We start from the raw sequence: 71,889 nt of genomic DNA on the forward strand, positions 1-71,889 counted from the left end.
GGGGAGCGGTGGTGCAGTGGTTAGCGCACTGTGTGTGTGTGGGGTGGGGAGCGGTGGTGCAGTGGTTAGCACACTGTGTGTGTGAGTGGGGAGCGGTGGTGCAGTGGTTAACGCACTGTGTGGGGGGGAGCGGTGGTGCAGTGGTTAGCGCACTGTGTGTGTGTGTGGGGGTAGCGGTGGTGCAGTGGTTAGCGCACTGTGTGTGTGGTGTGGAGCGGTGGTGCAGTGGTTAGCGCACTGTGTGTGTGGGGTGGGGGAGCGGTGGTGCAGTGGTTAGCACACTGTGTGTGTGGGGGGGGGGGCGGTGGTGCAGTGGTTAGCGCACTGTATGTGTATGAGTGGGGAGCGGTGGTGCAGTGGTTAACGCACTGTGTGTGTGCGGGGGAGCGGTGGTGCAGTGGTTAGTGCACTGTGTGTGTGTGGTGGGGAGCGGTGGCACAGTGGTTAGCGCACTCTGTGTGTGTGGTGGGGAACGGTGGTGCAGTGGTTAGCGCACTGTGTGTGTGGTGGGGAGCGGTGGTGCAGTGGTTAGCGCACTGTGTGAGTGGGGAGCGGTGGTGCAGTGGTTAACGCACTGTGTGTGTGGGGGGGAGCGGTGGTACAGTGGTTAGCGCACTGTGTATGTGAGTGGAGAGCGGTGGTGCAGTGGTTAGCGCAATGTGTGTGGTGGGGAGCGGTGGCGCAGTGGTTAGCGCATTGTGTGTGTGTGGTGGGGAGCGGTGGTGCAGTGGTTAGCACACTATGTGTGTGTGGTGGGGAGCGGTGGTTCATTGCGTATCGGGTTGGTTAGCTGACCACTGCGCCACCACTCTCTAACCACTGCTTAACTACCTAGCCCAGTGACCGAGAGTTCGATGCCTGTCCACGGCTAACATCAGTGGGTCCACTGAGCGTTGAGTGCCTCGTGCAGTGTGCGAACATCAGCACCGGGAGACAAAGGCGGCCGGGCGTGGCACTGGCCTCACCACCCCCACTTCGTGCGCTGTACTGGCCTCAGTAGATGCTTGCTAACCGCACTTCCCCCCACATTCCCTGTGGCTATACGGAACATCTTTGCTTTGTACTTGGCGTGTGTGTGGCCACTTGAAATGTCTTCGCGCTCGCGGGGACGAGAGGCTGCCCGCCCCCTGTCAGGCGCCAGGCCGCTACCGCCGCGGCCTCTGTGGAGTCGAGGAGGAGGTGGGGGGGGTCCCGGCGGACTGCCGCTGGTTGCCGGCTTCCACGAGGGGTGGACGGTCCTCCACTCGGAGCGGGCAGCTGCCACACGGCGGGGAGTGGCTCTTCGTCTTCTTCTTCTGAATAAAATCACGAAGGGGGCGCGGGGGAGTCGCGAGTGCCGGGGCCACGGCGGTTCTCGACTTCTTCGCAACGGAAGGCGATGAGTGGCGATCGCGTTGGTGGCCAATGCCCCCCGCTCAAGGGGCGACATCAGTGGCCGGCTGCAGGCCAAGGCCGATGAGTCAGAGGCCTTCGATGACCTCCTGTCACAGGTGCTGGCTAAAGTGGCCCCTCGGGATAGAGTCATCCTGTTGGGTGACTTTCATCTTCTTCTTGGTCTGTCGGAAAGACAGCGTCTGACGCTGTCTTTCCGACAGACCCGTTCTTCACCCGAGGACGGCTGCTTGCGTTGTGGCCGAAACGTCGTGAGAATTGTGTTTTATTATGTTTTATTTTTTATTATTTCCCTTCTACGTGACTTTACCGAAAGAACCAAAAAAATTAATCCGTGCAGTCACGAAGGCTTTAAATCGAGACTTTCATCTTGTTGGGTGACTTCAAACTTGTTGAGTGACTTTCATCTTGTTGGGTGACTTCAATGCCCGAGTTGGTCATGAGGCAGGCACCTGGGCCGGAGTGATTGGAAGGCATGGGCCAGGTCAGCTCAATAGCAACGGCAGGATGCTGCTTGAGTTTTGTGCAGCCCGTGAACTTGTCATCAGCAACACGCTGTGTCTGCATCGGCGCATCCACACAACATCACGGATGTACGCTCGCTCCAAGCGACGGACATCTTGCTGGACCACAGAGCGGTGGAACAGGAAGTCAGCTCGCCCTACAGACCTGCTCTGTCCACTGACCACCGACTTGTCATCTGCAAGGGGCGCGTGCCAGCTGACATTCTCCCACACACACACACACCACACACACACTACACACACACACACACACACACACACACACACACCACACACACACCACACATACACCACACACCCCCATCCACACACACACAGTGGCCTGGACTCGCCTCGCTGCTGGACGTTCCCAGGGAGAGTTGCATCACCGCTCGCAACTCGAGTTGGTGGTGGGGGGGTTGGTGGGGGGGTTGGTGGGGGGGGTTAGTGGGGGGGTTGGAGGGGGGTTGGTGGGGGGGGTTGGTGGGGGGGTTGGAGGGGGGGTTGGTGAGGGGGGATGGGGCGGTGTAGCCGCTCGTGCGCCGGAATTGCAGAGTTCGTCGGTTCCATTCTACCTCCCGGCGCGGCAGTTTGAAACAAAGGTGGGGGGTGGTGAGTGGGTGGTGAGTGGGTGGTGTGTGTGTGGGGTGTATGTGGTGTGTGTGGTGTGTGTGTGGTGTGTGTCTGTGTGTGTGTGTCTGTGTGTGTGTCTGTGTGTGTGTGAGAGTGTCTGTGTGTGTGTGTGTCGTGTGTGTGGTGTATGTGTTGTGTGTATGGTGTATGTATGGTGTGTGTGTGTGGTGTGTGTGTGGTGTGTGTGTGATGTATGTGTGGTGTGTGTGTGGTGTGTGTGTGTTGTGTGTGTGGTGTGTGTGGGGCGTGTGTGGTGTGTGTGGTGTGGTGTGTGTGTGGTGTGTGTGTATGGTGTGTATTGTGTATGTGTGGTGTGTGTGATGTGTGTGTGTGGTGTGTATGTGGTGTGTGTGGGGTGTGTGTGTGGTGTGTGTGGTGCGTGTGTGGGTGTGGTGTGTGTGTGGTGTGTGTGTATATAGTGTGTATTGTGTATGTGTGGTGTGTGTGTGTGGTGTGTGTGGGGCGTGTGTGGGTGTGTGTGTGGTGTGTGTGTGGTGTGTGTGGTGTGTGTGGTGTGTGTGGTGTGTGTGTGGTGTAGGTGAAGAGTGTGTGTTGTGTGTGTGGTGTGTGCGGTGTGTGTGGTGTGTGTGTGGTGTATGTGTGGTGTGTGTGGTGTGTGTGGTGTGTATGTGTGGTGTGTGTGTGTGTATGTGGTGTGTGTGGTGTGTGTGGTGTGTGGTGTGTGTATGCCACCCCAGGTCTGCCACCCCACGCGACTTTGTAGGGACTTTGCCAGCCAGACAAACCACCCCTACCCAACGTCTTCAAACTAAACCGGACGTCTTACGGCTGGCACCGTGACGTCGAAAGGCGGGGCGGAGGGGGCCCCTAAAAGTGCGGGGCCCGGGGCGATCGTCCCGATTCGCCGAATTGCCATCGGGACGGCTCTGCCCAGCAGTGTCAACGGGTGGCACGGCAGTCACGCGATCTGGCCGCCTTCCCCGTGGTGGTGAGATGTTAACTACCTCGCCTGGTCTACGGGAGGTCGTGGGTTCGAGCCCAACCCTGACGATGCCCGCTGCTGTAGATTTGGAGTCTGCGTCTCTCTCTCCACGTGGTCGCGTGGATGTTTTTTTTTCTCCGTGTTCTCCGGTTTCCCCCCCTTCACATTTTGGAATGGACATCAGGCGTCGAGGAGTTATTCAGCTGCTGATGTGAATGCACACGTGATGATGATGATGACGACGACGACAAGATCACTTCGTTGAGCTGATATCGTTCCTGATAGACCAGGTAGCGTAGCAGTTCGGTGGGACCTTACCGGCTAAAATAAAATTAATTATCACCTTGTCACGGCGCAAGTGAAGGCTCGGTGAATGTACGCCGCAAATGAATGGAGAAGCTCCATGCTTTACATAGACTTCAAGGCGACACCGAACTACGGAGTGCGTTATACGGTCGCGACGATGAGTCACTGCCCTGCGGCAATCCACTGCTGGATGAAGCGCCTCCCCCACGCCTATGTCGGCCAGAGGAGTCGGTTTGACCATACTTCCCCACGTGGGTACATTGCGGGCTGGTGAAGGGGGTGGGGTGGAGAGGGGAGGGGGGTCCAGCACTGGTTTCAGATACCCCCTCGTCACCACGGATGCAAGCCGTGGGCTGGTATCGAACCCAGGTCGCCGGGTTCGTAGCGCAATGCGCTAACCACTGCGCCACCGCTACTCAATGTATTCATTGTATAACGAAGGGTGGGGGGGGGGCGAGCGAGCGGTGGCGCAGTGGTGAGCGCACTGCGCTACGAATCCCAGCGACGTGAGCATCAGTGGCGCGTGTTCATCAACGGGCCGGGGAAGGCGCCCGGGGCGAACGAGGCGGCTGCTGCCGAGCGTGAGAAGCGTCAGCGTGCGGAGAGACAAAGGCGGCCGGGACGCGCTGCTCGCTGACACAACCCCACGTCGGCTTCGCGTGGGCCTACAGCGGTGCTGCCGCTCGCCAACAGCACTTGACCCACGCGGTCTGTGGAGGCTATACGGGGGATCTTTGTCCCTTTACTGCATGTGACCCACTTAGAGGCACCTCGCCACACCGACACATTCCGTCATCCCGAGAGATGATGACGACGACGATCAGGATGACGAGGTGATGATCATGATGACGCTTCTAGTGACGCTGATGATGATGATCAGGATGACGAGGTGATGATCGTGATGACGCTTCTAGTGACGCTGCTGCTGATGATGATGATGATGACGATCAGGATGACGAGGTGATGATCGTGATGACGCTTCTAGTGACGCTGATGATGATGATGACGATCAGGATGACGAGGTGATGATCGTGATGACGCTTCTAGTGACGCTGATGATGATGATGATGATCAGGATGACGAGGTGATGATCGTGATGACGCTTCTAGTGACGCTGATGATGATGATCAGGATGACGAGGTGATGATCGTGATGACGCTTCTAGTGACGCTGCTACTGATGATGATGACGATCAGGATGACGAGGTGATGATCGTGATGACGCTTCTAGTGACGCTGCTGCTGCTGCTGATGATGATGACGATCAGGATGACGAGGTGATGATTGTGATGACGCTTCTAGTGACGCTGCTGCTGCTGATGATGATGATGACGATCAGGATGACGAGGTGATGATCGTGATGACGCTTCTAGTGACGCTGATGATGATCAGGATGACGAGGTGATGATCGTGATGACGCTTCTAGTGACGCTGCTGCTGATGATGATGATGACGATCAGGATGACGAGGTGATGATCGTGATGACGCTTCTAGTGACGCTGCTACTGATGATGATGATGACGATCAGGATGACGACGTGATGATCGTGATGACGCTTCTAGTGACGCTGCTGCTGATGATGATGATGATCAGGATGACGACGTGATGATCGTGATGACGCTTCTAGTGACGCTGATGATGATGATGATGACGATCAGGATGACGAGGTGATGATCGCGATGACGCTTCTAGTGACGCTGCTGCTGATGATGACGAGGTGATGATCGTGATGAGGTTGATGGTGATGACGCTATTGATGATGATCACGGTCACTCTGATGATGGTGGTGATGATGATAGCGATGATGATAGCGATGATGGTGGTGATGGTGGTGATCGTAACGGCAGCACTCACCTGCCATGCTGTACTCATTTGCGATGAGTTGCGTTCGGTGCCAGGCTAGGTTCACTGTCCGCAACCACTCGCCCAGCACCTCGCCCACTCGCCCCTTACTCCACGTGTTTGTGTGTTCGTATGTCTGTGTGTGTCTGTCTGTGTGTGTGTCTGTGTGTGTGTATGTCTGTGTGTCTGTATGTGTGTATGTCTGTGTGTGTCTGTCTGTCTGTGTGTGTGTCTGTATGTGTGTCTGCGCGTGTCTATGTGTCTATGTGTGTCTATGTGTGTCTCTGTGTCTCTGTGTGTCTATGTGTTGATCTGTGTCTCTGTGTTGATGTGTGTTGATGTGTGTCTATGTGTCTCTGTGTGTCAATGTGTTGATGTGTGTCTATGTGTTGATGTGTGATATGCCTCTGTGTGTGTGTGTGAGAGCGCTCAATTGACTGTGCGCGTGTGTGTGTGCTCGCGTCTGGCTGCCTTGATGCGTGGCCTGTTCGTCTGTGTCTGTGTACGTGTCTGTGTGTGTCGATGTACGTGTCTGTGTGTGTGTGTATGTGTGTGTATGTGTCTATGTGTGTCTGTGTGTGTATGCGTCTGTCCTCTGTGCTCCGCTGTGTGAGGGCCTTGCGAGCAATGCCGTTGGATCCAATGCGGGCAAATCAGCGCTGAGCTGCGGATAAGAGTGTGCACGTGTGTGTGTGTGTGTCTCAGTGTGTGCACGTGTGTGTGTGTCTCAGTGTGTGCACGTGTGTGTCTCAGTGTGTGTGTGTGTGTCTCAGTGTGTGCGTGTGTGTGTCTCAGTGTGTGCACGTGTGTGTGTCTCAGTGTGTGCACGTGTGTGTGTGTGTCTCAGTGTGTGCACGTGTGTGTCTCAGTGTGTGCACGTGTGTGTGTGTCTCAGTGTGTGTGTGTCTCAGTGTGTGTGTGTCTCAGTGTGTGCACGTGTGTGTGTGTGTGTCTCAGTGTGTGCGTGCGCGTTTGCTTGTGTGTGTCTTAGTGTGTGCGTGTGCGTCTCAGTGTGTGCACGCGTGTGTGTGTGTCCCAGTGTGCGTGTGTGTGCCTCAGTGTGTGCGTGTCTCAGTGTGTGCGCGTGTGCGTGTGTGTGTCTCACTCAGTGTGTGCGTGTGTCTAAATGTGAGTGTGTGTGTCTCAGTGTGTGCGCGTGTGTGTCTCAATGTGTGCGCGTGTGTGTATCTCAGTGTGTGCGCGTGTGTGTGTCTCAGTGTGTGTGTCTCAGTGTGTGTGTGTGTCTCAGTGTGTGCACGTGTGTGTGTCTCAGTGTGTGTGTGTCAGTGTGTGCGTGCGCTCGTGCTTGTGTGTGTCTTAGTGTGTGCGCGTGTGAGTGCGCGTGTCTCAGTGTGTGTTCGTATGTGTCTAAGTGTGTGTGCGTGTGTCTCAGTGTGTGCGTGTCTCAGCTCTGGGGAGCGGTGGCGCAGTGGTTATCGCGCTGAACTACGAACCCGGCCGCACGACTTCACTTTCCAGCTCCCGACCAATAACAGTGGCGAATATTTAAACAGGTCCTGGGCCTCCCCTAGGTCTACTCGGCCTCAAATGAGTACCTGGTGCGGTGTGTCAACATCGCCGATCGGGAGACAAAGGCGACCGAGCGTGGTGCTGCCTACCCACCCCCTCGCTCACAGCACTTGCCCCCGTGCAGCCTGTGGAGGCTGCACGGGGGACATTTGTTTTTGTTTGCGCTCTTCCTTCTCTCTCCCCACCTCCTCCACCCTCCCCCATCATCACATCCTCTGCGCACTCCCCACACACCGCTCACGGCTCCCCCGTGTCGCCTCTAAGAGCCTGCGGGGCAAGTGCTGCTACCCGGCACCGGGTGTGCGGGCCGGCAGGGCACACACGAGGGGGGGGGGGGGGGTGGCCAGCACCACGCCCGGCCGCCTTTGTCTCCCCAGTGCCGATGACCGGTGAACCGGCGGTGACGGTCTCTGTGGAGGAGGAGGCTCGTGAAGGACGCTGCTGCTGCTGCCGCTGGGCAGTCGGAGGCAGTCGAGGAGCGATGCTCACAACAACAAGCGGAGCGCCGGGCGGATAAAACGTAGAGTTGGCAAAGTGGGGGGCACAGCTGGTGCATCTGCCAGCCGTCTGCCAGTCACCGAGGAGACAAAGGCGGCCGGGCGTGGTGCCGCTCTCCATAGGGTGCCAACTCGCTAACAGCACTTGCCCCGACAGTCTGATAAGGCTATACGGGAGATCTTTGTCTTTGTAAGTGTGTGTGTATTAATCTTTGCGTGTGTATATCTGTGGGCATTTGAGTCTTTGTGTGTGTACCTGTGTGTGTCTTTGTGGTGGTGCATCGGCCGGTCATCTCAGTCAGTGAACCCATGGCACCTGCTGGGTCGGTTCCGTGACCCCCTGCAGCGGGCCTTCCAAACTTCACGTGGCCTCAAAGTGCACCTAGCCTGGCACAAGCGAATGGCGGCTGTTGTTGAGCTAGTGAGTGGGTGGTTGAGTGAGTGAGCGGGTGGTTGAGTGAGTGGATGGGTGGTTGAGTGAGTGAGCATGTGGTGAGCGAATGGATGGGTGGTTGAGTGAGTGGATGGGTGGTTGAGTGAGTGGATGGGTGGTGAGTGAGTGGATGGGTGGTTGAGTGAGTGGATGGGTGGTTGAGTGAGTGGATGGGTGGTGAGTGAGTGGATGGGTGGTTGAGTGAGTGAGCTGGTGGTGAGTGAGTGGATGGGTGGTTGAGTGAGTGAGCGGGTGGTGAGTGAGTGGATGGGTGGTTGAGTGAGTGGATGGGTGGTTGAGTGAGTGAGCGGGTGGTGAGTGAGTGGATGGGTGGTTGAGTGAGTGGATGGGTGGTTGAGTGAGTGGATGGGTGGTGAGTGAGTGGATGGGTGGTTGAGTGAGTGAGCGGGTGGTGAGTGAGTGGATGGGTGGTTGAGTGAGTGGATGGGTGGTTGAGTGAGTGAGCGGGTGGTTGAGTGAGTGGATGGGTGGTTGAGTGAGTGGATGGGTGGTTGAGTGAGTGGATGGGTGGTTGAGTGAGTGAGCGGGTGGTGAGTGAGTGGATAGGTGGTTGAGTGAGTGAGCGGGTGGTGAGTGAGTGGATGGGTGGTTGAGTGAGTGAGCGGGTGGTGAGTGAGTGGATGGGTGGTTGAGTGAGTGGATGGGTGGTTGAGTGAGTGGATGGGTGGTTGAGTGAGTGGATGGGTGGTTGAGTGAGTGGATGGGTGGTTGAGTGAGTGGATGGGTGATTGAGTGAGTGGATGGGTGATTGAGTGAGCGGGTGGTTGAGTGAGTGGATGGGTGATTGAGTGAGTGGGTGGTTGAGTGAGTGGATGGGTGGTTGAGTGGATGGGTGGTTGAGTGAGTGGATGGGTGATTGAGTGAGCGGGTGGTTGAGTGAGTGGATGGGTGGTTGAGCGAATGGATGGGTGGTTGAGTGAGTGGATGGGTGGTTGAGTGAGTGAGCGTGTGGTGAGTGGATGGGTGGTTGAGTGAGTGGATGGGTGGTCGAGTGAGTGATCAGCTGGGTTGGTGAGTGGATGAGAGACACTCCGCTCGTCACTGTTATCATTCGTCTACAATACTGTGGCCGTAAAAAAATAAAAAAGGGCGACGTTTCGGGCAATGGCCCTTCTTTATAGCGCATCGTCACGTGTTTACGTGCCCAGCCACAAGAGGACGCTGCACATTCACAATACAAACATTTCCATTGCCCCCCCCCGCCCCCTCGACTCCCCACAACTCATTACCGCTCACGCGAGTGGGATCCGCTGATCCTTGATCCGCTGCTCTATTAATAGACGAGGCCAGGACACGAGCGGGGCCCGCGCGTCTGTGTGGTTGTGTGTGTGTCTGTGTGGTTGTGTGTCTGTGTGGTTGTGTGTGTGTGTCTGTGTGGTTGTGTGTGTGTTTGTCTGTGTGGTTGTGTGTGTGTCTGTGTGGTTGTGTGTCTGTGTGTCTGTGTGGTTGTGTGTGTGTTTGTCTGTGTGGTTGTGTGTTTGTCTGTGTGGTTGTGTGTCTGTGTGGTTGTGTGTGTGTGTCTGTGTGGTTGTGTGTCTGTGTGTCTGTGTGTCTGTGTGGTTGTGTGTGTGTCTGTGTGGTTGTGTGTCTGTGTGGTTGTGTGTGTGTGTCTGTGTGGTTGTGTGTATGTGTGGTTGTGTGGTTGTGTGTCTGTGTGTGTCTGTGTGGTTGTGTGTCTGTGTGGTTGTGTGTCTGTGTGATTGTGTGTCTGTGTGTGTGTGTGGTTGTGTGTCTGTGTGGTTGTGCGTCTGTGTGTCTCAGTGTCTGTGTGTCTCAGTGTCTGTGTGGTTGTGTGTCTGTGTGTGTGTGTGGTTGTGTGTATGTGTGTGTCTGTGTGGTTGTGTCTGTGTCTGTGTGGTTGTGTGTCTGTGTGTGTTTGTGTGTGTCTGTGTGTGTGTCTGTGTGGTTGTGTGGCTGTGTGTCTGTGTGTTTGTGTGTCTGTGTGTCTGTGTGGCTGTGTGTCTGTGTGTCTGTGTGTGTGTGTCTGTGTGGTTGGGTGTCTGTGTGTCTGTGTGGTTGTGTGTCTGTGTGTCTGTGTGGTTGTGTCTGTGTGGTTGTGTGTCTGTGTGGTTCTGTGGTTGTGTGTCTGTGTGGTTGTGTGACTGTGTGGTTGTGTGGCTGTGTGGTTGTGTGTCTGTGTGTCTGTGTGGTTGTGTGTCTGTGTGTCTGTGTGGTTGTGTGTCTGTGTGGTTGTGTGTCTGTGTGTTCTGTGTGGTTGTGTGTCTGTGTGGTTGTGTGTCTGTGTGGTTGTGTGTCTGTGTGTCTGTGTGTGGTTGTGTGTCTGTGTGGCTGTGTGGTTGTGTGTCTGTGTGTGGTTGTGTGTCTGTGTGGTTGTGTGTCTGTGTGTCTGTGTGGTTGTGTGCTGTGTCTCTGTGTGTGTGTCTGTGTGTCTGTGTGGTTGTGTGTCTGTGTGGTTGTGTGTCTGTGTGGTTGTGTGTCTGTGTGTCTGTGTGGTTGTGTGTCTGTGTGGTTGTGTGTCTGTGTGTCTGTGTCTCAGTGTCTGTGTGGTTGTGTGGCTGTGTGTCTGTGTGTGTGTCTGTGTGTCTGTGTGGTTGTGTGTCTGTGTGTCTGTGTGTTTGTGTGGTTGTGTGTCTGTGTCTCAGTGTCTGTGTGGTTGTGTGGCTGTGTGTGTGTCTGTGTGTGTGTCTGTGTGTCTGTGTGGTTGTGTGGTTGTGTGTCTGTGTGTGTGTCTGTGTGTCTGTGTGGTTGTGTGGTTGTGTGTCTGTGTGTCTGTGGTTGTGTGTCTGTGTGTGTCTGTGTGGTTGTGTGTCTCAGTATCTGCGTGTCTGTGTGTCTGTGTGGCTGTGGGGTTGTGTGTCTGTGTGTCTGTGTGTCTGTGTGGTTGTGTGTCTGTGTGGTTGTGTGGTTGTGTGGCTGTGTGGTTGTGTGTCTGTGTGGTTGTGTGTATGTGTGTCTGTGTGGTTGTGTGTCTGTGTGGTTGTGTGTCTGTGTGGTTGTGTGTCTGTGTGTCTGTGTGGTTGTGTGTCTGTGTGGTTGTGTGTCTGTGTGTCTGTGTGGTTGTGTGTCTGTGTGGTTGTGTGTCTGTGTGTCTGTGTGGTTGTGTGTCTGTGTGGTTGTGTGTCTGTGTGTCTGTGTGTCTGTGTGTCTGTGTGTCTGTGTGGTTGTGTGTCTGTGTGGCTGTGTGGTTGTGTGTCTGTGTGTCTGTGTGGTTGTGTGTCTCAGTATCTGCGTGTCTGTGTGGTTGTGTGTCTGTGTGGCTGTGGGGTTGTGTGTCTGTCTGTGTGTCTGTGTGGTTGTGTGTCTGTGTGTCTGTGTGTCTGTGTGGTTGTGTGGTTGTGTGTCTGTGTGTCTGTGTGGTTGTGTGTCTGTGTGTGTCTGTGTGGTTGTGTGTCTCAGTATCTGCGTGTCTGTGTGTCTGTGTGGCTGTGGGGTTGTGTGTCTGTGTGGTTGTGTGTCTGTGTGTCTGTGTGGTTGTGTGTCTGTGTGGCTGTGGGGTTGTGTGTCTGTGTGGTTGTGTGTCTGTGTGTGTCTGTGTGGTTGTGTGTCTCAGTATCTGCGTGTCTGTGTGTCTGTGTGGCTGTGGGGTTGTGTGTCTGTGTGGTTGTGTGTCTGTGTGGCTGTGTGGTTGTGTGTCTGTGTGTCTGTGTGGTTGTGTGTCTCAGTATCTGCGTGTCTGTGTGGTTGTGTGTCTGTGTGGCTGTGTGGTTGTGTGTCTGTGTGGCTGTGGGGTTGTGTGTCTGTGTGTCTGTGTGGTTGTGTGTCTGTGTGTGTCTGTGTGGTTGTGTGTCTGTGTGGTTGTGTGGTTGTGTGTCTGTGTGTCTGTGTGGTTGTGTGTCTGTGTGTGTCTGTGTGGTTGTGTGTCTCAGTATCTGCGTGTCTGTGTGTCTGTGTGGCTGTGGGGTTGTGTGTCTGTGTGGTTGTGTGTCTGTGTGTCTGTGTGGTTGTGTGTCTGTGTGTCTGTGTGGTTGTGTGTCTGTGTGGTTGTGTGTCTGTGTGGTTGTGTGGTTGTGTGTCCGGTTGTCTGTGTGTCTGTGTATCTGTGTGTCTGTGTGTCTGTGTGGTTGTGTGTCTGTGTGGTTGTGTGTCTGTGTGTCTGTGTGGTTGTGTGTCTGTGTGGTTGTGTGTCTGTGCGTCTGTGTGTCTGTGTGCTTGTGTGTCTGTGTGGTTGTGTGTCTGTGTGTCTGTGTGGTTGTGTGTCTGTGTGTCTGTGTGCTTGTGTGTCTGTGTGCTTGTGTGTCTGTGTGCTTGTGTCTGTGTGTCTGTCTCTCAGTGTCTGTGTGTCTGTGTGTTTGTGTGGTTGTGTGTCTGTGTGGTTGTGTGTCTGTGTGTCTGTGTCTCAGTGTCTGTGTGGTTGTGTGTCTATGTGTTTGTGTGTCTGTGTGTCTGTGTGTCTCAGTGTCTGTGTGTCTGTGCGTCTCAGTGTCTGTGTGGTTGTGTGTCTGCGTGGCTGTGTGTCTGTGTGGTTGTGTGTCTGTGTCTGCGTGTCTGCGTGTCTGCGTGGGTGTGTGGGTCTGTGTGGGTCTGTGTCTGTGTGGGTCTGTGCGTCTGTGTGTCTGTGTCTGTGTGCTTGTGTGGTTGTGTGTCTTTCAGTGTGGCTGCGTGGCTGTGTGTGTAAATGTGTTTTTGTGTGGCTGTGTGTGTGGGGGGAGCGGTGGTGTAGCGGTTAGCACGCCGCGTAACGAACCCGGCCACTCGAGTTCGATTCCCGCTCATAGCCATCACCAGTGACGATTACCTCCCCGAGGTGAGGTTCTGGGCCCTCCCCTAGGTCGACTCAGCCTCAAATGAGCACCTGGTGCGGTGTGCAAACATCGCCACTGGGGAGACAAAGGCAGCGGGCGTTGTGCTGGCCACCCACCCCCTCCGTGTGCCGTGCCGGCCTTCACAGGTGCTGCTCGCTAGCAGCACTTGCCCCTGCAGTCAGTTAAAAGTATATAGGGGGGGATATGTGTGTGTGTTCGGGGGGGGGGGGGCGGCGGCTAAACGGGCGCGGCACGGGCTGGAGCGGAGATGGAGCTGATGCGGTACGGGAGGATGTGGAGCTGAGTGGGACTTGCCGATGAGCGGTAACCCCAGCGGTGTCAAGATCGGCCTCTGCGGAGGAAGAGGCTCGCGAAGGACGCTGCTGCTACTGCTGCTACTGTTGCTGCTACTACTGCTGCGGGGCTGTTGGGAGGCTGTCGCCCTCCAGCCAAGGGCAGAAGAGGAGCGACGCTCACAACAACGGAGCCGCCGGGCGGTTAAAACGAGTCTCAGTTGGCACAATGAAGGTGTCTCGATTTCATCGATAGGACTACCTTGGGTGTGATCGTTAAACTGTCGAGCAATTGCGATGCCCTCTTTTGGTGGGGGGGTGAGAGGGTGGCTGGGAGGGGGGTCGCATTGCCGGGCAGACGGAAGGGCCTGTGGCCAGCCACGCGAGGAGGAGACGACGGCCATCGTCGAGATCCCAGTCGCGGGGACTGCTCGCCAGGTGACTGCTCCCCATGGGACTGCTCGCCAGGGGACTGCTCCCCAGGGGACTGCTCGCCAGGGGACTGCTCCCCAGGGGACTGCTCGCCAGGGGACTGCTCCCCATGGGACTGCTCGCCAGGGGACTGCTCCCCAGGGGACTGCTCGCCAGGGGACTGCTCCACAGGGGACTGCTCCACAGGGGACTGCTCCCCAGGGGACTGCGCCCCATGGGACTGCTCCCCAGGGGACTGCTCTACAGGGGACTGCTCCCCATGGGACTGCTCGCCATGGGACTGCTCCCCAGGGGACTGCTCGCCAGGGGACTGCTCCCCAGGGTACTGCTCGCCATGGGACTGCTCGCCAGGGGACTGCTCCCCATGGGACTGCTCCCCATGGGACTGCTCGCCATGGGACTGCTCGCGAGGGGACTGCTCCCCAGGGGACTGCTCGCCAGGGGACTGCTCGCCATGGGACTGCTCCCCATGGGACTGCTCGCCATGGGACTGCTCGCGAGGGGACTGCTCCCCAGGGGACTGCTCGCCAGGGGACTGCTCGCCAGGGGACTGCTCCCCATGGGACTGCTCGCCATGGGACTGCTCGCGAGGGGACTGCTCCCCAGGGGACTGCTCGCCAGGGGACTGCTCCCCAGGGGACTGCTCCCCATGGGACTGCTCGCCATGGGACTGCTCGCCATGGGACTGCTCCCCAGGGGACTGCTCCCCAGGGGACTGCTCCCCAGGGTACTGCTCGCGAGGGGCTTTGCGGGTCAAGCGGGAGATGCGCGATTATCATCGGGGAGCAGTTTAGGCTGTGGGGGGATGGGGGAGGGGGGGAGGGCCGCGTGTTTCCGGGACCGAATGCGGCAGGCGGTGGGGCGGATAATCCCTCCGTGGATTATCGTTCCGTACATCCCTCGACCTTCACGGACAGCGGCAAATGAACCCCCCTACCCCTGAACCCCCCCCCCCCCCCCCCCCACTCAAGCACACACCCAGCACTCAACAACCGCCCCGCCAACACACACCCAGCATTGCCACCACAACACCAAAACTACACCAGGAAACACCCTACCCAGACCACTCTACCACTACCACCCCTACCACCACACCACCCAGACCACACCACCACTACCACCACTACCACCACCACCACCACACCACCCAGACCACACCACCACTACTACCACCACTACCACCCAGACCACACCACCACTACCACCCCTACCACCACACCACCCAGACCACACCATCACTACACTACCCAGACCACTCCACTACCACCACTACCACCCAGACCACTCCACCCCTACCAGCCCTACCACCACACCACCCCTACCACTACCACCACGACCACCCAGACCACTCCACCCCTACCAGCCCTACCACCACACCACCCCTACCACTACCACCACTACCACCCAGACCACTCCACCCCTACCAGCCCTACCACCACACCACCCCTACCACTACCACCACGACCACCCCAGCACCCCAGGCCTGAGCACGTCAATAAACACCGTGACGAGTAGTTTTTGATACAGCGGCCCTTCCATGCCGGGGCGACTCTGAGCACTTCACAATCACCACCTCTCTTCATCTCAACGCATTTGAAAGGGGACAGCCCCCCCCCCCTAGTGGCAGCTGTCCCTGTGTGTCTCAGTAACTGGCGTGCCTTGTCACCCTGCCAGCAGCACAGGAGGCGATGCTCGCTGCTGTAATCCCCCCACTCGTGGGGGGGGGGGGGCAAGGTGAGGTGAGACGGGACGCGGACTTTGCAGAATAATTCATCCGCGGGGTTCAATCGCCGCGGTGTGCGGGGCGGCGATGTCGGCCCGTGGCCCCGGTCAACAAACGCAGAGACGTCGGGGAGGAAGTGGTGGGGGGGGGGGAACGTTGATCCGTGAACGGTCCCAATGGAGCAAATCGTATCAAATTTTTTTGCGGTGGAATTATAAATTAAAAAAAATAAAAATTTGAACGGCGACGTCGGCAGGGCGATGGCCCCAACCGCGCTCGCCTCGAACGCCGCGGGGTCTTCGCCTCGAACGCCGCGGGATCTTCGCCTCGAACGCCGCGGCGTCGTCGTCGTCGTCGCAGGCAAGACTGCAGCGCGGCGTTAACCGGGGCGGCCCCGCAGGGTTAGAACCGCGCGACGCTCGGCGGCGCGTCTCCGACACGGCCACCGTCGAGTCTGTCGAGGGGGGGGGGGGTCCACGCGGGCGGCCACAACTCGATTTGTTTTTACAAAAACCCCCAAACACGGTGGAACAATCTGAAAACTTTGCTTTTAATTCGCGTTCGTTTTGCCCACACGAACAAAAAAAGAATTATGACGGGGAAGGAAATAAAATGAACGAAAATAAAACATTTTTTAAACTCCATTAACCGCACACGTGGCATGCCATCGCGAACTGCCATGCGCGTTCCTCAGCTGATTCACCAACCCCCCCACCACCACCAGCCCCCATATCCGGCATAAGATCCCGCACCGCAAAAAAATGACCATCGAGCACAGAAAATGATGCCGCGATTCTCTGCCCCCACGCGGGGAAAGTGATTTGAAAAACAAAAAAACCCACACACACACGTACAACAACAACCGCCATTCGCCACTAAGTGGCGGTGACGTCACCACGACGCTTGTGCCAGGCCAAGTGCACCTTGAGGCCACGTGAAGTGTCGAACGCCCGCTGGCAGGAGGTTACGGGGCAGACCCAGCAGGTACCACGGGTCGACTGACCGAGATGACCGAGATGACTGGCTGATGCACCACCTGTGCCCCCTACTGTACCAACTTGCTGTGCTTTAGCCACCCGGCGCTCCGCTCGTTGTTGTGAGCGTCGCTCCTCCGCCCTCCGTTGTTGTTGGAGGGCGACTGCCTCCAACTGCCCAGTAGCGTTCTTCACGAGCCTCCTCCACTGAGGCCGATCTTGACACCGCTGGTACCAGTCATCGGCAAGTCCACTCAGCTCCACGTCCTCCCGTACCACATCACTCCATCTCTTCTCTAGCCCGTGCCGCGCCCGTTTAGCCCCCTCGATCCGGCCGAACAAAAGCTGTTTAGGCATGCGGTAGCTGGGCATGCGGGCTACATGACCCAGCCAACGCAGCCTTGCCTGCCGGAGGAGCTCACCGATGGGACTTTGCCCAGATCTTTCAAGGATTTGTAAGCTCCTCACACAATCGAGCCTGGTTAAACCCAGGATGGATCGTAGGCAGGCCAGCCTAAATGTTTCCAACTGGCGAAGATGCTTCATTAGGGGGGTCCACGTTTCGCAAGCGTAGCGAAGGGAGAGAATGACCGTGGCCGAGAAGACCTGAAGCTTCGTGCGGAGCGACAGACCAGGTAGCTTCCACACAGCGTTACGCAACCGATGAAAATATATTGCCGCTCGACTGATTCGGAGTGAGACCTCTACTGATAAATTGGAGCCGGTCATAAGCACACTGCCCAGGTATGGGAAACTCTCCACTCTCTCCACAACTGCCCCATCACCGATTGGGAGTTGTGGGAGTGGAGTGTCCGATGGTACAAAATACCCAGGCAGGTGCTTAGTTTTGGTGGGGCTGATGGTAAGGCCCCACCTCTTAGTGGCACGTACACATCTACACGCACACACACACGTACACACGCACGCACATACATGCACACGTACACCTACTGCTCACTTTAAGGAACGGCCCAAACCAGAAAGCGCGACGCGAGGGTACGAGGGGGTCGAGATCGCTCTAACCAAATCCTCCTTCCGCTCCGTGCGCACCACCACAAGAGCCATCGCGGGCGCGGAACCGGGCAAACGTCGCGACGTGGACACCGGAAACAACAACAACCACGCCGCCTTGCGCACGTGGTGTGCGACCACCGCGTTGCAATGCTCTCAGCCTTGTCTAGACCACCAAATCAACGAGATTTAACGACATGCAGAGGCGTGACGCTCGCACAGCGCACCAAGGTAGGCCGCGCGACTCCCACTGCGATCATCATCACCATCATCGTCGCCACGATCTAATCCCAGAGTTCTTCACTGCAGGGCCCATGGGCCATGGGTCACTGGCACCCCCCGCCCCCCCCCCCCCGACAACATACAAACGGTGACAACATCCCCGCATCGTCGTCGTCGAGCTCCTGTCAAACCCCCCGATGGGTTCAAATGGTTCAGCGGCCCTCACACTGATGTCCTATCGGCGACAGGCCCCCCCCCCCCAGTCTGAAAATGAGTGAAGAACGCCGATCGATCCCCTTGTTTGAGATGACACTTAAACGCCGATCCAGAACGTGACCCGATCCCACGCGGGTTGCCTGTCGGCGCTGGGGAGAGGCGCGCCGGACTCGTACATCCGCCACGACCCCCCCCCCCCCCCCCGCTGCTCGATGCAGAACCTCAGCCACGCTTCAAAGATGCGTCGCTCACCGGGAACGAGCGACAATCGGAGCCGCGGGGTTCGTAGCGCAGCGGCCTCATCACGGCGCTCGCACAGGCCGCTCGCGCGCGACACGATTGGGTCGCGCGCACGGCGCTATCGATTTCGTTTCGACGGATCGCCACTTTGCCCGACGGCTAGAAGACTCCCCCCCCCTCACCCCCCGAGTTTGGGCCGTTCCTTGCGAACGTGAGAACACGCTGAGAGAGAAGCCGAGAAAGGGGACGGAAACAACGACAAACGCAGCGGGACAGCCACCGCTGTAGCGTCACCAACAGTGCAGGTGCGGCATGACCCACGTCAGCTGTAGCATGACACGTCAACAGTAGCATGACACGTGTCAGCTGTAGCATGACACGTGTCAGCTGTAGCATCACACACGTCAGCTGTAGCATGACACGTCAACAGTAGCATGACACGTGTCAGCTGTAGCATGACACATGTCAGCTGTAGCATGACCCACATCAGCTGTAGCATGACACGTCGGCTGTAGCACGACACGTGTCAGCTGTAGCATGACACATGTCGGCTGTAGCATGACCCACATCAGGTGTAGCATGACACATGTCGGCTGACTCAAGACCGCTGGTAGCATCAAAGGCAGCTGCAGCATCGGCAGCTGTTGAAATTGGCGACATCAACAGCAGCAGCAGACCGACTGACTGCTGTCCGATCTCTAGCGGTCACCGGTGTTGAACATTGACCCCTCCAGCCAGGCCGGTGTTCACACGCGCGAGCAAACGCATTTGTGACCCCCTCCCCTCCACCCCCCAGATTCGGATATATATTTTTTCATATTAAAAAAAAAAATTCCTCCAAGTTATTTTATTTTTCTTTGTTTTCAGCTCGCGGGTATAAATACGGATGATAATACATCTATAAATACACTTTTACATGCAATAAGATACACAATCTATATACACGCATGGTCGCGAGCTGCAGAATCCATACGGTGTGAAGCGAGCATGTGCCCGCGCGTGTGACGTGAGCGTACATGCGTGCGTACATGCGTGTATTCGGTGGCAGGGCGGTTAGTGCGGCACTGTACTACGAACCCGGTGACCAGAGTACGATTCCCGCTCAGGGCCAACGTCGGGCTGTGGAATTCACTTACACTGGACGTCCGATCTGCTGACTTTATCTTGGTAGGGCATGTGCCTGGGGCATGTACCTGGGGCATGTGCCTGGGGCATGTGCCTGGGGCATGTGCCTGGGGCATGTGCCTGGGGCATGTGCCTGGGGCATGTACCTGGGGCATGTACCTGGGGCAGGTACCTGGGGCAGGTACCTGGGGCATGTGCCTGGGGCATGTGCCTGGGGCATGTGCCTGGGGCATGTACCTGGGGCATGTACCTGGGGCAGGTGCCTGGGGCATGTACCTGGGGCATGTACCTGGGGCATGTGCCTGAGGCATGTGCCTGGGGCAGGTACCTGGGGCATGTGCCTGGGGCATGTGCCTGGGGCATGTGCCTGGGGCAGGTACCTGGGGCATGTGCCTGGGGCATGTGCCTGGGGCATGTGCCTGGGGCATGTACCTGGGGCATGTACCTGGGGCAGGTACCTGGGGCATGTACCTGGGGCATGTACCTGGGGCAGGTACCTGGGGCAGGTACCTGGGGCATGTGCCTGGGGCATGTGCCTGGGGCATGTGCCTGGGGCATGTGCCTGGGGCATGTGCCTGGGGCATGTGCCTGGGGCATGTACCTGGGGCATGTACCTGGGGCATGTGCCTGGGGCATGTGCCTGGGGCATGTACCTGGGGCATGTACCTGGGGCATGTACCTGGGGCATGGACCTGGGGCATGGACCTGGGGCAGGTACCTAGGGCAGGTACCTGGGGCATGTAGCAGACTAAACAATTATCCTACATACAGCTGTAGATTCAAGTGGGTTCAGCGCCATTAGCGAGCGCCTATTAAGGCCAGCACCTCTCTCCTCTCCGTGGCAATGATAGCCGCGCAACGCTGCTTAGGATACTCATTTCACACCGAGCCAACCTAGAGGAAGCCCACACCAGCTGAAAGATACCACCGACGTGCGCAGCCAAGAATGGCACTTTGCTCGTGAGTAGCGGAGGGGGGCGCGTGTGTACAATGAGCGGCATCCGCACTCCCCGCGTAGACCACTGACGGTACAAAGGCAAATGCAGCCTTCGTGGCCTGTCAGGGCAAGTGCTGCTAGTGCGCACACATTTCTTTTAAAGCGATTTGTTAAAAATGATTGTACTTTGCATTCCTGTCGTGTCTTCGTTCTGTTTGTTGCTGTAACGTTCTGACCCCGTGCCCCAGCTGGAGCTTGGTAGCTCTCATCGTATTCCCCCTCAGATTCTACCAAGGCCCACGCACAGCGGGACTTGGGTGGCCAATGTCGCAGCTACGCGCCCACCCAGCCGCCCTGTTCGTCGCCAACACGTCGTCGGTAACGTTCACGCGCGCGACGCGGACACACGCGCTCAAAGTTCCCGTCACAGCCTTCGACAGGCTGTGCGGGGCAGGCGCTTACGGCGGCGGCGGGCACGTCACGCGCAGGGGTCGGGTTGGCCAACGCCGTCACGCCGGGCCGCCACGCGGGGCCGCCTCGCGTCTTCCCGGTATCCCGACGCTGGCTACACACCGCCAGGGGGAGGCACAGGGCCAAAGTCAAATGTCTGCCCCAAGGTTCATTGGACGCGAGCGGGAATCGAACTCGGGGCTCGTTGGGTTCACAGCGCAGCGGCGCAAGAACCGCACACACGCACGCACGCACACACGCACGCACACACGCACGCACGCACACACGCACGCAAGAACGACTCATCGTTGAAACGCAGGATCCTTTTACGTAGGCCAGCAAACCGCAGCGGTTGAGAAGCATCGTAGCCCGGACGCTGCTGCACACGGACGCTCACGACATTCTGACAAGCGAGGGGCTTGAGGGCGCTGTGGGGGTGGGGTGGCTCTTCATGGTGGGGGGGCAGGTGGGTGGGCGTGGGGGCAGGTGGGTGGGCGTGGGGGCTGGGGTTGACGGGGGGGGGGCACTGCTGGACAATTGCTCGAAGAGACGCTAGCGGTTGTGCAGGGGGTTGCGATGGAGGGGAACGAACAGAGCTATCGGTGAAACCCTGGCTCGTGCCGTAAGACGAGAGCCGAACGGTGGCCATGGTGAACGGCGGCCATGGAGTGGCGGCCGCGAGTGGCGGTGGCAGTGTCTCCCGGTGAAACGTTCACAGCCGTGAAGAAGAGTGCGACCGACGACGCGCTACTAACGGGTAACGGGCAACAACACCAACTTTATTTAATTTTATTGGGCGGCGACAGCCATGATAATAACTAACAAAGCCGCCATCTCACACGCGGGCGACCTCGCAAAATAATACCGAAACTTAAACCCCTCCTCCCTCCCTGCCCCCCCTCCCTGCCCCCCCTCCCCCCCTCCCCGATGAATTTATAGGATGGTGGTTTTCATCCTGGTTACTCCGGATAGCCGGACATTCTCTCTCTCATCTCTCTCTCTCTCTGCGTGCCCGCCACTTTGCGTGGTCCACCCAGGCCGGTTGCACGTTTTGATTAAGCGAGCAGCGGCTGGCTGGCTGGGGAGGGGCGGTTCGGTTTGGCCGCTCCTGCTGCTGCCTTTGAGCAAGGGCAGCACTCGTATGTGGTGTGGGGGGGATGGACGCGTCCAGACGCGTTTACTCGTCCCGCCTAGATGGTTTGGATTCCGCTCTCTGCAATTGCCCACTCGCCCGCCCGCCCGCCCACTCATCAACCCACCCACTCGCCTACCCACCCACCCGCCCACTCACCCCGGCGACTGGGGGGTGATTTTTACACGTGGCGGCGTAGGGAGAGCTGGAGTCCGGGTTTGGCAGCACGTGGTGGTGGGGTCGTATGTTACAGAAGCTGGTTTGTGAGCGTCGCGGTTGGTGGTGACGGTGGTGACGACAGTGGCGGAGGAGACGGTGGTGGTGGTGATGGCTTGGGAACGCTTGCGATGATGGTAGGGGTGAGGCTGACACGGCAGCCAGCACTACCCGAACTGGAAGAAAAAATTTCCGGGAGCTTGGCCTGGCAGATAAACGCACACATACACACACGTACGCACACATAAGCACGAAGCCATACCCGTGCACACAGACGCGCACACACACACACCCCCAAAAAGCCGCACATAGAAAGTAGACACATGAGAGCAGACACACACACGCACAAACACACACAAAGACACAGACACACACGCGCAACAAATTAGAATTACTCGCTGCTCACTCGGGAACAACGAGCGATCAACTGGTGACACCGCATTGGCATCGGAGCACAAGCACAAATTAACACCACCTCCCAATAAAAGCACACCGTCAATAACACCGTGTGCTTTTAAAAGGAAATAAATATATTGGAGGTGGACGTTTCGAACCATGACCCTTCTGCAGAGCAGAAATGTCCAGGAAGGGCCACTGCACAAAAACATTGCCTCGAATATATAATTTCCCTTTACAGCCCAGACTGGTCAACGACCCTTACAACTACAACGTTTAAGAAAAGTTAAATGCAAATGCATCTGAGCAAATTACACATTAACAGACTGTTGGGGCAAGTGCTGTTAGGAAGCACCTGTGAAGGCAGGCACGGCACACGAGGGGGGTGGGTGGCCAGCACCACGCCCAGCCGCCTTTGTCTCCCCAGTGGTGGACGTTTACACGTCACACCAGATCATCGTCACTGGTGTTGGCCGCGATCGAGAATCGTACTCTGGTCGTCGGGTTCGTAGCTCAGCGCGCGCCAACCATAACAGTACCGCTCCGCAGAGTACACGCATGCACACACACGCACCTAACTCATCACCTCTCTTCCCGTGGGAGAAAAAAAAACGGATAGACCGGGGCGAAAACCCAGCACGCACACTCAAAAGATCAGCACGGACGGACGGTCTCACGATCCCACTTGCTGTACTGCCACATCCCTCCTGGCTCACCCCTGCAGCCCAGCGCCCATCCTCTGCATTTTGCCAAATTACACCGCAAGCCACTTCATTTGCCAAATCCACAGAGCGAAAATGCTCCCCTACAGGCAGACTAACTCCCCCCCCCCCCCCCCCCCCATTTTTGCCACACAGAGGCAGCTGCACGGGAACTGGGTGGCGTTGGGACGGTCGGGAGGAGAGTCCCCAAGGCGCCGTAGCCGGACGCTGGCGGCCACACGCTGGCGGCCACACGCTGGTGGCCACACGCTGGCGGCCACACGCTGGCGGCCACACGCTGGTGGCCACACGCTGGTGGCCACACGCTGGCGGCCACACGCTGGCGGCGGCGCGTGTGGCGAGGTAATTCGCGGCCGCCGTGCAGGGGCCGAAGGTTGGCGGATCGCGAAGCGCTCACGAGGAATCGGTTCCAACGGAGGCGGCGGATCAAAGGTGAATTGTCCGATTACCTCACGCGAGCAACGCTTCCTCAGGAGGTAAAGCCAGATGTCTGCTCTGGGCTCATGGACTAAAAATGTATCCGTTCAAAATCGCTTTATCTCCTTCAGTTATTTTTAAACGTCTTTCTCACTTCTTCTTCTTTCCTTGGTTGATGTTAACTATTTCAGCCCATCCACTTTCGGGGGGCGTATGGCAGAACAGCAAGCGGGATAATTCCCATGGTGCATTCCATACGTACGGCGGAGTGAGCACCACCACCCCCCCTCCCCCTCGCACGCGCGCGGGGGGTTTCCTCCGGGTACTGCGAAGTTTCCGCCCACGTGCACCAACGCTCAACGATAACGGAGTTGGCCAAAACATCCCAATGTAGGATGACAAGAGCTTGTGGCGCTTGCCGGCGCCGGTTCTGCCCGCCGTCCCCCGCTCGCCTGTGGGGTGACCCTCCGAGCCGTTCTCTCTCTGAAGGTGCGCGCGCATTAAAAATTATACACCGTCATCATCTATTGTTCAAAGCCCTGATTGAAATGGGAATCCTCGATCGGCGCCCCACGCCTTCAATGCGCCACCACGGCCGCGGTTATTAGCGGAGGGGGAGGGGGGGGTAGTACGAGACGAAAGTTGAACCGACTCACTTTCAAAAGTGAAGCCACCTCCAGGCCCAAAGAAGGTACGGAAAATGTTGTTGGCGTCAAGATCTGAACCAAGAGAGAGGGAAATCAGGGGGCAGGCGTTAGGCACTCGGCTCCATTAACCTATACCGCACGGCAGTGGGTGTGCGCGTGTGTGTTGTGTACACACACACACATCACAAAGATCCCCCGCTGTGAAGCCTTAACAGACTGTTGGGAGAAATTGCTGTTAGCGAGCACCTACGAAGGCCGGTACAGTAAACGAGGGTGGCCAGCACCATGCCCGGCCGCCTTCGTCTCCCCAGTAGCGATGTTTACACATCACACTGGGTACGCATTTGAGGCTGAGTCGACCTCGGGGAAGCTCAGGACCGGTTCAAATAATCGTCACTGGTGGTGGCCGTGAGCGGGAATCGAACTCGGGTCGCCGGGTTCATAGCGCAGCGCGCTAACCACTACACCCACCGCTCCCCCCACACACACACACTGACACACGAATACACACACACACACTGACACACGAATACATACACACATACATACAGAGACAAAGATCCCCCGTACAGCCGTGACAGACCGTTTGGGTGCGAGTGCTGTTAGCGAGCACCTAGTTTCACCCTCTCCTCTGAGATAGCCAATAGTCCACAGGGTTAGTCACACCACCCCTAGGGTTAGTCATCACCCCCCCCCCCCCTCTGGGCTGGTCACCCCCCCCCCCCCCGCTGACCGTTGAAGCCTGAGCCGTCCTCTTCGAGGTCCTGGCCGCTGTCGAAGCGTGCCCTCTTCTTGGGGTCGGAGAGCACGGAGAACGCCTCGCCCACCTCCTTGAACTTCTTCTCCTCCTCCTTCTGCATGTCCGGGCTCACGCTGCTGTGCCGGTCTGCGGAAGGGCACGTGACCCGGTCAGTCGGGCGGTCAAGTGGGGCGGTCAGTTAGACAGTCAGTCAGTCAGTCAGTCGATCGTTCAGTCGGTCGGTTACACAGGTTCAACGATGCCCGATTTATTCAATACAATGATGATGACCGTAATAGATTATCGTTTTGTGCGTTTCGATCCCGCGACGATACATCACAAACCATCGTCCACATCGTCGTTTCGTTACACGACGACGACAGTAAAACGAGAACGCGTTGGGTCAATCTGATGAGGGCGTAGGAGGTGAAACGCAACACAGGTGCGCCGCTACATTGCCTAGCGGAGTTGGGGGAGAGCGGCGGCGCAGTGGTTAGCGCGTCGCGCTACGAACCCGGCAACACGGGTTCATTTTCCGCACCTGACCAAAAATAGCGGTGAATATCTCATCTTTGGCCTCCCCTGGTGCGATGTGTGAACGTCGGGAGACAGAAGCGGCCGGGTGTCGTGCCGTGCCGGCCTTCATAGGTGCCGTTCGCGAACGGCACTTGCACCAACAGCCCGGGAAAAGGCTACACGGGGACTCCTCTACTTATGAACGGTTGCAGAGCTCCGTTCGGTTGCAGAGCTCCGTTCATAAGTCAATTTGTTCGTAAGTACAACTTTTCTCCCGTCGATTCCAAAAGTGTTGTGCGGCGTGTACACTAACACGTAGAGGAGTCCCTGTAATTCATAATCAACGTTTTTGGGTTTAGTTCACGTTATTTATAATTGTGTCGTAACCCTCCACCACCCGACACGACCAATCAGTAAAAAAGTGTCACGTTGACAAAAGACAAATAGTTCACTGCTTTAGCCCACCGGTGTGTTGAAGCGTGAAACCACAACATTTACAATTTGAGTACGACGTTTCGCTGGTAATTGCATCCAGCATCATCGGTCGCGAAAGCCTACGTATTAAACTGACCAACCTCTATGGGGAGGATACTTTTCTTAAAACCAGAAAATTGGAGTCCCTGTAAGGTAAATCTACTGCCGCTCTGCGCGGGTCCCCAACAGCTACGCTCCACCGCCTTCGCCGGCCCGCAGTGAACGGGCTGTGAAGTACGGTCAAACTGAAAGCCACGACCATCACTGCGTAGAGAGAGGCCTTTACCCAGCGGTGGATCGATATTGAACGTGTAGCTACGCCACGTTTAACGCCAAGTGAGAAACTGCGACGGCGTGCTTTCGTGTGTCACATGTCGCCCTCTAGCGTCCAGCCCCTGAGCTGCAGCGTCTGTCCAACAAAAGACATCCTTCTCAAGCACAAGCACGGGTGACCACCCGCCATTACCACATGACCTCTGCATGTTCACTTGTGCCGTTAACACGCCCCCCCCCACCCGCGCATTCACGACCCCCGTGTGTTTACACCTATGTCACTCACATGACCCCCGTGTTCGCATGACCCCCCACGTGTTCAGCTGCCATTAACATTACCACCCACCGCATCGCACCGTCATCCACACGACCCGTGCTCACCTGCCCGCCCCTCTCGCGTGTTCACACCTACGTCATTCACGTGACCCCTGTGGCTTGCATGACCCCCGTGTGTTCACCTGTGTCATTAACATTACTCCCCCCCTACCACCACGTGTTAACATTTGTCATTTCCACACGACCCGCGTTCTCCTGCTGCCTCCCCACTTGTAAAATCAAACTATTTTTATTTTACCCCCACCGAGCTGTGTAGCTCTTTTTCAGAAGCGACCGGGCCATCACAAATGACAGCAGCTCAAACAAAGTGGATTATCGTTGTCACGTGGACATTCACAGCAGCAAAATACTCGAAACGTTGGTTCTAAACGTGGAGAATAGCCGGAGGACTTGGAGAAAAACCACGTGACCACGGGCCACGCGAGAAAGACACCCAACTCCAAATATACAGCAGCAGGCGTCGTCAGAGTCGGGATCGAACCCACGCGCTCCTGCATACCGGGCGAGGTAGTTAACATCTCCCACCAGCCCACGCGCCACACCCCCCACTCCAACGCTCACCCGGGTGGTGCATGAGTGCGCGCTTGCGGTAGGCCTTCTTGATCTCGTCGTCCGACGCGCTGCGGTCCACGCCCAGCACCTTGTAGTAGTCCTTCCTCTTGCTCTTCTTCAGCGCCAGCTTCGCTTCGTGCAGCAGCTGCTTGTTCTCTGCGCATCCATCACAACAGCAGCGGCGGCGGCGGTGGCGATGACGAACAACGGCAAAATCACGCGGTGAGCGAGTCCACGTGTCTCTGTGTGAGTCTATAGGTCTTTGTGCGAGTCTATGTGTCTCTCTGAGAGTCTACGGGTCTCCGTGTGAGTCTACGGGTCTCCGTGCGAGTCTACGGGTCTCTGCGCGAGTCTACGGGTCTCTGCGCGAGTCTACGGGTCTCTGCGCGAGTCTACGGGTCTCTGCGCGAGTCTACGGGTCTCCGTGCGAGTCTACAGGTCTCTGGTCTCTGTGTAAGTCTACGGGTCTCTGCGCGAGTCTATGGGTCTCTGAGCAAGTCTATGGATCTCTGCATTAGTCTGAATCTCCAATATGCACTGTGGTCTGAAACCATCAGCTGCATATCCAACTCAGATTACGATTTCCCCATGGCCTACCAAACATACTACAGTACCCACTCGATGACGATTTTATCATATAAAGCTATCACGGAGACCTTGCTATCGTAAACCCTTGCCATCGGGAGACAAACCACTGCAAGAAAATCACCGTTTGCATCTGCCACCCTGGTCGGTGCCGATAAGCCAGTTTCAGGGCTACGGCTCGAGGAGCACGGAACATCGCGTGGGCCACTCGACCCACACCTCGAAAGGCCTCCTCCTCACCTCTCGTCTTCTCCATGCTGAAGATTTTCTCGAAGTCCTTCACCGCCTCCTCGTACTGCTCTGTGTCTCGGTAACTGCACGCGCGGAGAAGAGAGAGACGACGCCGCCGATCGTTGAGCAAGCGTGAACAGACAAGCTGACGCTCGTTTCTGAGTGCCCTTCATCCTCCTCGTCTTCATCATAAACCACCCACTCACCCACCTTGCTTACCCAGGCACTCAGCCATCCAGCTACCTAGCTACCCGTCACTCAGCCACCCAGCCACCGTCACTAACTCACTCAGCTGCTTAGCCAACCAGCCACCCAGCCCCTCGGCCACTGAGCTACCCAACCAGTCACCCAGCCACGCAGCTAACCGTCATTCAGCGACCCAGCCACAGTCACTCAACCACCCAGCCAGTCACTCAACCACCCAGCGGCTCCGCCAACCAGTCACCCAGTCCCTGAGCCACCCAGCCACTCAGCGACTGAGCTACCCAACCAGTCACCCAGTCCCTGAGCCACCCAGCCACTCAACGACTGAGCTACCCAACCAGTTACCCAGTCCCTGAGCCACCCAGCCACTCAGCGACTGAGCTACCCAACCAGTCACCCTGCGATTCAGTCACCCAGCCAACAAGTCACCATGTCACTCAGTCACCCAGCTACCCATCACACAGACACCCAGCGACAGTCACTCACCCACCCAACCGCTCAGCCAACCAGCCACTTAGCCCACTGAATAGCAGCTGCCACTGCTATTCAGTGGCCTAAAATAAAATAAAATGTTTCGCTCTGGATGACCACTGCAAAGTATGATCTGTGTTTTGATTCAGTGTGCTGATCTTAAAGGTGCATTGAAAAATTTGATACTCTGACTGATGCTCCTGATTTTGTGGAGTGACTCATGCAGCCAGCTATGGCTGCAGGGTTTGGTAGTACATGTTGTTTATGTCGTTTATTGTGAAAATTGTGTCACAGTTCCTATGATCACTGTTACATTGCTTTTATGGCTTTATTTTGGTGATTTGGAAAAGTTTTTTGGTTTGGCCATGTTTGTTTGTTGTAGTACGGAGTTAGACTGATGGCCTTAATCTAAGTTGGCTTGTGGTTGTTGTTGCTGTTTGACTTGCATCCCACTGGGATTTTTGCACACAGCGTTGATGTACGGTGCTTTTTTCTGGAATTTTTGCTGTCTTTTTTCCCTGGCTTTTCTGTTTGCACTTAGTCACATAGTCACTTTAAGATGTTTTCTTGTTCATGTTTTTGTTTTTCGTTTGTTGCGGTTGCACCCGATTCAAGAGCCGAATGTCTCACAGGGCTACACCAAATAAATGAACTTGAACTTAGCCACCCAGATACCCAGTCGCTCAGCCCCCCAGCCACTCACCACTGTGCCCGCCGGTGGTAGGCCTTCACGTACGACTCGTCCAGGAGGATAGCGTTCGTGCAGTCTTCAATCGCTTGCTCCATCCGGCGCAGCTGGAGGGAGGAAGCGGCAGGCGCGGCGTTACCGCACCACCACACAGAGGAAGATCCCCCCCCCCCCCCCCCCATTGCACCCCGTATGAACCTTTAACAGGGTGTCCGGGGCAGGTTCCGTGAGCGAACACCTATTACGATTAGTACACCCAAAATTAAGAACCGCCACGGTTGCCGCGGCTGTAATAGCCGTGGCAATACTACCGCCATCTGCTTCACTCGCAGCGGACGTGACAGATCCGGTGGTGTCCTTCGTGTGCCGCCGTCACGGTCCGAGGTTGCTGAATTCAAAAAAAGGTTGCACCGCAAATTACTCAATTGGGATCGCACCCTTCCCCCGCACCTCCGATTAGCACAGTTGGCTACATATGGTGCGATAAAAGTTCAACATACGTACACAGAAACATCGCCCACCCTCCCTGTGACACACAGCAGCGCCTTCCTTCGTGGTGACAGCCTTGCGCCGTATGAACGATAGCGCCAATATCGCACGCGCTCAATTATTATAATAAATATACCAGAGGCCGTGTTGTCCCAAAGCAACATTCCTGACCCTCACACGCACTGGACGGATGAACGCCCCCCTCGAACAAAAAAAACATTGCGTGACGACAACAACAAAATATCAACAACAATCAACAATAATCCTTTCAAATTCAAATACTGCATCACCCTGCGCATCCTCGGGGTGTCGTGGCGGTGAACAAATTATAAAAAAAAATTGTTACCCAACCCAAGAAAAAAATCAATGGGTTATTTTATTTCCGATTCGACTTGGCAAGTGCCGCGGAAATCGACAGCGGCGCGGGGGAGTAGGCAGCGCCATCACGTGGGAGGGCTTCGTTGCAAGCCGGGTCAGCCAGTCCAAAACTGGAGCCCACCCCACCACGGGTGTGTTCGGAGATGTGACGCGATCGAAGGAATCCGCAGGCAGAAACACACAAAGAACCCCCCCCCCCCAACCCGGTATAGCCTGAACAGACTGTTGGGTGCGAGTGCTGTTAGCGAGCACCTAGTATCACCAGGGCTAATCACCCTCTCCTCCGGGATAGCCAATAGTCGACACAGGGTTCGCCACACCACACCCCAGGTTAGTCATCACCCTCGCCGCCATCCCACAACGCTGTTTAAAGCGAGCACCTCTGAAGGTCGGCACTTGACACAAGGGGGCGGGTGGCCAGCACCACGCCCGGCAGCCTTCGTCTCCCAGAGTTGCGATGTTTATACACACCGCACCAAGTACTCATCTGAGGCTAAGTCGACCGAGGGTAGGCCCAGGAACGGTTCGGATTTTCGTCACTGGTGGTGGCCGTGAGTGGTAATCGAATACAAAGTACAAAGTATGGATGTGTGTTCTCGATTTTTAGATTTTAACCTCACAATCAAATTTCGTATTGTTGTGAAATAAAAACGCTTTTTGGGATTGATCCGAAAGTTTCGTGACATCGCAGGAAGTGATGCAACTTTAATGACATGACCTTTCGGCCAATCGGTATCATGTGGCACCGGGTGACGCAACTTATGTTAGCATCGTGACCACTGCCACCACCACCCAACCACAAACAGTCACCACAACAAGTATGACCACTACTAAAATCACCACTGCCACCACCGTTCTACTGCCATTAACAGCACCGCCGCTATTACCACACCACCACCACTACTACAACGACCACAAACACCTCAAACATCACCACTGCCACCACTTCTACTGCCACTAACAATAATGCTACTATCATCACCACACCGCAAACACACCACCACCACTATAACCACAATGACCACCACAACCACCAAAGCCACTACTACCATGACCACAATTACTACCAAGACCACCACCGTGTCCACATCTGAAACTATTTGCCAAGAACCAGAGATTCACACACAAAGAAACATAAACCAGCACCATCACCACCACCACTGGCACGATAACCCCTATTACCAAAACCACAAACACATCCACCGGCACAGCGTCCGGCGCCGTACCTTGATGCCGACGGTGGCGCGGTTGCAGTAGAGCTTGGCGTTGGTGAGGCGGTTGTTGGGGTCGATGGTGAGCGCCTGCGAGTAGAGCTGGCACGCCTCCTCCAGCCGGCCCTCCTTGAACGCTCGGTTGCCGTCCTCCTTGCGCTGCTTCAGCAAACGAGCGTTCTGCACGCACAGGGCGGTGGAGGGCGGTAGTGGGGAGTGGGTGAGACAGGAGTGAGGGGGGAGTGAGGCTTATGGTGCTTCTAGATTTGAAGCTTTCGTGACTGCAAGGATTCATATTCTTAGGTTTTTTCGGTAAAGTCACGTAGGTAAAATTTTTTTATTAATAAAAGTAAAATAAAAATAAAATTTAAATCACGACGATTCGGAGGCAACACAAGCAGGTGGGACCGTCACAGCACGATTGCTCTACATGATACAGCAATCGTGCTGTGCCTCCGAAACGTGGTGATTTTTATTTTATTTTTATTTTATAAATTTAAATTTTTTACCTACGTGACTTTACTGAAAAAACCTAAGAATATGCTTATGGTGCTGTTGGAAGGTGCCTGCCTCCAACTGCCCAGCAGCAGTAAGTGTCTTTCACGAGCCTCCGCCACACATTCTCATGCAACAAAGACAAAGATCTCCCCGTATAAGCTTCACAGACTGTCGGGGCAAGTGCCATTGGCGAGCAGTGCCTATGAAGGCTGTCGCAGCACACGAGGGAGCGGGTGGCAAGCACCATGACCCTTTGTCTCCCCAGTGGCGATGTTGACGCACTGCATCAGGCTGAGTCGACCTCGGGGAGGCCCCAGGACCGGTTCAGATAACCGTCAATGACGTTGACCGCACCTTCACGCATACACACGTACGTACGTGCACACAAGCGGAAGCAGCGTGTGTGTGTGTGTGCGTGTGTGCGTGTGCGAGTGGCCCCCACCTTGCAGGTGAGTCGCGCCATCTCGTGGTCCGGCTCCATCTTGAGCGCCTGCACGAAGTGCTGCACCGCGCGGTCGATCATGTCCTCGTAGTAGAGGCACAGGCCTCGCACATAGAGCGCGTCGGCGTTCGTGGGGTCGGCGCGCAGCACGTCGCTGTGTACACAAAACAAAGACAAAGATCCCCCCGTATAGCCTTAGCAGCCTGTTGGGGTAAGTGCTGTTCGCGAGCACCTATGAAGACCACACACACACGTACACATGTACACACATGTACACAGTATTAGAGGAACAGGCCACGCATGTGCAGCGCGTCGGTGGTCGTGGAGTCGGTGTACAGCACGTCACTGTGTACACACGCACACACGTACACACACACGTACACACACACGTACACAAGGGTACATACGGGTACACATGGGTACACAGTAGTAGAGGCACAGGCCACACACGTACAGCGCGTTGGCGTTCGAGAGGTGGTCGCTGAGTAAGCGGTTAGTGCTCGGCTGGTGCTCATGCTAGAGTAAAGCTAGTGCCTTCGCAAGTGCTCGTGCTACGGTGGTGCTGGTGCTACGGTGGTGCTGGTGCTACGGTAGTGCTGGTGCTACGTGAAGGTTCGTGCTAACCTTGCACTGGCGCTCACCTGGCGACCGACTGCGCCTCTGCGTACCGCCCCAGCAGGGCGAGGCACTCGGCCTTCTTGATCTTGAGCTTGGGGCAGGCGATGGCGTAGGCCAGCGCCCTCTCCATGCAGTACACCACCTGGGAGCAGTGGGGGGAGCGCACACGGCAACAATCGGCACCACGGTCATCGCCACCAACATCGTCAGCGCCATCGTCACCAGTCGGCAACGGCGCCATCAACATCGGTAGCATCGTCACCATCTGCATCCACCTCGGCAATATCAACATCACAGCCATCGCCACAGGTATCAGCATCGCCATCGTCATTACCGTCAACATTACCACCGTCATCGTCATTATCGTCAGCAGCAGCCTCAGTAGTGTCGGCATCATGACCTCATGAACATCACCATAACCACCATCATCACCACCACCAGCATCACCACCATCGCAAACATGTGTGAACCGCCAACCCTCGCTTCCACAGCGCCGGGTTACACGAGTGCAGCATAGCCACTAGCGCCCGGACGGTGATGGTGACGGTTACAATGATGATGGTGACGACGACGGCGATGACGACTGCAACGCAATTAACGACGCACTCACAGCCGACGCTCACCTTCCTGTAGTCCTTCTTCTCGAACGCCTTCTCTGCCATGTTTTCAAACTCGAGCAGCACGCTGGCGTTCTTCAGCTGCGCGGCACCACAACGGGGGAACGAGACGCACCCATCATTATTTTTACTACTCCTACTACAACTGGCGCGCGTGTGGCCACACAAGTCAACTGCTGTAGTCTGCGCTCCTACAACGGAGGAATTGGCAAACGACACAAACTCTCTACCGCTGAAGCCCTGTTGTCGTGGCTAGCACAGCTTCACGTTGGCACTAAGCTCGCGAACCCGATTGCTGCCGTCATGCGCATGCATAGAATTAAGGAAAGCCTCGCCGTGTCTCAAGACTGAGTCATCAAAGAGTCGTTTTTTGTTGTTGTTCTCATTAAAATTGGATTCGGGACACGCCTTGAGCATGTGAGGTAACCATCATGATTTATCGAGATCATGATTAATGATTGATTACATGATTATTTTTTATCATGTTTGTTTCTCCTGGAAAAGTCTAAAAACTCAGGGGGGGGGGGGGGGGGGGTGGGAGCAATGTTGCTGCTGCTATGCATGCGAATTCAAGTGAGTGATTTGCAGGTAAATTTGTATTTCAGCATTGGGATGTTCGGTCAATACCAGCTATGGGAGAAAGCCTGAACAGGGAGAGAACATGTTCTCCTGACACGCCCCACGAAGAAGAAAGGCGCCCCGAGCAGGGAACCGAGCCCTGGAACTTGTCGCTGTGGGGGCACGAGTGTTACCACTGCGCCACCCTGCCCGCAAATCCACGGTTGTTAAATAACAACCGCTAAACAGCTGGTCACACTCACGCCGATGGGCGGTCACCTCCTTCGGCCATCCTCAGTGGTAGCGATTCCACGTTCCTATGGCAAGGGGCCAGTCGGTTTATACCAGGAGCACTGTAGACTTCCCCGCGATGAAATTAACCTCTCTAATTCTATTGACCTCTCAGGCCAGGTCGACTGTCAACCTAGACTTTAACTCGCAAACATTAAAATTTTTGGGTGAGTGCGCCGATCACAGACAAATCTAGCCCCGTGTTTGTGTGTACGTATGTTGAACTTCTTTGGCACCATATCTGCCGACCGTGCTAATCGGAAACGTGTGTGTGTGTGTGTATATATGTATGGACGTGTCCTTTAACTACCGCGGAAAGATTATCCGAGTGGCGTGGCTCAATTTAAAGAGGGTCCTGCATTTGGGCGATTGGCCAATAATGCTATTCAATTAGTTTTTACAACCTTCTTCCTCCGACGTAAAAGCCGTAAGACAACCGACATGCTGTACTATCTGCTCACATACATGCGGTGCTATCAGAAAACCTACTTGCTGCACTATCAACTAACCAACTTGCTGTGCTAGTATCCAGCCAACTTGCTGTGTTGTCAATCAACCTGCTGGCCATGCGACCCACCAACCTACTTGCTGCACTATCAACTAACCAACTTGCTGTGCTAGTATCCAGCCAACTTGCTGTGCCGTCAATCAACCTGCGTGCTGTGCTCTCTGCCGAACAGGTGCCAGCGTGCCGAGCACGGGGTGCCGACACCGGTACTCGCTAATTATAGCTCCCGCGTCACATCGCGCGTCACCCCCACACGTCACATCGCGCGTCACCCCCACTCGTCACATCGGTGTGTGATGGTGTGTGTTGGTGTGCGCGAGTATGGAGTTTGCATGATCTTCCCTGTTCTGCAGAGTGTGATGGTGTGCGATGGTGTGTGTGGAGTTTATATGATCTCCCTGACCTGAAGAGTGCGAGTGTGTGATGGTGTGTGTGAAGTATATATTATCTCCCTGGTCTGAAGAGTGCGAGTGTGTGATGGTGTGTGCGTGTGTGTGCGAGTATTGAGTTTGCATGATCTTCCCTGTTCTGCAGAGCGTGATGGTGTGCGATGGTGTGTGTGGAGTTTATATGATCTCCCTGACCTGAAGAGTGCGAGTGTGTGATGGTGTGTGATGATGTGTGCATGTGTGTGCGGAGTTTTTACGATCTCTCCTGTTCTGCAGAGTGCGAGTGTGTGATGGTGTGTGTGTGTGTGTGGAGTTCATAATCTCCCATGTTTCTACAGTGTGAGTGTGTGATGGTGTGTGTCTGTGCGGAGTTTATGATCCCCCCCCTGTTTCACGTGGCTCTTGTCCCAGTTTCCTTCCATAGCTAAACAAACACACAAAACATCCCCGCTGCTGAAAAACATCCCCAATAGGTTAAGTGGGTTGCCGAGTGGATGGGTTGCCGAGTGGGTGGGTTGCCGAGTGGGTGGGTTGCCGAGTGGGTGGGTTGCCGAGTGGGTGAGTTGCCGAGTGGGTGGTTTGCCGAGTGGGTGGGTTGCCGAGTAAGTGGGTTGCTGAGTGAGTGGGTTGCTGAGTGAGTGGGTTGCTGAGTGAGTGGGTTGCCGAGTGGGTGGGTTGCCGAGTGGGTGGGTTGCCGAGTGGGTGGGTTGCTGAGTAAGTGGGTTGCTGAGTGGGTGGGTTGCTGAGTGAGTGGGTTGCTGAGTGGGTGGGTTGCTGAGTGAGTGGGTTGCTGAGTGAGTGGGTTGCTGAGTGGGTGCGTTGCCGAGTGGGTGGGTTGCCGAGTGGGTGGGTTGCCGAGTGGGTGGGTTGCCGAGTGGGTGGGTTGCCGAGTGGGTGGGTTGCCGAGTGGGTGGGTTGCCGAGTGGGTGGGTTGCCGAGTGGGTGGGTTGCCGAGTGGGTGGGTTGCCGAGTGGTGGTTGCTGAGTGGGTGCGTTGCCGAGTGGGTGGGTTGCTGAGTGGGTGGGTTGCCGAGTGGGTGGGTTGCCGAGTGGGTGGGTTGCTGAGTGGGTGGGTTAAAGTGAATGTGTGAGTGGAGGAGTCATTTATGAACGTGTGAGTAAAGTGTGTAGTTGGGAGAAGGTCTGGCTCTACTCGGCCAGTTATCCCATAGCACCTGGGTCTGTCTCAACGTCAAATGCACAATGGGGTCGTGTGTGTGCGTGTGCATGTGTGAGTGTGTGAGTGAGTGCGTGAGTGGGTGTGTAACTGCATGCAAGTGCGTGTGTGCGAATGTGCGTGCATGCCTGTGTATGTGCGCGCCTGTGTGTGCGCACGTGTGTGCTTGTGTGCATGCGCGTGTGTATGCGTGTGTGTGCGCGTGAGTGCGTGTGTGCTTGAATGCGTATATGTACGTGCGAGTGTGTGTGCATGTGTGCGTGTGTGCTTGCGTGTGTGAGTGTGCTTGCGTGTGTGAGTGTGCTTGCGTGTGTGCGTGTGCTTGCGTGTGTGCGTGTGTGCGTGTGCTTGCGTGTGAGTGTGTGGTGTTTGTCAAACCTCTTGCTCCGCCTGCTTGTTGGTGGGCTCCAATTCCAAAACCTTCTGGAAGCACCGCACGGATGCATTTGACGATCCCAGCGCCACGTGGCACTTCCCTTCCCTGAGGTGACCCTGAGGGGAGAGGACACACACACAAACTGGTATTCAAAGACAAAGATCCCCCGCATAGCCTTCACAGACTTTGTGGGGCGATTGCTGTTCACGAGCATCACTTATGAAGGTCGGCACAGCACACTAAAGGGGTGGCTGGGTCCAGCACCACGCACGGCCGTCTTTGTGGCGATGCCTAGTGGCGATGTTTACACACCGCACCAGCTACTCATTTGAGGCTCAGTAAACCTAGGGGAGGCCCAGGACCGATTCAGATATTTGCCACTGGCGTCGGCCATATTCATGCACATGTACACACAGACGTACGTGATACACATACGCATTGAACATACACAAAGCCTATCCATAACCCTAACCCCGATCCCTTTCCCATAACCATAACCAGCAGACCCAACTCCTAACCTAAGCCAGTCATCCTAACCCCTAAACATATCTTCAAACACCGACCCTTATCCCTCGCCAGTAATCCAGATGCCTATTCAAAACTCGTCACCCTAACCCAAAACACCAAACTCCTAACCTTAACCACAAATCTCATCCTACTCCCTAACCATCAATATCCCGAGCTCCTAACCCCAACTATAATCCTATACATAACCCTTGCCTGTACTACTGATGACTCTAAACTGAATCCACAAACTTTAGCCCCTTCTGTTCCCCCCCTAACCTCTCACCTCACCCCCTTACCATAACCCATAGCCATTATGCCTCACCCCTCACACCCCTGACCCCTGACCTAGCACCCCCGATCCAACCCCTGAACGTGCCACTACCTTCACGAATGTGTCGTCGAGCCGCACGGCCTTCTGGGAGTCCTCGAGCGCCTCACGGTAGCGCGACAGCATCATGAGCGTCGCTGAGCGGTTGCCGTAGTAGCTGGCATTTGATGGACACAACTCTGGGGACCGCAATGGAGGGGGGAGGAGGGGGGAGGAATGGCCGGGGGGGGGGGGGGGGGAGGTATTGGTCAGAGAGGAGAAAGCGATCACGTCGGTTGAAACGATCGTCGGAAGAACTTAAAGGTGACAGATTCATGCCAACTTGGAGGCCGGTGCTGCGTCAGCTGTGCTGCACAGGGGCAGCTGACACGAGGCGGCTCCCTAGGCAAAGAAACAAGAATAATTAAACTACAGCGCCGGCATGACAAGAGGCGATGAGTTGTGATGGAAGGCGATTTCGAGATGCTTTGGCATTTAAACGCAAATCCTTCGACTTAACCTTAGTGTGAAACCACTGCAGACTGTACATGTCTCATGGAAGACTGAGTCGGCCTAGGGGAGGCCTGGGACCGGCTCAGAGATTCTATGACTGTTAGCCGTGAGCACGAATCAAACTCGGATCTCCAGGTGTTCCAATATCCTCCCATAGCTAAAATAAACCCACACACGATGCAGATGATATTGGCCAAAACATTCCAACGCTGAAAATGTTCCTGCAAATTACTCAGTTATGATCACACACAAGCAGAGGCAGCAGCGACACCGCCCCCTGGTGTGACACAGCAGCACCTTCTCCTTCGTGACGATCGCCTTGCAACGCCGTAAGAATGATAGCGCCAACACCAAATGTGCTCATCGTTTGATTATAACGTGCACATAGTTCCTGCAGCGAGTCACGAATGGAGGTTCACGATGACGCGAGGTTTGAGATGAGGCGAGGTTTGAGATGAGGTGAGGTTTGAGATGACGCCAGGTTTGAGATGAGGCCAGGTTTGAGATGAGGCCAGGTTTGAGATGAGGCCAGGTTTGAGATGACGCCAGGTTTGAGATGAGGCCAGGTGTAAGATGAGGCGAGGTTTGAGATGAGGCGAGGTTTGAGATGAGGCCAGGTTTGAGATGACGCCAGGTTTGAGATGAGGCGAGGTTTGAGATGAGGCCAGGTTTGAGATGAGGCGAGGTTTGAGATGAGGCCAGGTTTGAGATGAGGCGAGGTTTGAGATGAGGCCAGGTTTGAGATGAGGCGAGGTTTGAGATGACGCCAGGTTTGAGATGACGCCAGGTTTGAGATGAGGCGAGGTTTGAGATGAGGCCAGGTTTGAGATGAGGCGAGGTTTGAGATGAGGCCAGGTTTGAGATGAGGCGAGGTTTGAGATGAGGCCAGGTTTGAGATGACGCCAGGTTTGAGATGAGGCCAGGTTTGAGATGAGGCCAGGTTTGAGATGAGGCCAGGTTTGAGATGAGGCGAGGTTTGAGATGAGGCCAGGTTTGAGATGAGGCGAGGTTTGAGATGAGGCCAGGTTTGAGATGACGCCAGGTTTGAGATGAGGCGAGGTTTGAGATGAGGCCAGGTTTGAGATGAGGCGAGGTTTGAGATGAGGCCAGGTTTGAGATGAGGCGAGGTTTGAGATGAGGCCAGGTTTGAGATGACGCCAGGTTTGAGATGAGGCCAGGTTTGAGATGAGGCCAGGTTTGAGATGAGGCCAGGTGTAAGATGAGGTGAGGTTTGAGATGACGCCAGGTTTGAGATGACGCCAGGTTTGAGATGAGGCCAGGTTTGAGATGAGGCCAGGTTTGAGATGACGCCAGGTTTGAGATGAGGCCAGGTGTAAGATGAGGCGAGGTTTGAGATGAGGCGAGGTTTGAGATGAGGCCAGGTTTGAGATGACGCCAGGTTTGAGATGAGGCGAGGTTTGAGATGAGGCGAGGTTTGAGATGAGGCGAGGTTTGAGATGAGGCCAGGTTTGAGATGAGGCCAGGTTTGAGATGAGGCCAGGTTTGAGATGAGGCGAGGTTTGAGATGAGGCCAGGTTTGAGATGACGCCAGGTTTGAGATGAGGCGAGGTTTGAGATGAGGCCAGGTTTGAGATGAGGCGAGGTTTGAGATGAGGCCAGGTTTGAGATGAGGCGAGGTTTGAGATGAGGCCAGGTTTGAGATGACGCCAGGTTTGAGATGAGGCCAGGTTTGAGATGAGGCCAGGTTTGAGATGAGGCCAGGTGTAAGATGAGGTGAGGTTTGAGATGACGCCAGGTTTGAGATGAGGCCAGGTGTAAGATGAGGTGAGGTTTGAGATGACGCCAGGTTTGAGATGAGGCGAGGTTTGAGATGAGGCCAGGTTTGAGATGAGGCGAGGTTTGAGATGAGGCGAGGTTTGAGATGACGCCAGGTTTGAGATGAGGCCAGGTTTGAGATGAGGTGAGGTTTAAGATGAGGCGAGGTTTGAGATGAGGCCAGGTTTGAGATGACGCCAGGTTTGAGATGACGCCAGGTTTGAGATGACGCCAGGTTTGAGATGAGGCCAGGTGTAAGATGAGGTGAGGTTTGAGATGACGCCAGGTTTGAGATGAGGCGAGGTTTGAGATGAGGCCAGGTGTGAGATGACTCGTGCGATGACGCGAGATCTGTGCTCACCGATCGCCTTGGTGTAGTAGTTGTAGGCCTCGTTGTAGTGTTTCTTGATGTAATATTCGTTGCCTTTTTCCTTGTTGAACTCCGCGTTTCTGTGGGTTTTCAATACAACGCACACACACACACAACAGATCAAGATCCCCCAAGTAGCCTTCACCAGATCCTCGGATCAAGTGGTGTTGCTAGCAAGCATCTATGAAGGCCGGAACGGCACACGAGGGGGTGGGTCGCCAACACCACACCCAGCCCCCCTCGTCTCCCCAGTGCTGATGTTTACACACCGTGCATAGGTCCTCAATTAAGGCCGAGTCAACATAGAGGATGCCCAGGACTGGCTCAAATAATCGCCATCGCCATTTGGTCGCCAGCGGGAATTTAAGTAGGGATGATAGCACAATGCACTAACCACCGCTCCCCCCCCACACACACACACGGACACCACGGTGACATCCAACGACAATCAGTAAAAGGGTAAACACCACGTGTTTACCAGCTCCTACTTAGGTAGCCCCACCCACTACTCAGGCAGTCCAAACCCAGTACTCAAGTAGCCTTGCCCTCAACAGGCATCATCGTGAATTGAGCAGTGGGGCAGGGGGGAGGGACGTGTTTAAGGCCAGGACAGACTTGTAATGCCTTTTCATAACCACCTGACTCAGCCAAACAAATTAAATTGTGACAAAGTACAAGCGTTGAACGGACGCACAAGTTACCATTGTTTCAGCTCGACCTACCGGTGAATTGAAAGAACAATTCTCAACTAAATTTCGATTTAAAGCTTTCGTGACTGCAGGGATTCATATTCTTGGTTCTTTCGGTAAAGTCATGTAGAAGGGAAATAATAAAAATAAAACATAATAAAATTCTCACGACGTTTCGGCCACAACGCAAGCAGCCGTCCTTAGGTGAAGAACAGAGCCGTCGGAAAGACAACGTCCTGAGAATTGTATTATGTTTTGTTTCTATTATTTTATTCTTTCTCTTCTACGTGACTTTACCGAAAGAACCAAGAATATAATTCTCAACTACCTACGTTCGCTCAATAAGACATATAAAGCTTCCCCCTGAAACTGCGTCAAGCATCTTTGGGTCAGAAGCCAGGAAAGTCAGAATAACCGCGTCACCTGAACCCGGCTTCTTTAAATCCGAGTAAAACCAACACAGGGAAAAAAACTGATCTTAACGCGATACCAACAAATTGATCAATTTTCTCAAGAAAATACGTATAAACGAACCGTAACATTGGCCGTGGAAAAAACCCCGATGTGTTTGGGGACCAATACCATAAGGGCACGGCGTCAGTATCGCACGGGGAGAGCGCAGCGAGTTGGCGCGGTGGGAAAGAGGCGGCTTGCCAAGAGGCACAACGCATGCGTCACCCGGCCATTGCCGCCCAACGCCACCAACATCACCCTCCCAGCCATGATCTCACCTCATTGGCTCACTCCAAGCTCAGGGGTTCTTAATACACGAGTCACCCCCCTCCCTCGTTCAAACAATACAGGCTGCGGCGTGGATACCGTGCAGGCGAGATTTTGAATGTGCGCAGGGAACATCAGCGGCAGGTTACAGTGACAGAGGTAAGCAACGTGAAACGTGACTTACTAACAAAACACACACTCATAAACAACATGGAACATGTGCCTTAGTCACACACAGCACTGATACACGCGGCATACGTGCCTTGCTAACAGAAAACACACGAATACACATGGAACACATTCCTTACCAACACACTCATACACAACATGCAACATGTGCATTAGTCACACACACAACACTGATACACGCGGCATACGTGCCTTGCTAACAGAAAACACACGAATACACAACATGGAACACATTCCTTACCAACACTCAAACACAACATGGAACAAGTGCCTTACCAACACACTCATACACAACATGGAACACGTGGCTTACCAACACACTCATACACAACATGGAACACGTGGCTTACCAACACACTCATACACAACATGGAACACGTGGCTTACCAACACTCATACACAACATGGAACACATTCCTTACCAACACACTCATGCACAACATGGAACATGTGCCTTAGTCACACAAACAACACTGATACACGCGGCATACGTGCCTTACACACATAAAACACTCATGCACAACATGGAACACGTGCCTTATCAACACACACAACATGGAACACGTGCCTTACCAACACACACAACATGGAACACGTGGCTTACCAACATACACAACATGGAACACGTGCCTTACCAACACACAACATTGAGTTACCAATGATGTCAACCGTTGTCGTAATGAAGTTATATTACTTTGCCATGGACTATAGTTCCTATCACTGTGAACTTGTTCGTTCACACATTTCGAAATCTGTGGCCAATCTATATTTCCCTGAGTGAACGTTTCTTGGTTCTACTACTGCAGTTTCCACGGTCTTTTGTATATCCGTTGAGAGGGTAAATGCTCCGTAGGCTCGAGTGTTTAAAGTTATCAATCATCAGCAGCAGAAGCATCATCATCGTGGGGGCACGAGAGCCATGAATTAAAAATAAATTCCACAAAACTACAAACGTGGCTCCGGCCAAATGCCTGCCGCAACCCGGCGCATCATTCAAGGCATCAAGCGCCGATCCCACACCGCACTTCGCGCCGCTACGCTCCAACCGCCACCACCGTCCCTTGATAATGGATAAAATGGTGACTACTTTGTGGAAGATCAGCAGTGGCTGTGCTTTGTGGTTGCGCTGCGTTAGTGGCAACTGCTGCTGCTGCTCTTAGTCACGGTGGTTGTTGTGGTGCGAGTTTTGGTTGCTGGGGATTTGAGTCGCAGTGGTTTGCGTTGCTGTCACGGTGGTTGTGGTGGCGGTTGTGGTAGTGGTGTTTTGGTGCTTTGTGTTTCTTGTGGCAACATTGGTGATTGTTCATGCGGTGGTGACTGTGGTTTTATACTGGCTGTTGTGGTGGGAGCAGTTGTGGTAGGATGTTAGTTGATGTTGGTCGTGGTTGTAGTGGCAATGAGTGGTGGCAGCGTTGTGGTGGCGGTGATGGTGACATGCATGGCTGTTGCGTTGGTAGTGGCGGCGGAGGTAGTTGTAGCAGTCATAGCTGTCCTTGCATTGGTGGTGGTTATCTATGTAATTGCAGTATTAACTGTGGCTGTGTTGATGGTTGAAGTCATGGTGTTGTGGTGATGGGTATGGTAGTAATAGTGGCTGTGGTGGAATTGGTGGTGGTGGTAGTCAGAGCAGCAGCGGTGTTGTGGTTGTCTTCATGTTGTGAATGTGTTCATGTGGTGAAGATGGCAGTAGTAGTGGCTGTGGTTATAGTGGTGGTAGTGCTCACAGCTCTTGCTGTGTTGGTGGTGGAAGGGCTAGGATGTGATGTGGCAACTCTTAGCATGGCTTTATTTGGGAGCATTTGTAAAAGTCAGATTCCCCCTTGCTGGCCAACTAAGGTAATATATTGTCACCTCACGAAAGGTCAAGGGAGGTCAACACCAGCGGCGGACAGCAAATGGATGCACTTGTCCCCCCCATGGGAATGTGCAATGCCCACCACTGCCTCAGAGCTGCCAACAGAGGTGAGCCTCTGGTCCACGTTCATTTGAGCAAGAGCGGTGCGATTTAGCAAAATGAGAAAAATAAAAATACTTTCATAACGAGACTGGCTACGGAATCACCCAAACTTGAAGACCACAAACCTCAGTGACCGTGTCATTACTTTGGCAACTATCGACCATGACGCCGGCACTCAATGGCCTGCTCGTTTCGAATGACGTTGAAAGGATCTTCGACGTTTGCTGCGAACCAGATGGCGCACGATTTTTTTATTTTTACTATAAATACAAATGCAGTAATAACCAGGGGGGGCCGCGAAACCTCAGCGGCGACAGCGACCGCTGGGACCGCCGGGACCGCTGGCACCGTGTCACTCCCGCGACATCACTGCAGCGAGCACGGGCGGTGCGTTACAAAAAAAAACACCACACGACCATGCGAGTGGAGGTGGCCAGGTGGATCAGAGGTCAGAGGCCACGGAGTGAGCACCACCGAGCTGCTGGATTGAAAGCCTGGCGGCTTCTGCTGCCCGTGATTACACCGGGTTCTTGAGTGTAGTGAGATGATGGTCACAGCCCATTCACCGACGACTTACACAGAGACTCACTGACACGCACAGAGACCCACAGACTCACATAGACCGAGTTGCGAGTAAACCAGGTTTGAGTGTTGCGCGTTGATGATTAACAATAATCGCGCAAAAAATTTACATTAATTTATCACACTCTCGATCCTATCCCGATGATGCTTTACGTGGTTGCAAACTAAATGTCGCATATCTAATGGAGCTAAATTTTAATGTGAAAATTGTTCTACAACTCACCGGTGAGTGGGCCGAACAATAATGATCGGCGCACGGTTAAGCGCTGGCATGCATCGCATTTTTGCTTGTTTGGCTGTGTTGTGTGGTGGAGGGTTTCCACCACGCAATGTTGATCCCAACTATTACGTGACCCAAGCCAAAAATCTACAAAAAAATAACATTCTTCAAAATTATCTTTTTAACTTAATTTGGTAGAAAAAAAAGATTCCAGCAGAGGCATTTTTAAATACCTAAATGCCACGAGATGAACATTTATTCCTAGCAGGGGTTGTGGGAAGTGCACCCAGGCCTCCACCCTCCCACCCCCCCCCAGTGTGTGGATAAAAATAGTTCACTTTAATGGCTTTCAAGAACAATTCCACGACATCTGCTTCTGTGAGCCCTTCTCTTACAGAATCAGCATATGCATGTATACTGCAGGAGGAATCCGATGAGCTATAAAGCTCTTTTGTCACAGATGTCCAGTAGGGGCCACGGGGTTAAACACGTGACAACAACCAACAGTACACAAACACGAACGATAGGAGTGCACAGTACAAGAGGTAAACAAATCACCCAACACACACAAACACAACACTAAACCATCCCCCCAAACTACCAGACGAGGCCCACTGAGCTATTAAGTCATTTTTCAAAAGCGACCTGGTCACCACAAATGGCTCATCACTTTGCGCGAGCGATGAATGCACACACATCGACTTGTGGCACGAGGAAGCCGCTGGTACAAATTCAATAAAAATAGAGAGAACATTTTAAATTATTTAAAAGTATAGGAGTGAGGCTACATGGACGTCACTGCGGCACTCCTGACTGATTGTAAAATATTGTTTTTATATTATCACGTGCCAGACGACCCAGGACACACAAGTGAGAGATGGGAGTGTCACAAAGTAAAGATTAAATTAACCTTTCGTTTGAAAGTGTGCCTTCTGATTCAATCAGCGGTGGTGACATGGCCCAGTGGTAGTGAGGTCTCACTTGCTTTTGAAGGTTTGCGGCTCGAACCCACGGCCAGCCTGGTTAATACTGCGGTGCGTATTAATTTTAAAAATATGCCATGCAGTCTGCCTTCAGAGCGGATGTTGAAGATCCCCGTGAAGTCATTCTAGGAAGAGCAGGCCATTGTGTGCCAGCGATAACGAATATTTTTTTCCAAATTTGAAAAATTACTAGCAAATTACTCAATTTGGAAACACATAGCAGTAATCGTCACCCTCTTAGCAGGACCTTCCTGAAAAAGAATTGAGGCTTTCCTGGGTAAACAAATATAGTAATCAAAAATTATAATTAAAATGTGTGCAAAGATTGAAGTGGTGAATGAAAAGACCCTGACAGGTACAAACTAGCCAAGTCGCAGTGGCAAATTCAAAGAGCATTGGAAGGATACAATGACAAATTGAAAGACCCTCAGGATGTGAAAGAATCAAATTCAAAAACCCCAGCAGAATCAAATTCAAAATGAATAAGCTAAAAGTTAAATATTAAAGTGCGTGAGATTGGGTTTTAAATAACATAGGTTTTTCTTTTTTTACGTTTCATCTTTTTTTGCTGGCCTATTTCAATCTAAAAGAAGCCATTTCAAAAACCGGACCCTGTTCCATGGTCAACATTTGTTATTTCTACCTTTAGGGCGTTACAGACCGTTTATTTTAAATGTAGGGTGCATCCTTATCGAAAGGGTATTTATCGTAACAATGATGGTGTTTGTGAAAGTAAAGCGATAGTGGTGATGGTGATAGTGGTGCTGATGAGGGTGGTGGCAATGATTGTAATAATATGGCGATGATACTGTGGTCTGTATTCCTGGTAGTGGTCGTGATGTTCATTGTGTTGATGGTAGTGGTGGTGATGTTCATGGTATCAATGGTGCTGATAATGGTGCTGATGGTGAATACGGCCTATATGGTGGCATTGGTGCTGATGCTGATCCTCAATGGTGTTGGCAGTGTATGCACCACCAAGCCACACATCACCATCACAACCACACATCACTAGCCACGACTGTCATAAAATCACCAACATCACGTTATCACCACTGCCAGACGCATCACCACTATACGCCACCACCACCGCCGCCACACATCAAGTCCACCATTTCCACTTTTAGGACGTTACTCACCGGGTATCTACCCAAAAGAAATGAGCCGTTTGTGAAATGTAGGGTGCATCTTTACAGAAAGGGTATTTGTCGGAACGATGTTAGTGTCTGTGAAAGTACGGCGATGGTGATGGCGGTGAAGATGATAGTGGTGGCGATGACGATATTGGTGCTGATGAGAGTGGTAGAGAATGTTTGTGACAGTAGGGTGATGATACTGTAGTCTGTATTCATGGTCGTGGTGATGTGCATGGTATTAATGGTGCTGATAATGGTGCTGATGGTGAATACGGCCTTCTACAGTGGGATTGGTAATGATGCTGATTCTCAATGGTGTTGGCAGTGTATGCACCACCAAGCCACACATCACTATCACAACTACACATTACCATCAATCACCACACACATCACCATCACAACTACACATCACCACCAATCACCACACACATCACTAGCCACGACTGCCATAAAATCACCAACATCACACATCACGTTATCACCACCGCCAGGCGCATCGCCACTGTAAACCACCGTCAACGCCACATGTCAAGTCCACCATTACCAGCACACGTCACTATACTCACCACACAAATCACTACCAGCAAAACCACGGGGATCTCAAAGACCCCGATACTCAAAGAACCCCCAAAACACGAGGACCCTGTCACCCAAACAGCAAGGAAACTTCTAGAAGCCCGAGGCCCCAAGACTACGTGAACTCCCACACTGATAAATGCTGAGGGGACTGCGAACCCACCCCCAAAATAAACCCCCTCGACCCCAAAACGAAAGGGATGCCATGGACCCCAAGAAACCCGCCGGACTAAAGGGGAACCACGAGGCTACCGACAAACCAAATAACCACCCCACAAAAAAACCGACACGGCCAACCGAACGACCCCAGTAACGCCACGAGTCTGAGGGGACCGCGGGAACAAGCGAGGAGGACGCCACAGAGCCCCCCAAAATCATCGAGGACCTCAACGCCAAATACCCCCCCCCCCCCGCCAGGCCCCCCACGCCTCTTCCCCAATCGTCTACCCCCCCAAAACCCGCCAGCGAAAAAAATCCCGCATCGCCCGTCGCTTCCCCGCCGCTGCCGCTCGCGAGGCACCTGCTGTCGTCCTCGGGGTCCGCGATGGGCTCCGGGCTGGTATCGTCGTCGTCGTCGTCGCCGTCGCCGCCCGGGTCGAGCTCCATGCCGTCCCCATCCTCCTCCTCGTCCTCCTCTGCCTGGCAGCAGCGGCCATCCTCAGTGTCCGCCATCGCCGTCATGCCCGCCGATGTCTCCCGGAAGTAGCGGCGTGCCGGGCGACGTCACTTCCGGCTCCACACCCCATGCTCCCTGACAAAGATGGCCTCCGTCCGCCATGTTGCGTCGGGGTTATTACATCAGATTGCTTAATCCTGGGAGGAGGAATCCGATGATCTATAAAGCTCATCTTTTAGACAGATGTTTAATTGATGAGGGGAGGGTGTGGCGGGGGGCAGGAATCCGATGAGCTATAAAACTTGTGTTTTTCTCACGGATGTCCAGTAGATGGGGAGGGGTGTGGAGGGGGGTCAGAATCAGATACATTTATACTGCAGGGGAAATCCGATCAGCTATAAAGCTCTTTTTTCACAGATGTCCAGTCGGAGCACGGGCTCAGAACCTTGCAACGACAAACAGTAGAAAAAACACGGAGTGTAAAATACAGGAAATGTAAATGAATAACATGAAATATTAATATGTAAAACTAAAAAATGGTTACGTCACCAGCTATTAGCTTCTTTTTCAGAAGCGAGTTGGCAACAAATGATAGCTGAACAAAGTGGCTTGTCATTGTGGACATTTATAGCGTCAACGTTATCTAATAATGGGAGAGGGTGTTGAGGGGGGTGGGGGCGTAGCGGGCGGGGGGGGAACGAAATTGGCGGGAATTTTAATCTGTTTAATGTTCGAATTAGTTTGATATTAAACGTTTGATTTTTTTAAAAAATCTTTAAGCAGCTGAGAACTCAAGAGAGCAGGATAGAGTATCGTTGACAGAGTGACCGGGGGCATCATAGGGGCCGTCCATAAATGACGTCACGCACCTGGGGGTGATGTGTGACGAGGGGGGGGGTGAGAAATGTGACGTCACATCAAAATGCGCAATTTTAAATAAATATAGACAACACGTTCTACTTAATTAAATAGACTTTTTAACAAATGTTTTCTCCTACAACATCAGAGTGCAGCGCCACATTAAATACGCACTACAATAACAATAGTTTAAAGCGATTTGAAGCATTTTTATTTTTTTTGGGGGGGGGGGGCAGAGCTTTGTGACGTCATATTTGAGGGGGGGGGAATCTGACTTTTTGTGACGTCGTGTGACAAAGGGGGGGGGGGGTCAAAAATCGTTCAAAATCGCGTGACGTCATTTATGGACGGCCCCATAACGGCAAAAAAAGTTACAGCCATGAGGTAAATAAAAATATAAATTACTACTATAATAATCGACGTTTCGGGTAATGTCCCTTGTTCATAGCACAATTATACTGGTAGGAACGAAGTGGACCAGACCACCAATAGATTAATGTGTCCGTCCGTCCGTCCGTCCGTCCGTGGGAGGGGTGGTGTTGAGGGTGGTGTTGGAAATGAAAGACTACGAGTCTTTAAATCTAACAGCGTTTCTTGTCAAAACAAACACTTTTAATTAACGTTACACTAGAATACAGTAATTTTTTCTTTAACTCCTCTATACCCGGTCGATATCTCTGTACTGGTACTAAGTATTATTCCTACCAGCCCACCCCGCAGGGTCCTGTTAAATCATGGTAAAATACATTTGCTGTGAAGGGCCATTACCCGGAACGTCGCCTTTCTATATTTGTTTCCCTTTTTGAAGGCAGCGCAGTGTTGTTGTTGTTGTTGTTATTGACTAATGTGCTGAGTTTTTTTGTTATTGTTTGTACTTTTCTACCACTGCCAACGTTGCATCACCAAACAATGAGTCTTATTTATCTTTGCTTGTCTACTCTCGTTATTTAATCCGAAACAATGTAATCGTCTGAAGGCGCAGACTCGGGTGATTTAAAGACCAAAACATGGTAAGTGGATAAATAAATGTTGCCACAAATATGATCTCTGGCAACGACCTGATGATGCTGGCTGCAGTTACTAGCGAAACGTCGGACTACCCAGTGGTCAAATGTGCCGCGTGGATCGCAACACATCATGCTCTGACGGTATGTCCTGAGAGTGGCATTGTCATCTTCTTGGTTCTTTCGGTAAAGTCACGTAGAATGGAAATAATAAAATAATAAAAATAAAACATAATAAAATAATTCTCACGACGTTTCGGCCACAACGCAATTCAGACTCTGTCTTCTCGACAGACCTGGTCTTCACCTGAGGACGGCTGCTTGCGTTGTGGCCGAAACGTCGTGAGAATTATTTTATTATGTTTTATTTTTATTATTTTATTATTTCCATTCTACCTGTTTTAGTATTGCCAGAAAGGGGAAAACCCTATTATCATAATTAAATACTGCAAGGGAGCTCTCATGATGCTCTCATAATGTATGATGCATTGACTTTGAAACTGATTGGCCTACACCAAAGACAGCCTTCTTCATGGCCTAGTCTCACAATGTCAGGCCAGAGACTAACGCCAAAAGGCGAAACATACAAAGACAATCTTGATTTGAAGCTTTCGTGACTGCCAGAATCCATACTCTTTGGTTCTTTCACTAAAGTCACGTAGGTAGAAAATAAAATAAATCACGACGTTTCGGGCGCAACACAAGCGTATCACCTGATGATGGACGCTTGTGTTGCGCCCGAAACGTCGTGATTTATTTTATTTTACACCCACGCGACTTTTCCTAAAGAACCAAAGAGTAGCACAAAGACAATGCACGTGTCAGAGCATTTCATATAGCTCAGGGTGAACAGCTTCTATCATGGGATACATTTCTGCCAGTATCACGTGTTTACAGTCACGGTTTTATCAGCCGAGCTCCAACTTATGCCTAATTATAATTGTATTCATAATGGTGCATTATCAAATAATTCTCATTCAGCTGACCCTTGTACAGGGAGCGGTAGTGCAGTGGTTAGCACGATTCCTTGCTAGCCACGGCTAAGGCGCCGTCCATAAATGACGTCACGCGATTTTGGACGATTTTTGACCCCCCCCCCCTCTTCGTCACACGGCGTCGCAAAAAGTCATACCCCCCCCTCAAATATGATGTCACAAAGCTCTGCCCCCCCCCCCCCCAAAATAAATAAAACATGCTTCAAATCGCTTTAAACTGTTGTCAATGTAGTGCGTATTTAATGTGGCGCTGCACTCTGATGATTTCTTTAAACGTCTATTTATTTAAGTAGAACGTGTTGTCTATATTTGTTTAAAGTTGCGCATTTTGATGTGACGTCACATTTTTCAAACCCTCCTCCCCCATCGTCACACATAGTCACAAATGTCTGACCCCCCCCTCCCCCAGCAGGTGCGTGACGTCATTTATGGACGGCCCCTAACATCAGTGGTGCGTGATATCTGAGCCGGGCCCAGTCCCGCATTCCCACCTTTCAACAACGGCACTGACCGGCGTGGTGAAGTATGTTCTAACAACCCGCCACAACCCATACGGCGTGGAGGGGGCCTTCATGCAGCAGTGGACTAACAGCAAATGGCTTAATAGTAATCGGGGTTTTTCCCCTTTTTTCTGGCAATAAAACTGAAACTTTTATTTACGAGGAATCATGTGTGCATTAACCACAATACTTGTGGTCGAAATGCAAAAAAAAACACACTGATAATTGGTTCTTTACTCTTCTATCTGGCAACAAAACTGACACCTTTGTCTTTTGTTTGTATTTATGACTTTTGTTTGTATTTATGACTGCAGGTATTGCGGTCTATGCAAACATGACTTCTTGTAAAAAGGTGTCAGTTTTGTTGCCAGATAGAAGGGTAAAGAACCAATTATCATATTTTTACTGGCAAATGAGGTCCCCATAGTGTAAAAAAACACACTCTTATAATAAATGCATTGTCCTTGAAACTGATTGGTCCACACCAGAGACAGATTTCTTTTGAGTCTCGTCTCAATTGGTGCTAGACCAGAGGACGCCAAAAGGCGCACAGCTCAAAGACAATGCACTATCAAAGTAATGAGGGCTTGGGGTAAGCATCTACATCATTAGACCTCCTTTGCCAGTACCAAAATATAATTATAGGGTTTTTTTTTACTGAAACCTTTTTTTTAAGGTTTCAGTTTTGTTTCCAGAAAAAAGGGGGAAACCTCTATTATTGTATTTTGGTACTGGCAAAGGAGGTCTAATGATGTAAAACATGTCTTGTTATATTTCGATTTAAAGCTTTCGTGACTGCAGGGATTCATCTTCTTGGTTCTTTCGGTAAAGTCACGTAGAAGGGAAGTAATAAAATAATAAAAATAAAACATAATAAAACAATTCTCACGACGTTTCGGCCACAACGCAAGCAGCCGTCCTCAGGCGAAGAATGAAACACCACCAAGCTTGGAGCGTATATTTAAGCTGGGTTAGAGGGGGGGAGGTGGGAAGAAGAGCGCCTAAACAAAATAATTTGCATATCAAGAGGAATTCAGCATATGGAAAATGCGTAGGAGGTGGGCGGGGGGGGTTCCAAATCAATACTATGCCCGTGCATTATGCAGGATTAGCAGCATCAAAGGGGGGGGAGGGGGTAGCATTAACAATAGGAAAGGAATGTTAATAGTATGTAGCTGCAGTTACTAAACAACCACGTAAAAAACTAAAGTATAAACTGCATAACAAACTAAAGTATAGTTTATAAAGTATAAACTGCATAACAAACTAAAGTATAGTTTATACTTTAGTTTGTTATGCAGTTTATACTTTAGTTTTTTACGTGGTTGTTTAGTAACTGCAGCTACATACTATTAACATTCCTTTCCTTTGTTAATGCTACCCCCCTCCCCCCCCCTTTGATGCTGCTAATCCTGCATAATGCACGGGCATAGTATTGATTTGGAACCCCCCCCCCCCGCCCACCTCCTACGCATTTTCCATATGCTGAATTCCTCTTGATATGCAAATTATTTTGTTTAGGCGCTCTTCTTCCCACCTCCCCCCTCTAACCCAGCTTAAATATACGCTCCAAGCTTGGTGGTGTTTCATTCTTCGCCTGGGGACATCTGCTTGCGTTGTGGCCGAAACGTCGTGAGAATTGTTTTATTATGTTTTATTTTTATTATTTTATTACTTCCCTTCTACGTGACTTTACCGAAAGAACCAAGAAGATGAATCCCTGCAGTCACGAAAGCTTTACATCGAAAAATTGCCATGGTTGTCAACGTGGTCATTGCAAATGCGTTGTTACATAGCTAGCACAGTAGGTGGCGACCCAATCTCAATCACTACCCCAATTACTGCCACTGTGTTAAACTACCCCACGACGCACTCCCAAGACGTACTCTACTGCCCAGCGTGGAAGAGTAGGCCAAACACCCTCGAAAAGGGGTTCCTCTTAGGCAGTGGTTCTCAAAAATGTGGCTATTGATGTACCCCCTTTGTTGAATTTTCTTTCAACCGAGTAACCCCTTTGCCTGACCCAACATGGTTCTGAGAAATATATGTATGAACACTATACTCGTTGGTTCTTTCGATAAAGTCACGTAGGAAGAAAAATAATAGATCACGACGTTTCGATCGCAACACAAGCAATCGTCATCAGGTGGGACAACCACAGCAAGAAACAAACTGCTGAAGCAGCAAGAAAAAAAACTGCTAAACCACAGCAAGAAAAAAATCAGTTTTTTAAGCAGTTTTTTCTTTGCTGTGGTTGTCCCGCCTGATGACTATTGCTTGTGTTGCGATCGAAACGTCGTGATCTATTGTTTTTGAGTATGGATTCCTGCAGTCACGAAAGCTTCAAATCGAGATTGTATGAATACTCTTTGGGTCTTTCGGTATGTGTGAATAATGAACATCAATATTTCAGTATTCTAATCAATTGTTCATTTGCGAGGTTATATTGGACAAATGTAAAATCGATCATATTTATATTTCAGTAAATGCTGCCCAACTGGTAACCCCGTAACAGCCTCGCCATGTCTGCAAAGCACCCTCGTGTAGCCTCGAACACCTTAACAGACACCCCCAGTTTGACTCAGACACCATTTTTATAGCAACCGCCACCCGTGCAGTAGCTTCGAACACCACATTGTATACTGGATTTGAGCACCCGAATAAACCTCCCCGTATTATCCACAAACACGATTGTATAGCGTCGAGCACCCCACGGTACAATATAGACGACGCCACTTGTGGACAAAGCCTCGAACACAACGGTGGCGGATAGCCTCGAATATCAAATAGCCTCGAACACCGCTGTGCATGCATAGCGGCGATCAAAACGATTGGGTAATCTCGAACACCTTTAGTCGAGATTACCAACGACGGCGTAGCCTCGAACACCATCGCAGGTGAGCGGCGCGCCGCTTGTGAAGTCTCGCCACGCGCGGCGCGCCGCGGAACACCGCGAACCCGCGTGTTGATTCTGGCTCTCGCATTCTCACGATGGGGAGGCGTCAGGTCGCCTCGCTTCGCTCTCATCAGCACCACCCCCCACCCAACAACCCTCCCCGAAGAGGGGTAGGGTTGGTGGGTGGAGGGGCTATGGAGGTGGGAGGAAATGGGGAGGGATCAAGCTGGGAAGCGGTGTAACCGCAAACACGGCCACCTGCTCCGCTCTCAGTAGACTCCCTGCTCCTGACTGCGCGTGTCGCAGATCGCGTCCACGGAGGAGATGGAGCGATGAAATCAACTCGTGTGCAGGCGCCGGTGAGAGGATCGTGAGAGATTGCTGCGGCTTGGGAGAGGTCTTCATCTAGCAGTGGATTGATCATGGCTGACGATGATGATGATGATGACTGTAAGTGTGGCATCGCCTTCCTCACAATGAACTGTCGAACACGGTGAGACTTACGAGGCGTGTAAAACGCGTACGGCCCTTCATCAATGCGCTGCTGGATGAAGCGAGGTGACTGTTCAGTGACGTCCTCCACTGAGCCAGTGTCGCTGTGAACATCGGTTCAAATCCCGGACTCAGCCGCTGCTTGCGATTAAACTGGAGCAAGTGTACCGAGTTGGTGATCGCAGCCCGGTCACCAACTCGTCGCTTAAATTATGTTCTGTTTATTGGTAATTAGTGGGCTAAGGGGCCGTCCATAAATGACGTCATGCACCGGGGGGGTGGGGGTCAGACATTTGTGACGATGTGTGACTATGTGTGACGAGGGGGGGGGGGTTGAGAAATTAAATAGACTTTTTAATAAATGTTTTCTCCTACTACATCAGAGTGCAGCGCCATATTAAATACGCACTACAATGACAATAGTTTAAAGCGATTTGAAGCATATTTTATTTTCAAAATGGAAATATGGTTTGGGGGGGGGGGGGTCAGAGCTTTGTGACGTCATATTTGACTTTTTGTGACGCCGTGTGACGAGGGGGGGGGGTCAAAAATCGTCCAAAATCGCGTGACGTCATTTATGGACGGCCCCTAAGAGCTCGGTATGTCCACTGCCTCTTTTCCAAGTGAAAATAGGATTTCCTTAAATATGCACTAGGCATTTAACTTATTATTGGATCAACTTTATAATCATGAAACCCATCGCTTCGTGCACCACCAACCCCTCCCCAGCCCGTGCGATCGTCTCATCTTGGTTCTAGAAGAGATGGGTTGGTGTTTCACAAAGTGATGGGAGTAATTATGATAATGCTGGTTCAATAATTAGTTGTGAGGTTATTTTGCAGTTGTGGATACATTATTATTACTATTAGTGGATAGACGGGATGCTGATTTGGGAGTGGAGCGGTGGCACAGTGGTCAGCGAATATCTGGACCTCCCTTAGGTTGACTCAGCATTAAATTAGAACAACATCACTGGGGAGACAAAGGCGACCGGGCGTGGTTATGGCCACACCACTCGCTCACCCACTCACCCAATCGAGGCAAAGATCCGCATTATAGCATGAACAGATTGTTGGGGCAGGTGCTGTTAGCGAGCAGCTATGAAGGTCGGCACGGCACACGAGGCGTTAGGTGGCCAGCACCACGCCCGGCCGCCTTTGTCTTCCCAATGGTCATGTTTATACAATCGCACTCATTTGAGGTTGAGTCACCAACTCGCTCACCCACTCACAAACTTACTCAACCGCCCATTCACTTACGCACACAGCTCTCTCTCTCTCTCCTCCTCATCCACTAAGTTGTAAACCCACTCATCTACTCACAGATGACCAAACCCCTCCCGCAGTCGGCGAGATGGTATCTCCCTCGCCTGTGGGCACGTCAGAGGGCGTGGGTTTGTTCTCGACCCTGGAGATGCCTGTGGTTGCCACACGCGGATTGTACTCCGGGCTTTTAGATGATTTGGCTGCTGCTGCTATACATTCCTACGTGTGATGATAACAGCCACTTCCATGAGCTATGAGCTCAGTGGGCATGACCTGGTAAAGACAATCATTTGGTTTTGGACCTCTCTCACGCACCCACCAAGCCATACATTAACCCACGAACTCATCCAACAGCCCACCATGTCACTCACCCTCCCTTATACCGTGTTGACCATAAATGACGTCACGCTATTTTGGACGATTTTTGAACCCCCCCCCCCCCCCTTCGTCACACGACGTCACAAAAAGTCAGACCCCCCCTCAAATATGACGTCCAAATAAAACATAAAACATGCTTCAAATCGCTTTGAACTATTGTCATTGTAGTGCGTATTTAATGTGGCGCTGCACTCTGATGTTGTCGGAGAAAACATTTATTAAAAAGTATACAGTATATAATTAAGTAGAACGTGTTGTATATTTATTAAAGTTGCGCAATTTTGATGTGACGTCACATTTCTCAAAAATGTGCGTGACGTCATTTATGGACGGCCCCTATAACAACGCTTTCCCCGAACTGCCTGTGAAGGCTATACGGGGTATCTTTGTCTTTATGTAATAACATCATGCCCGCGGGAGAGTGGGAGGGTTCTTGCGGGGAAGAGAGAGGGGAGGGGCGTGCCAGGAGGCGGGGTCATGGGGGGGGGCATCGCTAATACGATGGGCGGGGCAACCATCCCCCCCTCCCACTCGCGACCCCCTCAATTGGTCCGCCGAACACCTCGCCGCTCCAGCCAATTGCGAGCGGTCGTTCGCCCTCAGGGGCGGGGCTTGGGCCCCAGTATAGAGGGTGGGGGGGGGGGCACGCGCAGTCAGCTGTTGAACCCCGCTCACCTGCTGGTTCATTCATAAAAAGCACCCCCCACGCCACTCCACTCACCGTAGCCGCACGCGCTCAGCGCCTCCTCTATCACCACTCTCTCACCACTCTATCACCACTCTCTCACCACTCTATCACCACTCTCTCACCACTCTCTCAAACCCACGCGCGCGCGCACCTTGAGGCTGACACCCACCTTGAGGCTGACACCCACCTTGAGGCTGACACCCACCTTGAGGCTGACACCCACCTTGAGGCTGACACCCACCGACCTCTTTCCCACCCTCGCCCGCATCTTGAATCTTCCACCTCCTCTTCCATCCGTGAGTAACCGAACCCCAACTCCCCCTCCAATCCGTTATCGCGTTGCGTTATAGGCGAAATCCGGTCGTCATCATCGATTGTGGCTTAGCCGTCTTTATATATGCGTCTGTCTATCTCTCTCTCTGTGTCCTGAAGAAGGGCCATTGCCCGAAACGTCAGCGTGAATGTTTGTAGTAAGCCAATATATTAGGCGTCCAACCCGAGGAGATGGAGTGATGAACTCAGCTTGTGTGCAGGCGGCTAGGTGGATTATCGTATGGCGACGGCCTGGGGAGGTCCAGCAGTGGAGTAACCGCGGCCTACGATGGTTAAAGTTCCATGCTAAACACAAGGACGACGATTTACTATCAGATTAGTAAAGTTTACAGCTCTGGATGAAGACCACCCCCACCGTGTTGGACATGGGGCGTTGTTTGACTATACTTCACCACGCTGGTCATTGTGGGAGTTGGTTAAGTGGGGGGGAAGGGGAGACGATGTCGGGACTGGTTCTGATATCACTCGCCACTGATGATGGCCGTGAACAGGGGGAATCGAACTCAGGTTTTCGAGGCTCGCAGCGCAATGCGCTAACCATTGCGCCACCGCTCCGCACAAATTGTACGATACAGTACCACTTTAAAGCGAAGTTAAATGTGACAATTAGAGGATGCACACGGATCCTGTATATGCACCTTGTGGCGGGGCCACGGAGTCTCGAATAAACGGAAGTCAAAATCGTAATTAATGTTTTATTTTTTATTTTTGGCGACTCCGTCCCACCGCGCGCACGAACGCCGCGACCCGCGTAGCGCGGATCGTTCTGTGGTCACGTTGTGTCCTAGCGCAGCAGCGGCGAGGACGATAGCGCAGAAGAGCTGAACAAGCGAATGCTGCGCTCCATGCTCGGCTATGGGCAAAGCTGCTCAGACTGCCTACACGACTCAAGTCCTTAATTTGTCATCACGGTCTGCATGATACGGTGACACTGCTCTCTAATTTTCATCATTATTTGTGACCTACCAATGTCTGCAGCCAGGATCAATCGATGTCAATCCTATTACCTGCAGATATTTAACAGATGAGATGCGTTGCACCGTTAATTCCTCCTGCTTGATAATACTTCTCTTGTCCGTATGCATCTGTGCAGATCGGGTTTTTTGCGGTTAAGCCATAGTCCCCACATACCGCTCGTAACAATATAAGCAGCGCATTGAAGACGCGTGCTATTTTATGTACTGTTTACAAAGTGTGTTCACACATCTACACTGAGAAACACGAGGGGTGTCAATTGTGTTTTCGATAGTGTATTTAAATCGAGGTACTGCAGCTAAGTAGTTTTCAGTTTTAAAGGCATCGTTTAACAAGACAACACTTGCCACCATCCCTCAAGCCCATTGGTGAAAAATAGTGTTTTAACACGTAGGCTTTCGCGACCAATGTTATTCATAATCAACGATTTTTGGGTTTAGATCGCGTTTATTTATAAATGTGTCGTAACCCTCCACCACCCGACACGGCCAATCAGTAAAAAATGTGTCACGTTGACAAAGACAAATAGTTCACTGCTTTAGCCCACCGGTGTGTTGAAGCAACAACAAAATTGTGAATGTTGTTGCTTCAACACACCGGTGGGCTAAAGCAGTGAACTATTTGTCTTTGTCAACGTGACACATTTTTTACTGATTGGCCGTGTCGGGTGGTGGAGGGTTACGACACATTTATAAATAAACGCGATCTAAACCCAAAAATCGTTGATTATGAAATAGTGTTTTGTTTACATTATAATATAATGTTTAAATTGTAATATAATGTTTACATTATAATATAATGTTTAAATTAAAATATAATGTTTATATTATAATATAATGTTTATATTATTATTTAATGTTTAAATTATAATATAATGTTTATGCGAGAGCCGGGGGCTTATGGGACCCCGGGGTCCCGCCATGAGGTTCATTTGTCTAAAAAGTTCAAGCGCTTTCTCTGCCGTGATCGGGAATCGAACCTCCCCCCCATTCAGAGTTCGTATTATACTTAAGAGTGTATTTGTAATGGGAGTCTACAGATGTATACTTTAAGTTATGCACTACTGGTTGTAGGTGGTACTGACTACCACGTTGTAATCTGTATGAGAGTGTTCATAGTTTTATTCTAAGGCATCATAGTTCTTTTCCGCCGATTAGTCGGGGAGATGGAGCGATCAAATCGACTCCTGCGCAGGTGCCATAGGTGGAGGATCGTGAGAGGTGGCGACGGCTGATTTAAGGCTGAGTCGAGCGAGGGGAGGTCCACGACAGGTTCAAATGTTCGCAATTGTTATTAGTTCGGGTCGCCGGGTTCGTAGCGGAGTGCGCTCACCACTGAATCACCGCTCCCGTAATGATACACACACGCACACGTGTGCTTGCCGATGGTTTACGTGGCAATATTGCGAGGTCTGAGCATTATTAATTTGGTTTAAAAACAATCACACCTGACGAGTTCTGATTTTCACCTCCGAGGTTACGAGACCCATGAGCGCCGATGGCTTTGAAGAAGTCTCATTTCGAAGGAAACGTCGTCAGGTTATACTGTAAACAAGAATGAGGTCTGCAGGGGCTGCCGGTTAACAGCTTCGCCGGGGTCTGTCCTCACGTGCGATCTCGCAATAACTAAACAGACACACGTGGGGGGAGGGGGAGTGCAGTTGAACCGACCATTGCCTGTCAAGGTACACTCAGATTGAGATAGCAAGGAATAAAAAACACGCGCACGTCTGGAGTATGTGAGCGCGTTGCATGCAGCAAGGGTTGGACACTTTTTAAATCCTTTATATTAAGTTCACTTGCTTGCTTGCTTGCGCGCTTACGACCGTGCAAATCTTTCGATCGTTTTTTAACCCACTTCCCGTGATCCAATCGAGCTGACATTTTGCACACAGACGCGTTGTGCGTGACAATTTATTTTCGTGAAAAAAATTTTCCAAAATTTTCCACTTTTTAGGAATTTTTTTTTCATATTTAATTTAAAATACCAATGTGATAAAAATGAAACTCTTACTCAAGAAAAACAGAAATGAATAATAAAATAAAACCGATGCCACGCATATAAAGGATTTATAGTGAAAAACTTTGTTTTTACGGGTTAATTTTTTAGCGCTGCTGCTTTTGCTATTGCGTCGTGTGTGCCTCCCTCTCAAGTCCTGTGAACGCTTTTTGTTTGTTTGTAATGAATCAATTGGCGAATTTTCTCTCGAGGGTAAAGTCCACGATAAGAAAGGCAGCCGCATACTGACGGTGTTTCCACGTTACTCTGGCGGGCGGACGGGCGGGCAGAGCTCATGCGGAAGAGCCTTTGAGCACACGACCAATAATTTGGGTTTTGTGATGTTAATAACAACAACATTTGTACTCAACACGCTCGTAAATTACAACGTGCCCATAAAGTGGAGGGGGGGGGCGAAATACATTAATAGACGACGTTTCGGGCAATGGCCTTCATAGCATAGCACATGCATGATTTGATTACACTGGAGATGAATGTTTGAGTCGGATCGCCACGTGAATAGAAAGGCAACGCGTGTGTGTCGTCTCACCCTCCTCCACCCGGCAGGTGTAAATAAATAAATAACCACTGACACGTGGGACAAACAATTCATCCTCTTAGTTCTTTCGGTAAAGTCACGTAGGTAAAATATGAAATTAAAATTAATAAAAATTAAACAATAAAAACCACGACGTTTCGGAGGCAACACAAGTCTCCGTCATGAGGTGGGACCGTCACAGCCAGATTTGCTGCATCAATGATGAACTAAGAGTATGAATCCTTGCAGTCACGAAAGCTTCAAATCTAGAAACAATTCCTCGTCAGAGTTTGTCCACGTGACAACGCTATTTGTTTATTCGGTTGTGTCGGGTGGAGGAGGGGTGTACGACACACATGGACTTGCATGCGATGACCCAATTTTTATTTTAGCTGTAATCAATGTAACCCTTTTAAAAACCTAACAGTATACATGTGAACATATAAAACGTAACTTAAATATTCAGACTTTTTTTTTACAAAAAAATATCTATTATCTGCAGCTGCGTTTATATATGACGAGGATTCTGTCGGTTTCCGTGAAACAGTCCTCGCGTGTGCCGACTGATGTCCTCTCGGGCAGCTCCCGTGCTGGTCATTAGAACCATCAATTAAGATGCAATTAGGCTGCGCGATAGTACGGGGGGGGGGGGCGTGGAGAGGGATGGGTGCGAGTTCACCCGAGTTCGCCCTCCACCCGTTTGGGGTAAAGGTACGGGATGTGTCCGTGGAGCCGTGCGCGTGTGAGCCATTGTGTGTGTGTGTCACTCTACCACGGTGTGTGTGTGTGTGTCACCGTGTCATTGTGTGTGTGTGTCACTCTGCCACGGTGTGTGTGTGTCACCGTGTGTGTGTGTCACCGTGTCATTGTGTCCCAGTGCACCACTGTGTGTGTCACTCTGCCAGGGTGTCCCTGTGAGTGTGTCACTGTGTGTGTCACTGTGTGTGTCACTGTGTGTCACTGTGTGTGTCACTGTGTGTCACTGTGTGTCACTGTGTGTCACTGTGTGTGTCACTGTGTGTGTCACTGTGTGTGTGTCACTGTGTGTGTCACTGTGTGTGTCACTGTGTGTGTGTCACTGTGTGTGTCACTGTGTGTGTCACTGTGTGTCACTGTGTGTCACTGTGTGTGTCACTGTGTGTGTCACTGTGTGTCACTGTGTGTGTCACTGTGTGTGTCACTGTGTGTCACTGTGTGTGTCACTGTGTGTGTCACTGTGTGTGTCATTGTGTCACTGTGTGTCACTGTGTGTGTCACTGTGTCATTGTGTCACTGTGTGTCACTGTGTGTCACTGTGTGTGTCACTGTGTCATTGTGTCACTGTGTGTGTCACTGTGTGTCACTGAGTGTGTCACTGTGTGTGTCACTGTGTGTCACTGTGTGTGTCACTGTGAGTGTGTCACTGTGTCACTGTGTGTGTCACTGAGTGTGTCACTGTGTGTCACTGTGTGTGTCACTGTGTGTGTCACTGTGAGTGTGTCACTGTGTGTGTCACTGTGAGTGTGTCACTGTGAGTGTGTCACTGTGTGTGTCACTGTGTCATTGTGTCACTGTGTGTCACTGTGTGTGTCACTGTGTGTCACTGTGTGTGTCACTGTGTGTGTCACTGTGTGTGTGTGTCACTGTGTGTGTCACTGTGTGTCACTGTGTGTGTCACTGTGTCATTGTGTCACTGTGTGTCACTGTGTCACTGTGTGTGTCACTGTGTGATTGTGTCACTGTGTGTGTCACTGTGTGTCACTGAGTGTGTCACTGTGTGTGTCACTGTGAGTGTGTCACTGTGTGTGTCACTGTGTGTGTCACTGAGTGTGTCACTGTGTGTGTCACTGTGTGTCACTGTGAGTGTGTCACTGTGTGTGTCACTGTGTGTGTCACTGTGAGTGTGTCACTGTGAGTGTGTCACTGTGTGTGTCACTGTGTCATTGTGTCACTGTGTGTCACTGTGTGTCACTGTGTGTGTCACTGTGTGTGTCACTGTGTGTGTGTCACTGTGTGTGTCACTGTGTGTCACTGTGTGTGTGTCACTGTGTGTCACTGTGTATGTCACTGTGTGTGTCACTGTGTGTCACTGTGTGTGTCACTGTGTGTGTCACTGTGTGTGTCACACTGGCAGGTGAGGAGCGGTGGTGCAGGCGGTTAGCGCGCTGCGCTACGAATCCGGCGACACGGGTTCGATTCCCGCTCACGGCCAACACCAGTGACGATTATCTGAACCGGTCCCGGGCCTCCCTTAGGTCGACTCAGCCTAAAATGAGTACCTGGTGCGGTGTGTAAACATCGCCACTAGGGAGACAAAGGCGGTCGGGCGTGGTGCTGGCCACCCACCCCCTCGTGTACCGTTCCGGCCTTCATAGGTGCTCGCTAACAGCACTTGCCCCAACAGTCTGTTAAGGCTATATGGGGGATCTTTGTCTCTTTATCTTTGTCGCACTGGCACAGTAGGGGGCACAGTAGGGGGTACAGTAGGGGGCACAGGTGGTGCATCAGCCAGTCATCTCGGTCATCTCAGTCAGTCGACCCGTGGCACCTGCTGGGTCTGCCCCGTGACCTCCTGCCAGCGGGCGTTCGACACTTCACGTGGCCTCAAGGTGCACATAGCCTGGCACGAGCGTCGTGGTGACGTCACCGCCACTTAGTCGCGAATGGCAGTCGTTGTTGTTGTTGTCACACTCCCATAGGTGCTCGTTAACAGCACTTGCCTCCCAACATTATTCTAAGGCTACACGGGGGATCTTTGTCTTTTTTTGTGTCACACTCCCAATGCGTTGCCCTTCAGAGTGCACCTAGACTGGTACAAGTACCGTGGTGACGTCACCGCCACGTGGTGGCGAGTGGCGGCTGTTGTTGTTGTGCTACCCGGCAACCCGAGTTCGAGTTTCGTTCGTGACCAATATAACAATGACGAACATTTGAGCCGGTCCTGGGCCTCCCCTAGGTCGACTTAGCCTTAAAATAGTACCTGGTGCGGTGTGTAACCATGAGCACTGTGTGTGGTGTTGGCCACCCACCCCCTCGTGTGCCCTGCCCAGCCTTTATCGGTGTTCGCTCTCAGCACTTGACCCCAGCAGGCTGTGAAGGCTGTACGGGGGATCTTTGTCTTTGTGTCACGGTGACACGATGTCCCTTTGCGTCTGCGCGTGTGTGTCGCTGACATTATGCCCAATGAGAGTGTGTGTCGCCGTTGCATTGTGTCCCGATGAATGTGTCAGTCGGTGTGTATGTATGTCTGTGTGTGTCACAGTCAGCTGTGGGGAGCGGTGGCGTAGTGGTTAGCGCGCTGCGCTACGAACCCAGCAGCCCGGGTTCGATTCCCGCTCAAGGCTAACAGCAGTAATAATTATCTGAACCGATCCTTGGCCACCCCCCCCCCCTCGTGTGCCGTGCCGCCACTTGCCCCTGCAGTCTGTTAAGGCTACACGGGGGATCTTTGTCTTTGTGTGTCACCGTGACATTGCGTCCCTATGATAAGCGCGTGAGTCCTTGTGTGTGTCACTGTGACACCGTGTCCTCATCATCAGCGTGTCACTCTGTGTGTGTGTGTGTCCCCTGGAGTGTGTGAGCGGTAGTGTAGCGGCTAGCGCGCAGAGTTTAATTACCGCTCACGGTGGCGATTATCTCAGCCGGTCCTGGACCTCCCCTAGGTCGACTCAGCCTCAAATGAGAGCTGGTGGCGATGTGAAAACATCGCCACTGGGTAGACAAAGGCGGCCGAGCCACCCACCCACCCACTCGTGCGCCGCCGTTCCGGCCTTAATTAGGTGCCCCTACAGTCTGTTAAAGGCTACACGGGGGATCTTTGTTTTGTGTGGGTCACTGACTTTGTCCGTGTCCGTGTGTGTCTGTATGTGTGTGTCCGTGTGTGTCTGTATGTGTGTGTCTGTATGTGTGTGTCCGTGTCTGTCTGTGTGTGTCTGTATGTGCGTGTCCGTGTCTGTCTGTGTGTGGGAGGAGCGCATCGTGCTACGAACCCGGTCACCTGAGTTAAATCCCCGCTCACGGCTACCACCAGAACCAGTCCTGGGTCTCTCCAAGGTCGACCCAGCCTTAAATGAGTAGCTGGTGCGTGGCCGAGGCGTGGTGCCGATCTACCTCACCAGGTGTTCGCTTAGAGCACGAAAGGCTACACGGGGCACCTTTGTCTTTGTCTCTGTGTGTGTGTGAATACAATGGGTTTAAATCGACAGTCCTCTAGCCCCCAACATACACGCAGACAGCCGCTCGTGGCTGACAGCAGTGAGTTCTCTATCGATGTTCTCGAAGGGCCAGAGAGAAAGTCCCGGGCCTACAGAGTGTCTTACTTTGTATGGTGCACACACCACTGTGTATGTACAAACCAGGCCCTAGACAAGTTGGCAAGGCTCACGATTTGCATGTTCAATCGGAAACCAACATTGTATGCCCGCGAAACATCGTACGCGTTACGAATTGCAATAACGGATTCTTGTTTTGATTTTGAGCAGATGTAACAATGCGTCTTGTTCGAGAGCTCGGATGTGATCCGATTACTGGAAGTAATCGATTACTTTTCCGATTATCGGTTCCGCTGCTCAACTAAATCGAAACGTAATTGCTCGTGGGGGAGGGAGGGGAGATCTTTACCACTTGTGCCGCTGGACGGGAGGTTATGGGGCTACCAGGCACGTCACGCTGGGTCTTATGAGTTCCCTGCGTTGTGTGGTCTCTCACGAGGACCCACAAGAGAGGGGGGGGGGGACCCTTCCCGATAACATAATGGTCCAAGGGAGGCTGATTCTGCTGATGAGACACTGAATGTGGAAACCGGTGCAGTGTTTTGCTTCGTCCTGCACCAGTGCTGCTCGTATGAACGCGATGCACTCCCAGAGAGCCGTTGCGGCTGATGGGATGTGTCAAACAAACGGTCTTGGTGTATGTCTTGTGCGTAGGCTATAGCTTGCCCATGCTGTACTGTCGTGTACGGCTCTACGCTACTCTGCGTGGCTCTATGATTTTATGACGTAATGGTGTGTATGTCCAAATTAATGGAGCGATTGAGGAGGTGATGGAGTGAATGAGGTGGAGTGAATGAGGTGGTGCAGTGAATGAGGTGGTGGAGTGAATGAGGTGGTGGAGTGAATGAGGTGGTGGAGTGAATGAGGAGGTGTGAATCAGGAGGTGGTGGAGTGAATGAGGAGGGGGTGGAGTGAATGAGGTGGAGTGAATGAGGAGGTGGTGGAGTGAATGAGGAGGGGGTGGAGTGAATGAGGTGGAGTGAATGAGGAGGGGGTGGAGTGAATGAGGTGGAGTGAATGAGGAGGTGGAGTGAATGAGGTGGTAGAGTGAATGAGGAGATGGAGTGAATGAGGTGGAGTGAATGAGGTGGTGGAGTGAATGAGGTGGTGGAGTGAATGAGGTGGAGTGAATGAGGTGGTGGAGTGAATGAGGTGGAGTGAATGAGGTGGAGTGAATGAGGTGGTGGAGTGAATGAGGTGGAGTGAATGAGGAGATGGAGTGAATGAGGTGGAGTGAATGAGGTGGTGGAGTGAATGAGGTGGAGTGAATGAGGTGGAGTGAATGAGGAGGTGGAGTGAATGAGGAGGTGGTGGAGTGAATGAGGAGGTGGTGGAGTGAATGAGGAGGTGGAGTGAATGAGGAGGTGGAGTGAATGAGGTGGTGGAGTGAATGAGGTGGTGGAGTGAATGAGGAGGTGGAGTGAATGAGGTGGAGTGAATGAGGTGATGGAGTGAATGAGGTGGAGTGAATGAGGAGGTGGAGTGAATGAGGAGGTGGAGTGAATGAGGAGGTGGAGTGATGAGGTGGTGGAGTGAATGAGGTGGTGGAGTGAATGAGGAGGTGGAGTGAATGAGGAGATGGAGTGAATGAGGTGGAGTGAATGAGGTGGAGTGAATGAGGAGGTGGAGTGAATGAGGTGGTGGAGTGAATGAGGAGATGGAGTGAATGAGGTGGAGTGAATGAGGTGGTGGAGTGAATGAGGTGGAGTGAATGAGGTGGAGTGAATGAGGTGGAGTGAATGAGGTGGTGGAGTGAATGAGGTGGAGTGAATGAGGTGGAGTGAATGAGGTGGTGGAGTGAATGAGGTGGAGTGAATGAGGAGATGGAGTGAATGAGGTGGAGTGAATGAGGTGGTGGAGTGAATGAGGTGGAGTGAATGAGGTGGAGTGAATGAGGAGGTGGTGGAGTGAATGAGGAGGTGGAGTGAATGAGGAGGTGGAGTGAATGAGGTGGTGGAGTGAATGAGGTGGTGGAGTGAATGAGGAGGTGGAGTGAATGAGGAGGTGGTGGAGTGAATGAGGAGGTGGAGTGAATGAGGAGGTGGAGTGAATGAGGTGGTGGAGTGAATGAGGAGGTGGAGTGAATGAGGAGGTGGAGTGAATGAGGTGGTGGAGTGAATGAGGTGGTGGAGTGAATGAGGAGGTGGAGTGAATGAGGTGGAGTGAATGAGGTGGTGGAGTGAATGAGGAGGTGGAGTGAATGAGGTGGAGTGAATGAGGTGATGGAGTGAATGAGGTGGAGTGAATGAGGTGGAGTGAATGAGGTGGTGGAGTGAATGAGGAGGTGGAGTGAATGAGGAGGTGGAGTGAATGAGGAGGTGGAGTGAATGAGGTGATGGAGTGAATGAGGTGGTGGAGTGAATGAGGTGGTGGAGTGAATGAGGTGGAGTGAATGAGGGAGGATGGAGGTGGAGTGAATGAGGTGGAGTGAATGAGGTGGAGTGAATGAGGAGGTGGAGTGAATGAGGCGGTGGAGTGAATGAGGTGGAGTGAATGAGGTGATGGAGTGAATGAGGTGGAGTGAATGAGGTGGAGTGAATGAGGAGGTGGAGTGAATGAGGAGGTGGAGTGAATGAGGAGGTGGAGTGAATGAGGTGATGGAGTGAATGAGGTGGAGTGAATGAGGTGATGGAGTGAATGAGGTGGTGGAGTGAATGAGGTGGAGTGAATGAGGTGGAGTGAATGAGGAGGTGGAGTGAATGAGGTGGAGTGAATGAGGTGGAGTGAATGAGGAGGTGGAGTGAATGAGGTGGAGTGAATGAGGAGGTGGAGTGAATGAGGTGGTGGAGTGAATGAGGTGGAGTGAATGAGGTGATGGAGTGAATGAGGTGGTGGAGTGAATGAGGTGGAGTGAATGAGGTGGAGTGAATGAGGAGGTGGAGTGAATGAGGTGGAGTGAATGAGGTGGTGGAGTGAATGAGGTGGAGTGAATGAGGTGGAGTGAATGAGGTGGTGGAGTGAATGAGGTGGAGTGAATGAGGTGGTGGAGTGAATGAGGTGGAGTGAATGAGGAGGTGGAGTGAATGAGGTGGTGGAGTGAATGAGGAGGTGGAGTGAATGAGGAGGTGGAGTGAATGAGGAGGTGGAGTGAATGAGGTGGTGGAGTGAATGAGGAGGTGGAGTGAATGAGGAGGTGGAGTGAATGAGGTGGTGGAGTGAATGAGGTGGAGTGAATGAGGAGGTGGAGTGAATGAGGTGGTGGAGTGAATGAGGTGGTGTGAATGAGGAGGTGGAGTGAATGAGGTGGAGTGAATGAGGAGGTGGTGTGAATGAGGAGGTGGAGTGAATGAGGTGGTGGAGTGAATGAGGTGGTGGAGTGAATGAGGAGGTGGAGTGAATGAGGTGGAGTGAATGAGGTGGAGTGAATGAGGAGGAGTGAATGAGGAGGTGGAGTGAATGAGGTAGTGGAGTGAATGAGGAGGTGGAGTGAATGAGGAGGTGGAGTGAATGAGGTGGAGTGAATGAGGTGGAGTGAATGAGGAGGTGGAGTGAATGAGGAGGTGGAGTGAATGAGGTGGAGTGAATGAGGAGGTGGAGTGAATGAGGTGATGGAGTGAATGAGGCGGTGGAGTGAATGAGGAGGTGGAGTGAATGAGGTGGTGGAGTGAATGAGGAGGTGGAGTGAATGAGGAGGTGGAGTGAATGAGGTGGTGGAGTGAATGAGGTGGTGGAGTGAATGAGGTGGTGGAGTGAATGAGGTGGTGGAGTGAATGAGGTGGTGGAGTGAATGAGGTGGAGTGAATGAGGTGGAGTGAATGAGGTGGTGGAGTGAATGAGGTGGTGGTGGAGTGAATGAGGTGGTGGAGTGAATGAGGTGATGGAGTGAATGAGGTGGCGGAGTGAATGAGGAGGTGGAGTGAATGAGGAGGTGGAGTGAATGAGGTGGCTGAGTGAATGAGGAGGTGGAGTGAATGAGGTGGCTGAGTGAATGAGGAGGTGGAGTGAATGAGGAGGTGGAGTGAATGAGGAGGTGGAGTGAATGAGGAGGTGGAGTGAATGAGGAGGTGGAGTGAATGAGGAGGTGGAGTGAATGAGGAGGTGGAGTGAATGAGGAGGTGGAGTGAATGAGGTGGCTGAGTGAATGAGGAGGTGGAGTGAATGAGGAGGTGGAGTGAATGAGGAGGTGGAGTGAATGAGGTGGCTGAGTGAATGAGGAGGTGGAGTGAATGAGGAGGTGGAGTGAATGAGGAGGTGGAGTGAATGAGGAGGTGGAGTGAATGAGGAGGTGGAGTGAATGAGGTGGCTGAGTGAATGAGGTGGCTGAGTGAATGAGGAGGTGGAGTGAATGAGGTGGCTGAGTGAATGAGGAGGTGGAGTGAATGAGGTGGTGGAGTGAATGAGGAGGTGGAGTGAATGAGGTGGAGTGAATGAGGTGGAGTGAATGAGGTGGAGTGAATGAGGTGGAGTGAATGAGGTGGTGGAGTGAATGAGGAGGTGGAGTGAATGAGGTGGCTGAGTGAATGAGGAGGTGGAGTGAATGAGGTGGTGGAGTGAATGAGGAGGTGGAGTGAATGAGGTGGAGTGAATGAGGTGGAGTGAATGAGGTGGTGGAGTGAATGAGGTGGAGTGAATGAGGAGGTGGAGTGTACGATGGACATGACTGCGAGATGAGGTGACAGAGCTGACACGCTGGTGATAAAGTGGGGGCTGGGGGGGTTGGGGGGGGCAGTGGGAGGGGGGGTGGGTTCTGTGTCACCGTGACATGGGGGGGGGCTGCCGGGGAGGGAGGGGGGGAACACCGGGGCACCCGCCCCCGCCTTCTCCCCCCACTCCCTCCCCTCTCCTCACACCTCCCTCCACGTCGTCTCTCCTCCCACCCAATCCTCCCACTCCTCTCTCTCTCCATCCCTCCCTCCTCACTCTCTCTCCCTCCCTCCCACTCACTCTCTCTCCCTCCCTCCTCCCTCCTCACTCTCTCTCCCTCCCTCCCACTCACTCTCTCTCACTCCTCACTCCCTCCTCACTCTCTCTCCCTCCCTCCCTCCTCACTCTCTCTCCCTCCCTCCCACTCACTCTCTCTCACTCCTCACTCCTCACTCTCTCTCGCTCCCTCCTCACTCTCTCTCCATCTCCCTCCTCCTCACGCTCTCTCTCCCTCCCTCCTCACTCTCTCTCCATCTCCCTCCCACTCACTCCCTCTCCCTCCATCCTCCCTCCTCATTCTCTCTCCCTCATCCTCACTCTCTCTCCCTCCTCACTCCTCACTCTCTCTCCCTCCATCCTCCCTCCTCACTCTCTCTCCCTCCTCACTCTCTCTCCCTCCTCCTCACTCTCCCTCCATCCTCCCTCCTCACTCTCTCTCCCTCCTCCCTCCTCACTCTCTCTCCCTCCTCCTCACTCTCTCTCCCTCCCTCCTCACTCTCTCTCCCTCCATCCTCCCTTCGCTCTGTTGCTCTCCCGGGTCACTTCCTCTTCTCTCTTCCACTCTGTCAATCACCACATCATCATCAATACACATACACAGCACCACCACACATCATCACCACACACACACAGCACCACCACACACAGCACCACCACACACACAGCACCACCACACACACACAGCACCACCACACACACAGCACCACACACACACACAGCACCACCACACACAGCACCACCACACACAGCACCACCACACACAGCACCACCACACACACACACAGCACCACCACCACACACACACAGCACCACCACCACACACAGCACCTCCACACACACACAGCACCACCACACACACAGCACCACCACACACACAGCACCACCACACACACAGCACCACCACACACACACAGCACCACACACAGCACCACCACCACACACACAGCACCACCACCACACACACAGCACCACCACACACACAGCACCACACACACAGCACCACCACACCAGCACCACCACACACACAGCACCCACCACACACACCCCACACACACACAGCACCACCACACACACACACAGCACCACCACACACTACATCACTACCACACACATCACCACCCACACACACACACCACACACACACATCACCACCCACACACACAGCACCACCACACACATCACCACACACACACACAGCACCACACACACATAGCACCACCACACACAGCACCACACACACACATCACCACACACACAGCACCACCACACACATCACCACCACACACTACATCACCACCACACACATCACCACCACCACAGCACCACCACACACACACAGCACCACACACCACACACCACACCACACCACCCCACCACACACATCACCACACACACACCCACCACACACACCACCCCCACCACACACATCACCACACACACCACAGCACCACCACACACCACACCCACCACACCACACACCACACCACACACACACCACACACACACATCACCACACACACACACACACCACCACACACACACTGACCACCACACACACACACCACCACACACACACACACACCACACACCCACAGCACCACACACACACACACCACACACCACATCACCACCACACACACATCACCACCACACACACATCACTACCACACACACACCTCACCACACACACACACACCACCACACACACACCACCACCACCACACACACCCCACACACACCCATCACCACCACACACACACCACCACACACACATCACCACACACACACACAGCACCACCACACACCGCACCACCACACACATCACCACCACACACACATCCCCACCACACACATCACCACCAACCCACACACAGCACCACCCACACATCACCACCACACACACATCACCACACACACACACAGCCCCACCCACACACAGCACCACCACACACACACACACCACCACCACACAACACCACACACCCCCACACCACAACACACAGCACCACCACACACACACCACACCACACCACACACACACACACCACCACACACACACATCACTACCACACACCACATCACCACCACACACACACATCACCACCACACCAGCACCACCACACACACATCACCACCACAC

At 52.8% G+C, this 71,889-nt stretch overlaps 1 protein-coding gene across 2 annotated transcripts; it reads right to left on the bottom strand.

Annotated features, from left to right (window-relative positions):
- Nucleotides 1-21,698: 21,698 nt before the first annotated feature.
- LOC133358207 (dnaJ homolog subfamily C member 7-like) lies at nucleotides 21,699-47,811 on the bottom strand. 2 transcript variants are annotated; one of them, XM_061576443.1, is made up of 14 exons: nucleotides 47,621-47,811; nucleotides 40,040-40,128; nucleotides 37,465-37,589; nucleotides 36,578-36,691; nucleotides 33,284-33,358; nucleotides 32,684-32,802; nucleotides 32,043-32,196; nucleotides 31,118-31,282; nucleotides 29,040-29,131; nucleotides 27,671-27,744; nucleotides 26,855-27,001; nucleotides 24,689-24,841; nucleotides 23,965-24,027; nucleotides 21,700-21,978 (listed from the first exon to the last, which is right to left on the bottom strand). In XM_061576443.1, exons 1-14 carry the CDS (start codon nucleotides 47,779-47,781, stop codon nucleotides 21,941-21,943), a joined length of 1,569 nt encoding a protein of 522 aa, XP_061432427.1. In that variant the 5' UTR covers nucleotides 47,782-47,811; the 3' UTR covers nucleotides 21,700-21,940. The 2 variants fall into 2 exon arrangements, with proteins under 2 accessions (XP_061432428.1, XP_061432427.1); XM_061576444.1 differs by lacking the exon at nucleotides 23,965-24,027 and having other exon boundaries at nucleotides 21,699-21,978.
- Between the last annotated feature and the right edge of the window lie 24,078 nt (nucleotides 47,812-71,889).

The sequence above is a fragment of the Lethenteron reissneri genome, chromosome 61, assembly GCF_015708825.2.
Source record: "Lethenteron reissneri isolate LAM-NWPU_2019-01 chromosome 61, ASM1570882v1, whole genome shotgun sequence".
Taxonomy (NCBI): Eukaryota; Metazoa; Chordata; class Hyperoartia; order Petromyzontiformes; family Petromyzontidae; genus Lethenteron; species Lethenteron reissneri.

What these genes read in the sequence shown, in the direction of transcription:
- LOC133358207 (XM_061576443.1), bottom strand. Translation starts at nt 47,781, where the DNA reads ATGACGGCGATGGCGGACACTGAGGATGGCCGCTGCTGCCAGGCAGAG. An exon ending in GACCCCGAGGACGACAGCAG is followed by an intron (nt 40,129 to 47,620) that starts GTGCCTCGCGAG and finishes GAAAACCCACAG; the next exon opens with AAACGCGGAGTTCAACAAGG. An exon ending in TCGACGACACATTCGTGAAG is followed by an intron (nt 36,692 to 37,464) that starts GTAGTGGCACGT and finishes CTCTCCCCTCAG; the next exon opens with GGTCACCTCAGGGAAGGGAA.